This window comes from Aquarana catesbeiana, linkage group LG11 (genome assembly GCF_042186555.1).
Source record: "Aquarana catesbeiana isolate 2022-GZ linkage group LG11, ASM4218655v1, whole genome shotgun sequence".
Taxonomy (NCBI): domain Eukaryota; kingdom Metazoa; phylum Chordata; class Amphibia; order Anura; family Ranidae; genus Aquarana; species Aquarana catesbeiana.
In genome coordinates, this window is record NC_133334.1 from 212,090,868 (window position 1) to 212,162,956 (window position 72,089).

At 42.8% G+C, this 72,089-nt stretch overlaps 1 protein-coding gene across 2 annotated transcripts; it reads left to right on the top strand.

Annotated features, from left to right (window-relative positions):
• Positions 1 to 10,769: 10,769 nt before the first annotated feature.
• On the top strand, positions 10,770 to 47,124 carry CCDC85B (coiled-coil domain containing 85B). Of its 2 annotated transcripts, none has more exons than XM_073605266.1 (2): positions 10,770 to 10,917; positions 39,618 to 47,124. In XM_073605266.1, the coding sequence occupies exon 2, from the start codon at positions 39,936 to 39,938 to the stop codon at positions 40,539 to 40,541; it is 606 nt and encodes a 201-aa protein (XP_073461367.1). In that variant the 5' UTR covers positions 10,770 to 10,917; positions 39,618 to 39,935; the 3' UTR covers positions 40,542 to 47,124. The 2 variants fall into 2 exon arrangements, with proteins under 2 accessions (XP_073461367.1, XP_073461368.1); XM_073605267.1 differs by lacking the exon at positions 10,770 to 10,917 and adding an exon at positions 14,314 to 14,451.
• The last annotated feature ends 24,965 nt before the right edge of the window (positions 47,125 to 72,089 follow it).

Here is a 72,089-nt window from a genome sequence, read left to right on the forward strand (position 1 = left end):
TTATATATATTCAAATCTATTATGTATTTTATTTATTTTTATTAATTATTAATATTATTTATTTTTATTTAATTCTTGCATTTGAGCAGAAAAACACACGACACAAAGCGCTAAAACGCTCAAATCAAGCATTTTCATGCTTTTCTATGGAATAAAAAAGAATTTAAAAATGGACCAATCTGCCCGATTCGGGCTGCAAAAAAAGCTCCAGAACTTTTTGGAGCTTCAGGCGACTTGTAGTGGAGATGTAAACCATCTCGATAGAGAATACTTGTTTTTTTCTCCTCCAGCGTTTTGGAGCTTCGAGCTTCAAGCTACACAACGCTAAATTGTGAATGGAGCCTAATGCCCCGTACACATGATCGCACATTCCGACAACAAAATCCATGTTTTTTTCCCGACTGATGTTGGCTCAAACTTGTCTTGCATACACACGGTCACACAAAGTTGGTCAGAAATTCTGAATGTCAAGAACGCGGTGACGTACAACACGTATGACGAGCCGAAAAAAATGCTACTCTTCTGCTTGATTCCGAGCATGCGTGGAACTTTGTGCGTCGGAATTGTGTACACACGATCGGAATTTCCAACAACGGATTTTGTTGTGGGAAAATTTGAGAACCAGCTCTCAAATTTTGTGTGACAGAAATTCCGATGGAAAATGTCCAATGGAGCCTACACATAGTCGGAATTTCTGACAACAACCTCCTATCAAACATTTTCCGTCAGAAAATCCGACCATGTGTACAGGGCATAAGACAGTGGGACCTGCAGCACACAGCCAGGATGTAGAGAGAACAATTTGCTGTTTGATCCAAAGATGCTAGAAGACTCTGCAGTGTTTACAATGGTTTTAATACATAGTCACGGTAATGATTTTGCTAGTTCTAAAATGCTTATGAACATTTAGTTGGATGATTCTTGGTAGGTGTTTGGCAGGGCTGGAAAACAAAATTTTGAGAATTCTTTGTGAGTTTTGAGGCAAACGACTTTTGATGGTTGTATTAGCATGATTGTTTTGCACTTTATGTACTTCCTGCCAATGCCCTTTTACCCTTTCTTATGTTTTTCATAATGGATAAGAACCTATGTTAGGTCTCCAGTGAAGCTTTGAATTATAAATTGCAAAAACAATTACAGAACGTGAGGAAAAGAGAAAATTATAAATTATTTAGCAATTAATGTGGCCCTTGTCATGCAGGAAGCGGATAGCGGAAACAATTTCTGCTGCATATAACTTGCTAGACAAAGTGAGGATAAAATGAACCTGATCCTCAAGTTTTATTTTTGGATATAAGTGAAATCCTGCACTGTGACTTCCTTATACAGTATCTCACAAAAGTGAGTACACCCCTCACATTTTTGTAAATATTTTATTATATCTTTTCATGTGACAACACTGAAGAAATGACACTTTGCTACAATGTAAAGTAGTGAGTGTACAGCTTGTATAACAGTGTAAATTTGCTGTCCCCTCAAAATAACTCAACACACAGCCATTAATGTCTAAACCACTGGCAACAAAAGTGAGTACACCCCTAAGTGAAAATGTCCAAATTCGGCCCTATTAGCCATTTTCCCTCCCCGGTGTCATGTGACTCATTAGTGTTACAAGGTCTCAGGTGTGAATGGGGAGCAGGTGTGTTAAATTTGGTGTTATCGCTCTCACTCTCTCATACTGGTCACTGGAAGTTCAACATGGCACCTCATGGCAAAGAACTCTCTGAGGATCTGAAAAAAAATAATTGTTGCTTTACATAAATATGGCTTAGGCTATAAGAAAATTGCCAAGACCTTGAAACTGAGCTGCAGCACGGTGGCCAAGACCATACAGTGGTTTAACAGGACAGGTTTCACTCTGAACAGGCCTCGCCATGGTCGATCAAAGAGATTGAGTGCACATGCTCAGCGTCATATCCAGAGGTTGTCTTTGGGAAATATACGTATGAGTGCTGCCAGCATTGCTGCAGAGGTTGAAGGGGTGGGGGGTCAGCCTGTCAGTGCTCAGACCATGCGCCGCACACTGCATCAAATTGGTCTGCACATGTAGAATATTTCGCAAAAGTGAGTACACTCCTCACATTTTTGTAAATATTTTATTATATCTTTTCATGTGACAACACTGAAGAAATGACACTTACAATGTAAAGTAGTGAGTGTACAGCTTGTATAACAGTGTAAATTTGCTGTCCCCTCAAAATAACTCAACACACAGCTATTAATGTTTAAACCGCTGGAAACAAAAGTGAGTACACCTCTAAGTGAAAATGTCCAAATTGGGCCCAAAGTGTCAATATTTTGTGTGGCCACCATTATTTTCCAGCACTGCCTTAATCCTCTTGTGCATGGAGTTCACCAGAGCTTCACAGGTTGCCACTTGAGTCCTCTTCCACTCCTCCATGACACCATCACAGAGCTGGTGGATGTTAGAGACTAGGGTTGCACTGATACCACTTTTTTAAGACAGAGTACAAGTACTGATACTTTTTTTTCAAGTACTCGCCGATACCGATTAACGATACTTTTTTGTATGGCCTCTTTCATACAAGAGGCAGGGGTCATAAAAATAGCCAGCTGGGCAGTTTTACTGTCCACCTAAAGTCTAAAATACAACCAGAGGAGGATGTTCACATGATGCAGCAAATTTAACGTAGCATGTCAAGTTGAGAGGTGGCACCGCCATTCAATTCAATGGGGCTCTGCTGCAACTGTAGACCAAACGCTTTGGTTGCACTGGTGATGCCTTAGTACCTTCAGAAGGTGGCAGGATTCACTTCCTGAAAACTTGACAGCAGCTGCTTAGCCACACTGTGAAAAACGATTCACCATGGATCGCTTTTCAGAGCATGGGTTATTGTGACCTAGCCTAACAGAAGAATAGTACTTCTTCACATTATACGTATATCACCAAACTATGGGGTTAATTGAACATCGCCTACTGATCTTACAAAAATAAATAGAGATGTCATGTACTGCATAGATAGGTAGTTGGAACCAGTTCTTGTCTGGCAGCAACAGCTCCTGAAGCCTATGCCCACGGCCCCACATGCCTCGCAGCTACTATGCAATCTCCTCCTGGGTAACCTACCCATTCTGCAGCCGCAGTTCTCTTGCAGGCACTGTCAAGCAGAATGACTTGGGTGGGAATAGAGCACTGTACTGGGGGAAGGAGCGATTTGTCACAACTTTAAGCCAAGTATTTGGCTTGTGGCTGCTGTGCAATCCCATTGAGCTCAACGAGTAAGTTTGACAGGTGAACTTGACATGTTGAGTGAAATTGCCACGCTATGTAGCCAAGCATCGAGTACTCACCCATGTTAATTTAGATGTAGATGGTCAGGGAGGAGTTCTGTTTAATCATCCTCTTTTAGGCCCCTCCCAATAATAGATACAATCTGGTCATGGCTCTCTTTGGCATGCATAACAGAACTTGTTTTTCAACTGTATACTGTAGGGTGGCTGATAATTTGTCATGCTGTGTTGACCAGGCCATTTACCTGTTATGGGTATTGTCAATATTTGCAGATTGTGTTTATACTGTTTAAATATCAATTTTGTTTTTAATTAATCACTTTTTCAGGTTGTCAGTAAAAAAAGAGTTCTCTGTCAGTAAATTTTCCATATTCTGTCAGTAAAAAAAGTTGCAAGAGGTTTACCAGCCCTGGTTATACAATCTATTAGACCAGGGCTTGATAAAATTGCTTAGAATCTAGTAGCCAGTTGAAAAAGTTTTTAAAATAAGCTGCCCTGCCCCCAGAACTGCATGTCCAGGGTGTGGACAATAAGAATTGCTCAAGGCTGATGCCAAGTGAAAAAGATTGAATATTAAAAAAATATATATATATTTTTTGTTTGATATAAGATTTTGCAAATAAGTTATTTTTCTCCTTCACTAATGGGCACTGATGAGGTGGCACTGATGTGGTGGCACTGATGGGCAGCACTGATGGGAACCAATAGGCAGGACTGAGGTGACACTGATGGGCACTGACAGGTGGCACTGATAGGTAGCACTGAGGTGGCACTCATAGGCAGCACTGATGGGCACTGACAGGTGACACTGATGGGCAGCTCTGAGGTGGCACTGATGAGCACTGACAGGCAGCACTGAGATGGCACTGATGGGCATTGACAGATGGCACTGATGGGCACTGACAGATGGCACTGATAGGCAACACTGAGATGGCACTGATGGGCATTGACAGGAGGCACTGATGGGCATTGACAGGTGGCACTGATAGGCAGCACTGACAGGTGGCACTGATGGGCACTGGCAGGTGGCACTGGTAGCACAAATCCTCATAGCTGCAAACACACAAGAAAAGTACAGTAGGTCTTACTCACAATGTCCCAGGAGCTGCCTGCCACCCAGTTTCCACAGGTATATCCTCAGAGAGAGAGATTAAAAGATCATTTTCCAGACCAGGACTTCAGGACAGTATCCTCTAGCAAAGATCCATTAGTAATCTTCTCCAGGCACCCAAATTGCAGTCCTTGACTATTTATAGCTGCCTCCCAGGTGAAGCAGCCCCAGGAGAACTGGAAACCTCCCTGAAGAGGAAAGAACACTCCGTAAAGTCCTCCCAAAGATTTATTACCTCCCAAGCCACCTTCTGGTGCTCTCCTTCCAGGGGTTGCCTGGGGCATGATAAATATTCATACTGGACATTTGATTCTCCCTGCCCTATATTTTGGAGGCTTCACCTAGGAGCAGGTGGGAGAAATTAAACACCCAGCTAGGAAACACTGACCAGACAAAAACATTAAATTACTGCTGACTAGTGAGGCCAAAAACTAAATTTAACCTAGTATCTTAACTAGAGGAGGGCGCTACAGATACATGCAAATAACAGCTGTCATTGTTTTGCATGGGCTGAGTGGCCACAACTGTACACCACTATATGTCGACCCAGCTGTAGCAATACACTGTATCTTGCTGCTGTCCGCGCCTGTTCCTCCCCTGCCACCAATCATCACTCTGTTACAAAGCTATGGTGGCTTAAAGCAATATTAAAGCCTTGTTTAAAAAAAACAAAAACAACCATGTATACCTACCTGCTCTGTGCAATAGTTTTGCACAGAGCAGCTTGGATCCTCCTCTTCTTCAGGCCCACGTTGGTGCTCCGGGCTCCTCCCTCCTGCCAGATCCTCCCACAGCAAGCAGCTTGCTGTGCAGGCACCCATGCAGGTGTGCTTCCGAGCCACAGCTCTGTGTGTCCATTCACACATGGAGCCCCAGCTATAGTATGTATGAAGGTAAAAAAAAACTTGTGACTTTACAACCACTTTAAAGTCTTCAGCATTTGACACTTTCAGATGCCTTGTCACCTCATATGTGTTGTTGTTCCAATCACTGGCTTCTTCATCATTAAAAAACACAGTATGGCAAAGTATCCCAGAAACACGAAAACTTGTTGGATGCAGAAGATTTTTAAAAGTGAAGATGCTGGATGTCCTTCTGCCAGAAAATGAGACAGGCTCTTTCTAACTTGCTGCAGCTACAAATGCATGCTGTGAGAAGCTCACAGCGTGCAGTGACAACAGGGTTAGCAATTTCAGTACAGAAGAGGGGCCTGTACAACTGTGCAGGACTGGAAGTAAGGCTGAAGTTCAGCTTAGTCCTCATGTACATTGGACGTTATAAAAAAGCCAGTAGCGTTATCTGTAGAAAGTTGTAGCTGTAGAATGAGTTTTTCAGCGTCTATGCAATAGCGTTTTTCAGCGTTTGTTGGCTGCAGCGTTTTTATGTTTTTTTCGCAAAATTATACTCCCATAAAAGCTTATGGCTCAAAAACGCTGATAAACGCAGAATAGTCAAGTTTTTCCAGCATTTTTCAGCTTTTATCAGAGTTAGAGCGTTTTTACAGCTGAAAAACTCTTCTTAAAACCCACTAGATCTGGGGGGGTTCCTGCCAAAAAACGCCCCTGCCAAAAACTGCTGATAACAGCCTATGTGTGCATGGATACATAAGATAACATGCTGGGGCGTTTACTGGTTGCAGAAAAAAAAAACATCTGAGGCTAAAAACAGCTGCTGTAAAAATGTCCAGTGTGCATGAGGCCTAAAAGTTAACGTTTCGTTTTATGTAGAGTGAGGAAGGGTTAGAACCCCCAGCGTGTTTCTGTTTTTTTATTTTTATTTATTATTTTTTTTTGCTCTCTGTGTCCCTCTAGGAGAGTTAAAAAAAACAAGGAAAGTATTATATCAAAACATTTTATTAAATTGAACAATATCCACTCACATGGATATAAGGGACTTTCGGTGCATCACTGGGATGAACAGGAGGAACTACAGGTTGCAGAAGGTCCTTTTCGCTGACAGGAAGCAGCACATCAAATCTCAGGGATGTGGAGGGCAGTGAGTCATCAAATCCTAGTGGAAGTTCACCGCTGTAGCGTCAGACACTTGTCTGGTCACCACTAAGATGGAGGACGGCCATGCAGTATTGAAGCCAAAACGAGGCTTGGATCGCAAACAGTGTGGCACAGGGTGATGACGTCACAACAATGCAACGCTTTTCTGAGCTGCTACGAGTGGTACGGTAGCCACGCTCCTTTGTCAAGAATCTAGATATTGTTCAATTTAATAAAATGTTTTGATATATTCTCAGAGGCGCCCTTTTCCTTGTTTTTTTATTCTTGCTACCCTGATACTTGCCCCCCTCTCTGGACTATTATGGACCATATACAGGCTATAATGAGGTATCTGAACATTGCGCCTTTTACTTAGGAGCCTAATGTCTCTAGGAATGTTCAACCTACTTTTCTGTTGGCTCTTGTCATATAAACAGAAATTAATAGGAAATCTGAAATGTTACAGTTGTGCCAGAACAGGAATAGAGAGATAATATTCCAATGGGGACACCTGTTCTAAGGATTTATGTTTAATGCCGCGTACACACGACCGGACTTTCTGCCAGAAATCATTCCATCGGACATTCTGATCGTGTGTGGGCTTCATCTGACTTTCTCTTTCTAAAATTCTGACGGACCTAGAAATAGAACATGTTTCAAATCTTTTTCCATCCGTTCGTCTGTGTGCTAGTCCGACGGACCAAAAACGGCGCAAGGGCAGCTATTGGCTATTGAACTTCCTTTTGCTAGTCCCGTCATACGTCATCGCATTCTAAACGATCGGACTTTGGTGTGATCGTGTGTAGGCAAGTCCGTTTCAGCGGAACTCCATCAGAAAGACCTTCAGAGTCTATTCTGATGGAAAGTCCGGTCGTGTGTACGCGGCATAAGAGGGAAATTTCCTTCACTTCATAGAGATTTCCTACAACAGGACACAGACAGCAAAAATAAACTGACAAAGGTTTTAACTCTTCCCCATTCTATCCAAAATGTAACCGCGTCCCGACCTTTAAGAGCTGCCAGAGGGGACTTGCGCACCGCCTGAGGCACGCACGCTGCACGGCGGGGGAACCGATGCGCGCGTCCGGCGGTCGCGATCGCTGCCGGCCACGCGCAATTGTGTGCACGAGAGCCAGCATGGGGATTTGTGTGTGTAAACACACAAATCCCTGTCCTGTCAGAGGAGAGGAGACAGATTGTGTGTTTGTACTAAGCAGGAACAACAATATGTCTCCTCTCCTAGTCAGTCCTATCCCCATACAGTTTGAACACACCAAGGGAACTCACAGTTAACCCCGTGATCGCCTCCTAGTATTAACCCCTTCCCTACCAGTGACATTACACAGTAATCAGTGCATATTTATAGCACTGATCGCTGTATGAATGTGAAAAATGTGTCAAAAATGTCCAATCTGTCAGTCGCAATGTGGCAGTACCGCTAAAAATCTCAGATCAATTCCTTCAAAATTTTCAGTCTTCTTTCGATAATATAATAAAAACTAAAAAACCCAGTGGTTATCAAATACCTTAAAAAGAAAGCTCTATTTGTGTGAAAAAAATATATAAATTTTATTTGGGTACAGTGTTGCATGACTGAGCAAATGCCAGTTAAAGTAGCGCAGTGCTGAATATCAAAAAATACCTTGGTCACGAAGGGAGTAAAACCTTCCGGAGGTCAAGTGTTTAAAGCAGAACTCTAGCTAGAAAACAAGATAAAAATTAGAAAATCAAACAAATCTAGGCTTTGCTGCAATATTCACTTTCAATCCAAGGATTTCACACACAGCGCTATTTTTCTGTCACCAGATGTCCTCAGTCTTATGGCCAGCATTATTCAACCCACTTCTTCTAAGCCCAGGTCATTCTGGACCCACTCCCAGCCTATTACTGGACAGTGAAAGGAGAAGCAGCACAGTGATGAGATCATCTCTCTGTCACTCTGCAATCTCCTCTTTTCAGCATGCTACTTTTCAACACATGAACTGATTGGCTACTTATGCTGCTTCCTCCTGTCACACTCTAGCCCTGCAGATTTATAGCAGAGCACAACCCAATGCTGTAGCACTATTGCCAGCTGAATCGTTGGCATCAGCGTTTTGTAGCAGAAATTAATCTCTGCTACAAAATTGCCCATCTAACATCAATTCTAATTCTAAAATAAAGGCTTGTTTATACATGCAGCTTTACTGATGCCCCTCTAAAAAGTGATCTGCTGTGGATCCTAACATCCAAATGACTGGAAATGGCTAGGAGGCACTTTTCAGCAACTGATGATGAAACATGTGTTTTTACGTGTAATAGCAAAACACACTGCTGAGCCCAGCATCATAACTCCTGTTGATGGTGCCCAATACATTGCTCCATTTATCTCAAGCGGTGTCAGATGGATGTGTTTCTTCCAGTAATAGTTTAAGAAACAAGGAATAAGCCTTCATAAGCATTACGGCCTCATGCACACAAGACATTTTGCCATCTCTCCTAGATGTCTTTCCACCTAGCAGCAGTATTTTGACAGAAAAAAACGAGTTTAGACGCATCAAGCGATTGGGTGTTAATTAATTTCATTGGCCGCAATAATAATTTATTCTGACTATTAAAATGAATCAACGCTCAAGATCTAAACGCACCTAGTGTTAACGTGTGTCTAGATGCATTTAGATCAAATATTTTTTCTGTTGAAACGTTTCTACGTGCAGGGGTGTTTAGAGGCAGAAAAAAAATGCTAGACGCCCCTAACAGCCCCATTAACCGCTTCATGACAGCGCTATAGCTGGATAATGGCTACAGCGTGGCGTCGTTCTGGGAGGGCGTCTATAGATGTCCTCCCAAAACCACCCCCCCGTGCGCCCCCTGAGGTGCTCATCGGACACACTCTGTGACCTTAGGACACAGCTGATCACAAATCGCTGTAAAGGGCCAATCACAGTGGCCCTTTACCATGTGGTCTGTTGTGTTCAAACACAGCTGATCACATGTAAACAAACTTACCGGTTATCAGCAGTCCTTTCCTCACGTGCTGTCACAGTCTGTGGAAAGGAGAGCCAGTAACTAGCAACTCTGTCAGGGCACATTTACACTGATAATCAGGGCACTGATCATCAGAGTCCTGATGATCAGTGCGAAGAAATGTCATCAGCACACCTAGGATTCCTCAAAAGGGTCCAAAGCTTTATTTCGTGGTCACATGATAAGCATACAGCAACATTTTGGAGCCACGCAGGGCCCCTTCGTCACTTACCTGATGAAGGGTATGTTGACGCTGAAATGTTGCTGTATGCTCATCATGTGACCACAAAATAAAGCTTTGGACCCTTTCGAGGAATCCTTGATGTGCTGATGACATTTCTTCACTTTGATCATCCACGGTTTCATGATCATTACAGCACCCTCATTAGCCATGCTGCCTCATTAGCGCCCATCAGTGCAGCCTATTGCCGCATACACACGATCGGAATTTCGGCACACAAAAGACCGATGAGAGTTTTTCGTGGAAAAATGTGACCTTGTGTATGCTCCATTGGACTTTTGCTGGCCGAATTCCAGCCAGCAAAAGATTGAGAGCATGCTCTCAATTTTTCGGTCAGAAAAAGTTCCTATCCGAAAATGCGATCGTCTGTGGCAATTCCGACGCGCAAAATTCCTACGCATGCTCGGAAACAATTCGACGCATGCTGGGAAGCATTGCACCTCATTTACTCGGCTCGTCGTAGTGTTGTACGTCACCGCGTTCTTGACGATCGTAATTTCAGCGAACTTTTGCATGACCGTGTGTATGCAAGGCAAACTTGAGCGGAATCCTGTCTGAAAAGCCATCATATCTTTTTCCGACGAGAAAACCAACCGTGTGTACGCGGCATAAAAGTGCCCATCATTGCAGCCTCAGCAGCGGACATCAGTGAAGAAGAAAAATGACTTATTTGCAAAATTTTATAACAGAAACTAAGAAAAGTGTTTCAAAATGTTCCGTCTTTTGTCGTTTGTTTAGCAAAACAAAAAACAAAAACAAAAAAACAACCCAGTGGTGATTAAATACCACCAATAGAAAGCTCTATCTGTCTCCAAAAAAAATGATAGAAAAGTCATATGGGTACAGTATTACATGACCACGCAGTATTCAAGCTGAAAATCAGCCTGGGCAGGAAGGGGCTGAATGTACCCAGTATTAAGGTGGTTAAAAATGCCCAGTGTGCATGAAGCCTTAATTTAAATTAAAACAAAAAACAAAAAAAAACTCTCATTAGAGATGATTAAAGATCCCTTGTCAGCTTCTATGTGTGTAAGGTGCAGTATCTGTCAATGATTTCAGTGCTCCTGGTGATGTGTCATCTGATAATCTGTAGGATAGACATACTGTATACATGGCTGTCATATCTAGGTACACATCTGGCCATGCCTGCAGACAAACAAGCCCCATCTCCATCCAGTGTGTCCAGCTGCTTGTGGTGTACAGGATTTCCTGAGCTCTCCCAGCCTGTGACGTTGCACACCTCCCTTTCTCTGCCTTCTCCCCCTCCTTCCCATGTTCTCCAGCTTCCACTCTCTCTCCATCAGCTGCAGGAGCAGGTTAGTTGTTTTTTGCTTTACAATTACTGATCTGCCTGTCCATGTCTAGGTTTTCATCCTCCATCTTTCTGGTCTCATTCCTCCTTGTGATTGTCCTTTGATTTAGATGTCTTCCATTGCTCTCCTTTACCTCTCCCCTGTCCTCCCCTCCTCCTCCTTCTCATCTCTGCATCTGGCTTTCTCTTTGTATTTCTCCATTTCCCTCACCTTGCATTCCTGCCTGCTTCATGCCCTCTCCTCCCTCCTTCTGTCACTGCAATCCTCATCCCCATCTGTGGGATTAAATCTGCTCTTCTGGATGGATTTCAGCATCCCTGACCATCCTGCTCAGGATCTTCCATTTTATGTGCTGTACCCCATGCTGCATTGGAGCCCATCGCTCTCTATGCACTGTATAGTTTTCATCACATGATCATCCTTCTACTGACACCCTTCTTTTACTGCTCATCTATAGCCCCATTTTTATTTACTGTCATTGCTGTCATTTCACATCCTATAAATAAACAATTCCTGGGTACGATATCTCCTCTCCAGCCCCATCCTTCCTACACTTCCATATATCTCAATGTAATTGATTTGGCTCCCTTCTGCCGAATAAATCTGCTTGGCTTCCCCTGCGCTGTGTTTTCCTGGATCCTCATCTCTTCCATTTCTTCCCAGGTTAGGCTTTTTTTTAATTGCGGTTTTTCTTTTCAGCGCTTCGGTGGATTCCTAAAAAATTCAATGCACATGCCATGTATAAAAGATTGATGAAAATGATCTGTAATGTGAATTATTGTATATCAAGGTGTCCGAAGCTCACCACTTATGTTACAATTTATGTTGTATAAGGGCCTGCCTAACTGGATGCAGATTGATTGGATAGTTTAGGTAGGTTTTTATATTAAACGACTTAAAGACCAACTCTGGGAAACCTGAAAATTCTCCCTTTCAGGTTGGGTTGTTCCTATACTGTAATGCCGCGTACAGACGATCGGACAATCCGACAACAAAATCCTGGATTTATTTCCGACGGATGTTGGCTCAAACTTGTCTTGCATACGCACGGTCACACAAATGTTGTGGGAAATTCCGAAGAACGCAGTGTCAAGAACGTGGTGACGTACAACACGTATGACGAGCCGAGTAAAATTAAGTTCAATAGCCAGTGCAGCTCTTCTGCTTGATTCTGAGGATGCGTAGAATTTTGTGCGTCGGAATTGTGTACACATGACCGGAATTTCCGACAACGGATTTTGTTGTCGCAAAATTTGAGATCCAGCTCTCAAGTTTTTGTTGTCGGTAATTCCGACTGCAAATGTCCGATGGAGCCTACACACGGTCGGAATTTCCGACAACAAGCTCCCATCAAACATTTGTTGTCGGAAACTCCGACCGTGTGTACGGGGCATAAGTGTTAACTGCTCAATTAGTCCAGGGACTGCAAAATATACAGTGTTCCCCTCTGTTCCAGGGGTGCGCAGTCCCTTATCCTCATGTCCAAGGCAGGGACCCTTGCATTAGTCTTGATGGCATCAGGAGCTTAGACCTCTAGAGTAAGGGGGAGAAGGCGCTGCGGGGACCGGTCTATCAGCATGGAGGAAGGAGTAGAGGATCGGGTAAGTAAATCTACTTTTCCATGCCTCCCAGGTCTAAATGAGCAGCTAACCCTGGCAGTGTGGGCGCAACCCTATGCAAGGGAGAGTTTTCACACTTCCTGGAGTTCAGCTTTAAGGTAACCATACACTAAGCAACCTGAATGTACAATCTCCTTTACAATCTCTATCAGATATATACCTTAAAGCCGGCCATACATGGATCAAAATTAGTCTGGTTCAGCAGGGACTGGCTGAATTTCGATCCATGTATGGGCACCCTGGTTGTAGAGAAGTCGATATACAGACAACCATCCTGCCAGTTTTTTCCTGATCGATCATTGCTGCCAGCTATAGCCGGCAACACTGATCAGTAAATTCTAACGGCGGTGAGCCATGACAGAACACAATGGCACAGTGGGAGGATTCCCCCATCCACATCAAATAAGTGGATGGAGCAGTCGGGTTATTTATTTATTTTATTTTTTTCAACCCACTGGTTGATGAATGTATGGCCTGCCTAATTGGATACAATTTGAATTGGTTGTTTAGGTTTATGCTCATATTACATAGTTTGGGTAAGTCTGAAGGAGAAAGCTGATTGTAAAGAGATTGTATAGTCAGATTGTAATGAGCATGGTGACCTTTATGCCTGAAGGTCTTCACTTTATCACAATCCTTCTTCTGCCTTTCTACCCTTGTCCATAGTCTAAAAAATATGTTTTTGTCTTCATAGCAGAAAGGCCAGAAGTGTTGTCTGGTGCAATTTTTACAACTTGGCATCCGTTCAGAAGTAATGAGGAGTTGCCAAAATGATGGTGAAAGAAGTACAAGTTGTAGAAGGAAAGTCGGGTTACATTCAGGGTGTGCCTGTTATCTAGACAGATTCTCGGGAAATAGAGATATGTCAGCCTTGAGTTGGATTTTATTGGTGAACTGCTAGGTGTAAAACCTAAAGCTGACCATAGCAGGGCTTGACAAATCCCAGGTGCCAGGTTGCTATGGCGACTAGAAATTGCATCCTGGCGCCTGGGCTTTTGTCAGCCCATTCACTGTTGCAGGGATGCATAATTTGTATCACCTGACGCCCGGGACATGCAGTCACAGGTGTAGGTAATTATTTATTATTTTCTACATTTAGCCCTGCTGCGGGCAAGCAGCAGGGTTCACTTGTCAAGTGGAAGCAGTTAGGCGATTCTGCTGCTGCCCGATTGTTTCCACGCACGCAGGTAAAGTGCCCCACCATGCTTGCTCCCCACTATGTATCCCGTGCTCCGCTTGCCCATCTGTGAGCACAGGACTGGCATAGCATGCACCACAGGGTAACAGGGAGGGAGGAGAGCAGACACATGTCCGCTCCCCTCTCCATCTTGTTCTTGACCTCGGAAGCGACGTGTATGACGTCACTTCTGGGTCTAAGTTGATAGTTTCCCAGCCAGCATGGACGGGAAAAAATGTAATGCAGTGGGATCTGCACTGCATTACATTCAGTGAAGCACAGGGGAGGCATCCAGGGTCTTTTAGATCCTGCATGTCTCATTAAAACCTGTCACCAAAAAATCATCACATAGGGGACTTTTTGTCCCCTATGTGATGAAAAAAAAGTTAAAGTGGAGTTCCACCCATTTTTACAATTCTTCAGCATCCCTCACTAAACTGTACACTGTAAACGAATTGGATATTTTTAAATTTTTTTTCTCAGCACCTACTGTATATCTGCTGTATTCATTTTTCACTTCCTCCTCCCTGGCCGCGGCCCATCGTATCATTTCCTGTTTGCAATGCCTTCTGGGAAGGGGCAGCAACTTCCTCTGACACTGCCGTTGCTATGGAAACCTTACCTGAAACCTATTACACCGCTTGTGCTGCACTGAGCATGTGCGAGATCTGCAAGGATGAGATCCAGGAAGAAATACAGTCTGGCTTCAGATGCCCAAACTTAAGATGGCCACGGCCTGCTGTAAGTTTATAAAATAACAAACTACTGCTATAAACTAACAAAACAGACCTTAGTTTACAGTTTACAGACTAACTTTACTAGAATATATTAAGCTTGTGTATTATAGGGGTATTTTTATTTAAAAAGTATAATTTCGGCCGGAACACCACTTTAAGTAAAAAAATTTTTTTTAATTGTAAAAAATGTAAAGTTACACCCAAGCACATAAAAACTCCCGCCCCCTAAGAAAAAAATTGAGGCACCCCCACCACCACATATACAGTTGTGCTCATAAGTTTACATACCCCTTGTGATTTCTTGGCCATTTTTCAGAGAATATGAATGAAAACATAAAAACTTTTCTTTCACTCATGGTTAGTGTTTGGCTAAAGCCTTTTATTATCAATCAACTGTGTTTACTCTTTTTAAATCATAATGGCAACAAAAACTACCCAAATTACCCTGATCAAAAGTTTACATACCCTGGTGATTTTGGCCTACCTGATAACATGCACACAAGTTGACACAAAGGGGTTTGAATGGCTATTAAAGGTAACCATCCTCACCTGTGATCTGTTTGCTTGTAATTAGTGTGTGTATAAAAGGTCAATGAGTTTGTGGACTCCTGACAGACCCTTGCATCTTTCATCCAGTGCTGCACTGACGTTTCTGGAGTCATTTGGAAAGCAAAATAATAATATAATAATAATATTATAATAGAATCTGTGGGAAAAGGGAGTTGAACTGTTTAAAACAGGAAAGGGATATACAAAGATATCCAAGGAATTGAGAATGCCAATCAGCAGTGTTCAAACCCTAATTAAGAAGTGGAAAATGAGAGGTTCTGTTGAAACCAAACCACGGTCAGGTAGACCAACTAAAATTTCAGCCACAACTGTCAGGAAAATTGTTCAGGATGCAAAGAAAAACCCTTAAATAACTTCAGGTGAAATACAGGACTCTCTGAAAACATTTGATGTGGCTGTTTCAAGATGCACAATAAGGAGGCATTTGAAGAAAGATGGGCTGCATGGTTGGGTCGCCAGTAGAAAACCATTACTGTGCAAATGCCACAGAGTAATACAATACGCCAAACAGCACAGAGACAAGCCTCAAACCTTCTGACAGAAAGTCATTTGGAGTGATGAGACCAAAATTTAGCTTTTTGGCCACAACCATAAACGCTACATTTGGAGAGGAGTCAACAAGGCCTATGATGAAAGGTACGGAGGTGGATCGCTGATGTTTTGGGGATGGGTGAGGTACAAAGGCACAGGAAATTTGGTCAAAATTGTTGGCAAGATGAATACAGTATGTTATCAAAAATTACTGGAGGAACATTTGCATTCATCAGCCAGGAAGCTGCGCATGGGATGTACTTGGACATTCCAACATGACAATGATCCGAAATACAAGGCCAAGTCGACCTGTCATTGGCTACACCAGAATCAAGTGAAGGTTCTGGAGTGGCCATCTCAGTCTCCTGAGCTCAATATCATTGAGCCACTCTGGGGAGATCTCAAACGTGCAGTTCATGCAAGACAGCCCAAGAATTTACAGGAACTGGAGGCTTTTTGCCAAGAGGAATGGGCAGCTTTACCAACTGAGAAGATAAAGAGCCTCATCCACAAATACCGCAAAAGACTTTAAGCTGTCATTGATGTTAAAGGGGGCAATACACGGTATTAAGAACTGGGGTATGTAAACTTTTGATCAGGGTCATTTGGGTAGTTTCTGTTGCCATTATGATTTAAAAAGAGCAAACACAGTTGATTGATAATAAAAAAAACACTAACCATGAGTTAAAGAAAAGTTTTGTGTTATCATTCATATTCTCTGAAAAATGGCCGAGAAATCATAAATTCTGCCAGGGTATGTAAACTTATGAGCACAACTGTACACACGTACAAATATAACTGCATTGTGTTGGGGCACCTATGCATGAAAATGCTGATTTTAAAATACATGTTACATATCACCGTGCACGCCAGAATGAGAGCAATATTTCTAGCATCAGACATCCTCTGTAACGCTAAACTGATTTTTTATAGGGGGCTTTTAATGCGTCACCTATAGAAAGTATAAGGTACTGGAGTTTGTCGCTATTTCACGGGCGCACACAAATTGAAGGTTTGACATGTTGGGTATCTATTTACTCTGTGCAACCTCATCTTTTATATTGTACCAAAATTGGATAATTTATTGCGTTTTTGTGCCCTAAAATTAACTTTAGTGTGTTTTTTTACTGAAATGTTGCGTTTCCTAGACCTTTGTGGTAATATCGCGTTACATCCCTTGAAATTACCTAGTGAGAAAGCTGTCTCATTCCATAGCATTGTAACTGAATGAGACAGCTGTCTGATTTTATAAATAAATAAAATAAAAGCTATAAATTACTTACAGAGCCTTGAAAAAAGTATTCATACCCCTTGAAATTTTCCACATTTTGTCATGTTACAACCAAAAAAGTAAATGTATTTTATTGGGATTTTATGTGATAGACCAACACAAAGTGGCACATAATTGTGAAGTGGAAAGGAAAATGATAAATGGTTTTCAATTTTTACAAATAAATATATGAAAAGTGTGGCGTGCATTTGTATTCAGCCCCCTTTACTCTGATACCCCTAAATAAAATCTAGTGGAACCAATTGCCTTCAGAAGTCACCTAATTAGTAAATAGAGTACACCTGTGTGTAATTTAATCTCAGTAAAAATACAGCTGTTCTGTGAAGCCCTCAGAGGTTTGTTAGAGAATCTTAGTAAACAAACGGCATCATGAAGGCCAAGGAACACATCAGACAGGTCAGGGATCAAGTTGTAGAGAAGTTTAAAGCAGGGTTAGGTTATAAAAAAAATCCCAAGCTTCGAACATCTCACGGAGCACTGTTCAATCCATCATCTGAAAATGGAAAGAGTATGGCACAACTACAAACCTAACAAGACATGGCCGTCCACCTAAACTGACAGGCAAGGAGAGCATTAATAGAAGAAGCAGCCAAGAGGCCCATGGTAACTCTGGGGGAGCTGCAGAGATCCACAGCTCAGGTGAGAGAATCTATTCACAGGACAACTATTAGTTGTGCACTCCACAAATCTGGCCTTTATGGAAGAGTGGCAAGAAGAAAGCCATTGTTGAAAGAAAGCCATAAGAAGTCCCGTTTGCAGTTTGCGAGAAGCCATGAGAGGGACACAGCGAACATGTGGAAGAAGGTGCTCTGGTCAGGTGAGACCAAAACTGAATTTTATGGCCTAAAAGCAAAATGATGTGTGGAGGAAAACTAACACTGCACATCACCCTGAACACACCATCCCCACCATGAAACATGGTGGTGGCAGCATCATGTTGTGGGGATGCTTTTCTTCAGCAGGGACAGGGAAGCTGATCAGAGTTGATGGGAAGATGGATAGAACCAAATATAGGGCAATCTTATCAGAAAACCTGTTATGCCGCGTACACACTTTCCGTCAGAGTAGACTCTGACTGTCTTTCCAATGGAGTTGCGCTGAAACGGACTTGCCTACACACGATCACACCAAAGTCTGTTAGTTTAGAACGGGATGATGTATGATGGGACTAGAAAAAGGAAGTTCAATAGCCAGTAGCCAATAGCTGCCCTTGCGTCTTTTTTGGTCCGTCGGACTAGCATACAGACGAACTGTTTTCCCGATAGGAATTGAGTCCGTCGGATTTGAAACATGTTCTATTTCTAGGTCCGTCAGAATTTTAGAAAGAGAAAGTCCGATGAAGCCCACACACGATCGGAATGTCCAACGGAATGATTCTGTCGGACCTTTTCTGCCGGAAAGTGCGGTCGTGTGTATGCGGCATTAGAGGCTGCAAAAGACTTGAGACTGGGGCAGAGGTTCACCTTGCAGCAGGACAGCAACCCTAAACATACAGCCAGAGCTACAATGGAATGGTTTAGATCAAAGCATATTCATGTGTTAGAATGGCCCAGTCAACGTCCAGACCTAAATCCAATTGAGAATCTGTGGCAAGACTTGAAAATTGCTCTTCAAAGACGCTCTCCATCCAATCTGACAGAGCTTGAGCTATTTTGCAAAGAAGAATGGGCAAAAATTTCACTCTCTAGATGTGCAAAGCTGATAGAGACAAAGTATTGACTCGGGGGGCAGAATTAAAATGCAAGCCATACTTTTCACATATTTATTTGTAAAAGCATTCAAGATTCAAAGCAAATTTTTAGCGCCCTGCCATACGCAATGCAAATTTCCTGATGAACCAGCAGAAAATCCAGCCAGGGGCATCCCTGTTAACTTCTTCTATCCAACATCATTCAAATTGAATGCTGAAGGACCCGGGCGGAAAATTGTTGGCTGAACAGTGACTGCAGCCAGTTAAATGCAGCTGCTGTTTGGGTATTCTGAGTATTGGGTATTGTATGGGTTAGGTATTATTCTGAGTGCTGGCTCTCAGAATAAAATAGTCGACGGTGGAGATTTATCTATGCACACTGTTTACTGTGAATGGGGGAATCAATATATTTCTCTTGTTCAGCTCACAGGGCAGAACAAAAGATGTCTTATAAAGTGTGGCCAGCTTAAGATTGAAAATAAGAAAACTTCTAGACAAAGGTCCGATGACTTTTTGGATGGCAGGCCACTTTATTGGTAATGGCATTGAACAAGTGTCAAAATTCATTATAAGCCACTTGTTGGGCAGAAGTCCACACTTTTGTAAGTTGCAAGTAATGCGCCATATCGCAACATGTGTTGCTACATTACAGTAACTCCTCTCCATTCCCACCCTTCACATGATTCTGTATATTTCGATGCCCAGTGACACATGTAACATGCATTGTTGCTTTTTAGTGCCATTCATTTTAAATAGCACCCCAGTACACAAAGGCACCTGTGTGTAAGGCCATGTGTGTTGACATACCATTTATTTTCAATGGGCTGCCTTAGTGCAACGCACTGTAATGCACCTCAAAGATGTAAATGGGCCCTTAAAGTGGGGCAGGGAGGGTCACTAATTGAAGATATTTTTAGGTGGACAAGTACGTATACAGTATGTAAGCCCAATTGCTATAATCTCATATAGCTTTAACATGTTAATGCTATTTCAATATGTTTAAAAAATACCTGGTGAAAAAAACAATACCTGGTGATCCTGCCATAAAGGTCCATGTTCAGGCATTTCCTGTTATAGGGAGCCAACGCTTTTACCTGGTCTCCTAGTTGCTCTGTCACATGGGTTTCTGATGGAGACTAGAAACCAGTCTAGCCCCAGGGAGGAGCGGAGGATCGGAGGATCGGGTAAGTAAATCTTTTTTTGTTCCCGTAGACCAGTGGTCTCCAAACTGTGGCCCTTTTCTTGCCTTTATCTGGCACTTGGCACTATTACATCCATGGACACCAACAATGGGGCATAATGGGGCATAATTTCTGCTGCTGACACCAAAGATGGGGCTCAATTTCTCCTACTGACACCAACAATGGGACACTATTGCTCTCAATGTCACCACCAACGTTGAGGCTATATTCCTTCCTCCAACTGACACCAAGGATGGGGCACAATTCCTTCCACTGACACCAATGATGGGGCACAATTTCTTCCATTGACACCAAAGATGGGACACAGTTTATTCTACTGACACCAAGGATGGGGCACAATTCCTCCTACTGACACCAAGAATGGGGCACTATTTCTCACACTGACGATGCGGCAAAGTTCCTCCCCCTAACATCAATGATGGGGCACTATTCGTCCCTTTGACACCAACAATGGAACACTATTCCTCCCAGTGACATCAACGATAGGGCATAGTTCCTCTCAATGACAATAAAGATGTGGCACGGATGCCAGCGATGGGGCATAATTCCTCTCACTGACAATAACAACGGGGCACTATTCTTCCCACTGACACTAATGACACTAATGATGGAACACTATTCCTTCCAATGACACCAACGATGGGGCACAGTTCCTCTCATTAACACCAATGATGTGGCACAATTCCTTCCATTGACATCAACAATGTGGCATGTTTCCTCCCACTGACACCAATGATAGAACACTTCCTCCCAATGACACCAACAATGGAGCACAGTTCCTCTCATTAACACAAACAATGTGGCATAATTATTATTATTATTATTATACAATATTTATATAGCGCCAACAGTTTACGTAGCGCTTTACAACTTGAGGGTAGACAGTACAAATACAATACAATTTGATACAGTAGGAATCAGAGGGCCCTGCTCACTTAGAGCTTACAATCTAAGAGGGAAGGTTAAGAGATACAAGAGGTAATAGCTGTGGGTGATGTGCTGATTGAGAAGATAAATGTACAGTTGTTAGGTGGGGGCCAGATAGGCTTCTCTGAAGAGATGAGTTTTCAGGGATCGTCTGAAAGTGGATAAGGTAGGAGAAAATCGGACGGATTGGGGAAGAGCATTCCAGAGGATGGGGGAGGCTCTGGAGAAGTCCTGAAGGCGAGCATGGGATGAGGTGACAAGGGAGTTTGAGAGCAGGAGGTCTTGGGAGGAGCGAAGAGAACGATTAGGTTGGTATTTTGTGACTAGGTTAGAGATGTAGCTAGGGGCCAGGTTGTGGATGGCTTTGTAAGTTATAGTTAGTATCTTGAATTTAATTCGGTGACTGAGTGGCAGCCAATGGAGGGATTGGCAGAGGGGTGTAGCAGACGCTGAGCGGTTTGTGTGGTGGATGAGCCTGGCCGCAGCGTTCATGATGGACTGAAGTGGGGATAGCCTATTTAGAGGTAAACCAATGAGGAGGGAGTTGCAGTAGTCAAGGCGGGAGATGACCAGGGAGTGGATTAGAGGCTTTGTGGTGTCATTGGTTAGGAAGGGGCGTATCTTGGAGATGTTGCGGAGACAGAGGCGGCAAGCTTTGGATAGTGATAGAATGTGGGGTCGAAAGGTTAGTTCAGAGTCCAGGATTACACCTAGGACCTTGGCGTGGGGAGATGGGTTGATAGTTGAGCCGTTGATCTTGACAGGGAGATCAGGGGAAGTGGCACCTGAGGGAGGAAATATCATGAGCTCGGTTTTGGATAGGTTGAGTTTGAGAAAGTGATGTGACATCCAGGCTGATATGTCTGCTAATAAGTTGGTAATGCGTGAGGAGACAGATGGAGAGAGCTGGGGGGTGGAGAGATAGATTTGGGTGTCATCAGCGTAGAGATGATATTTAAAGCCGTGGGAGGCAATCAATTGACCCAGGGAGGTGGTGTAGATTGAGAAAAGGAGAGGTCCGAGAACAGAACCTTGGGGGACCCCGACGGAAAAAGGAAGAGGAGAAGAGGAAGTAGAGTTGTAAGTGACACTGAAGGAGCGGTGGGATAGGTAGGATGAGAACCAGCGAAGAGTACAGTCACGGAGACCAAAGGAGTGGAGTTTTTTGAGGAGGAGGGGGTGGTCCACTGTGTCAAAGGCAGCAGAGAGGTCCAGGAGAAGTAGTACAGAATAGTGTCCATTGGCTTTAGCCATTAGTAGGTCATTTGAGAGTTTAAGGAGAGCAGTTTCCGTGGAGTGTTGAGGGCGAAAACCGGACTGAAGGGGATCAAGAAGTTTATTCATGGTCAGATGGTCGCTTAATCGGTTATAGACCAGTCTTTCAAGAAGTTTGGAGGAGAAGGAGAGTAAGGAGATGGGACGTAAGTTGTTGAGATTGGTGGGATCCAGTGAGGGCTTTTTTAGTATGGGGGTGACTAGCGCATGTTTTAGAGAGTTTGGGAAGATGCCACAAGAGAGGGAGAGGTTGAAAATGTGAGTTAGAGAGCATAATTCCCTCCATTGACAACAATGAAGGGGCACAATTTCTCCCACTGACAGCAACGATGGGACACTATTCCTCCCAATGGGACCAATGATGGGGCACTATTCCTCCCACTGACACCAAAGATGAGGCATTGTTTATGCCTACTGACACCAAGACATTTTCTACTCCCATTGACCACAGTCTGGCTGCCCTAAGGTCTGAAACTGGCCCTTTGGAGACCTCTGCTTTAGACCCACTACAAGGGATAATTTTTTAGTTGTCTGGAGTTGGGCTTTAAAAATGAACGTTTTTTTTATGATGCACAGTAATTTAGCTAACTAAATATCATTCACTTATGGCTTACATTTACTTCAAATATGTCCGAAGGGAAAATTCAAGCTGTGAAAAGCTGCAAGTCAAAACAATCAGTGAGTCTAGATATAGTTCACTGAAGTTTATGTGATTCTCAACTTTCCCTGTACAAGTCAAACTTGGCCCTGCGCCTTTATACAGTGTGTTGAAAAAGTATTCATACCCCCTGACATTTTCCACATTTTGTCATGTTACAGCCAAAAAACGTAAATGTATTTCATTGGGAATTTATGTGATAGACCAACACAAAGTGCCACATAATTGTGAAGTGGAAGGAAAATGATAAATGGTTTTCCAAATTTTTTACAAATAAATATGTGAAAAGTGTGGCGTGCATTTGTATACAGCCCCCCTGAGTCAATACTTTGCAGAACCACCTTTTGCTGCAATTACACCTGCAAGTCTTTTTGGGGCTGTCTCTACCAGCTTTGCACATCTAGAGAGTGCAATTTTTGCCCATTCTTATTTGCAAAATAACTCAAGCTCTGTCGGATTGGATGGAGAGTGTCCTTGAAGAGCAATTTTCAAGTCTTGCCACAGATTCTCAATTGGATTTTGGTCTGGACTTTGACTGGGCCATTCTAACACATGAATATGCTTTGATCTAAACCATTCCATTGTAGCTCTGGCTGTATGTTTAGGGTCATTGTCCTGCTGGAAGGTGAACCTCCACCCCTTCCGGACCATCTTCTCAAGTCTTTAGCAGACTCTGTCTTCTCAGATTGCCCTGTATTTTGCTCCATCCATCTTCCCATCAACATAGTTGCCAACATTCAGAAAAAATTTATAGGGACACTTTGTTGTCTGTAGGTGGAGTATTTTTTTAATTAGGGACAGGGCATTCATTTGTGGGCATGGTTTTGGCAGAGTGGGATAAAAGCGGCATGCAGGGAGAAGAAAGAGAGGGATGGAGATAGGGAGAAAGAGAAAAAAGATAGGGGGAAGGAGAGAGGAGTAAAAAAGAGGGAAGGAAAGAGGGAGGGAGAAGGAAGTAAAGAAATAAAGAAAGAGGGATGGAGAGACAGCAGGCCTAGACCCTACACCACAATAGCAATATATGTATGCCAGAAAGTTTAACAATCAGTAGACAAAGATACTCCAAACACCATCCCCCCCAGGCAGTTCCCTTAAAACATATACAAGAGATGGTCAGAGACTGCAGATGTGATACAAGAGATCGTTAGAGAGTGTGCGGACATGCTACAGGAGATGGTCAGAGAGTGTGCTAACATCCTACCGGAGATGGTTAGAAAGTGTGCGGGCATGCTACAGGAGATGGTCAGAGAGTGTGCGGACGTGCTACAAGAGATGGTCAGAGAGTGTGCGGACATGCTACAGGAGATGGTCAGGGAGTGTGTGGACATGCTACAGGAGATGGTCAGGGAGTGTGTGGACATGCTACAGAAGATGGTCTGGAAGTGTGTGGACATGCTACAGGAGATGGTCAGGGAGTGTGCGGACATGCTATAGGAGATGGGGTCAGAGACTAAGGACACAGCTGACAGCACAGAGAGATGAGGAAGACTTTTTTACAGAGAAGATGCCAAAGCTCGGCCATGTTGCCTACTCTGTGGGTGGGGAGAGGACTCTCACATAAATAAGACACAGTAATGCAGGAAATAAAAACAGAAATATTGTGACTCCCATCCCCAGGAATCCCAGAGCCATAACCCCAATATCTCTGTCCATACACACAGACAGACTGGGCAGCGGTCAAGGATCAGGTCTTGGAAATGTATCTTGCATCAGCCCTCCTCCGAACCTCTTTCTTCTCATGTTTGTTGGGAAATGCTGGCTCCTCCGCTCACAGCCCCGGCTGCTGATTCACAGGTGTCTATGGGGGGCATTCCGAATGGCGGCACCATGATGTCATTGTGTATCCACCCCGCCTGAGTGGCCGAGCTTGCCAGAGCAGCGCAGGTATGCGCAGTTGTAATGGGCTGCGGCCTTGTTGTTACGGGGAATGGTCCCGGGCCATTCAGGATAAAGGCAATTTTCCGTGATTCTTCCAGGGACACGGTCAGACCGGGACAAGGGTCTGAATCCCGGGAAAATCTGGACTGTTGGCAGCTATCCATCAACTCTGACTAGTTTCCCTATCCCTGCTGAAGAAAAGCTTCTCCACAACATAATGCTGCCACCACCATATTAGATAACATAAAGGCCAGATTTGTGGAGTGCACGACTTATAGTTGTCCTGTGGACAGAATTTCCCACCTGAGCTGTGGATCTCTGCAGCTCCTCCAGAGTTACCATGGGCCTCTTGGCTGCTTCCCTGATTAATGCTTTCCTTGCCTGGCCTGTCCGTTTAGGTGGTCGGCCATGTCTTAGTAGGTTTGCAGTTGTGCCATACTCTTTCCATTTTCGGATGATGGATTGAACAGTGCTCCGTGAGATGTTCAAAGCTTGGGATATTTTTGTATAACCTAACCCTGCTTTAAACTGTTCACTAAGGTTCTCTAACAAACCTCTGAGGGCTTCACAGAACAGCTGTATTTATACTGAGATTAAATTAAACACTGGTGGACTCTATTTACTAATTAGGTGACTTCTGAAGGCAAATGTTTCCACTAGATTTTAGCTAGGGGTATCAGAGTAAAGGGGGCTGAATACATATGCACACCACACTTTTCAGATTTTTTTTTTTTTTTAAAGCGGGGTTCCACCCAAATTTTGAACAATATCTGTATGTATTCTTTTCCTTGCCTAGATGCTGACATGCCGTTTAAAAAAACTTAAATCGCCGTAATTACCTTTTATTTTTCTTCCTTGCACTTCCTGGTTCTCCTCCCGTGGGAGTAGGCGTGTTTCTAGCCTCTCCCAGACTCCTGGGAGCTAGTCTCAGGCTTCCAAGGATGCCACTGAGCATGTGCGGGAACGAGCGGTGAATGCTGGGAGCACAGCATTCACCACATCCAGGAAATAAATGCTTGTGGGCTTCAAATGCCCACAATGAAGATGGAAACCACCTGCAGTTATTCTTTCTGACGAAATCTGACACAGGCGGACATATTACACACAATATGTGAGTATGTAATGCTGAGAAGAAAAGTTTGTGAATGAACTAAAAAAAAAAAAAAACGATAAATAGGTGGACCCCCGCTTTAAATTGAAAACCATTTATCATTTTCCCTCCACTTTACAATTATGTGCCACTTTGTGTTGGTCTATAACATAAAATCCCAATAAAAAACATTTACATTTTTGGTTGTAACATGACAAAATGTGGAAAATTTTAAGGGGTGTGAATACTTTTTCAAGGCACTGTAAGTAATTTATGGCTTTTATTTTATTTAATTTATTTAAAAGTCAGACAGCTGTCTCATTCAGTTACAATGCTACTGAATGAGGCAGCTTTCTCACTAGCTAATTTCAAGGGATGTCACGTGATATTAACGCAATGGTTTAGGAAACGCAAAATTTCAGTAAAAAAAAAAAAAAAACACACTAAGTTAATTTTAGTGCACGAAAACGCAATAAATTAGCCAATTTGGTACATTATAAAAGATGAGGTTGCACCGAGTAAATAGATACCCAACATGTCAAACCTGAAATGTATGAATACTTTTTCAAGGCACTGTGGGTCACTGTGGATACCCATCATATTAAAAGATCAATAGGGAGGAGGTGTGGCCTAGCTAGACAATACAAGAAAAGTCAAGATTTCCATATAACTTCTGCTTCCTCTATCCCTGGATCTACTAATCATTTTGATATGAATTGATTGTAGTTTCTTCTTATGCATCCTTTTCATCATATGCTTATTTTTGGCCCAGTGTTGTCACGGGTTTGCTGCTAGTAGAGAAAAGAGAACTTTACTTTTTAATTTTTGTACACCGCAGTGGCAGGGTCAATATTTATATACAGTATATATTGTGATATGTGGATTTCAGCTCAGTGATAGCAGCATTTTTCTGTGAGTACACACTGGTCCAAACTGTGGTTTTAATGCTTGCCAGCCCACTTTTATTTAACCACTTCAGCTTCGGAAGGATTTACCCCCTTCCTGACCAGGCCATTTTTTGTGATACGGCACTGCGTTAATTTAACTGACAATTGTGCGATCGTGCGACGCTATACCCAAATAAAATTGATGTCCATTTTTTCCCACAAATAGAGCTTTCTTTGGTGGTATTTGATCACCAGTTTTTATTTTTTGCGCTATAAAAAATAAGACCGATAAATTTGAAAAAAAAAACCCAATATTTTTTACTTTCTGTTATAAAACAAAAAAAAAAATCTAATAAGAAAATCTAAAAAATAAAATTTCTTCATCAATTTAGATTAATTTAAAACATATACAAGAGATGGTCAGAGACTGCAGATGTGATACAAGAGATCGTTAGAGAGTGTGCGGACATGCTACAGGAGATGGTCAGAGAGTGTGCTAACATCCTACCGGAGATGGTTAGAAAGTGTGCGGGCATGCTACAGGAGATGGTCAGAGAGTGTGCGGACATGCTACAGGAGATGGTCAGAGAGTGTGCGGACGTGCTACAAGAGATGGTCAGAGAGTGTGCAGACATGCTACAGGAGATGGTCAGGGAGTGTGTGGACATGCTACAGAAGATGGTCCGGAAGTGTGTGGACATGCTACAGGAGATGGTCAGGGAGTGTGCAGACATGCTACAGGAGATGGTCAGGGAGTGTGCGGACATGCTATAGGAGATGGGGTCAGAGACTAAGGACACAGCTGACAGCACAGAGAGATGAGGAAGACTTTTTTACAGAGAAGATGCCAAAGCTCGGCCATGTTGCCTACTCTGTGGCGTGTTTCTAGCCTCTCCCAGACTCCTGGGAGCTAGTCTCAGGCTTCCCAGGATGCCACTGAGCATGTGCGGGAACGAGCAGTGAATGCTGGGAGCACAGCATTCACCACATCCAGGAAATAAATGCTTGTGGGCTTCAAATGCCCACAATGAAGATGGAAACCACCTGCAGTGAATAATATAAGTTATTCTTTCTGACGAAATCTGACACAGGCGGACATATTACACACAATATGTGAGTATGTAATGCTGAGAAGAAAAGTTTGTGAATGAACTAAAAAAAAAAAAACGATAAATAGGTGGACCCCCGCTTTAAATTGAAAACCATTTATCATTTTCCCTCCACTTTACAATTATGTGCCACTTTGTGTTGGTCTATAACATAAAATCCCAATAAAAAACATTTACATTTTTGGTTGTAACATGACAAAATGTGGAAAATTTTAAGGGGTATGAATACTTTTTCAAGGCACTGTAAGTAATTTATGGCTTTTATTTTATTTAATTTATTTAAAAGTCAGACAGCTGTCTCATTCAGTTACAATGCTACTGAATGAGGCAGCTTTCTCACTAGCTAATTTCAAGGGATGTCACGTGATATTAACGCAATGGTTTAGGAAATGCAAAATTTCAGTAAAAAAAAAAAAAAACACACTAAGTTAATTTTAGTGCACGAAAACGCAATAAATTAGCCAATTTGGTACATTATAAAAGATGAGGTTGCACCGAGTAAATAGATACCCAACATGTCAAACCTGAAATGTATGAATACTTTTTCAAGGCACTGTGGATACCCATCATATTAAAAGATCAATAGGGAGGAGGTGTGGCCTAGCTAGACAATACAAGAAAAGTCAAGATTTCCATATAACTTCTGCTTCCTCTATCCCTGGATCTACTAATCATTTTAATATGAATTGATTGTAGCTTCTTCTTATGCATCCTTTTCATCATATGCTTATTTTTGGCCCAGTGTTGTCACAGGTTTGCTGCTAGTAGAGAAAAGAGAACTTTACTTTTTAATTTTTGTACACCGCAGTGGCAGGGTCAATATTTATATACAGTATATATTGTGATATGGGGATTTCATCTCAGTGATAGCAGCATTTTTCTGTGAGCACACACTGGTCCAAACTGTGGTTTTAATGCTTGCCAGCCCACTTTTATTTAACCACTTCAGCTTCGGAAGGATTTACCCCCTTCCTGACCAGGCCATTTTTTGTGATACGGCACTGCGTTAATTTAACTGACAATTGTGCGATCGTGCGACGCTGTACCCAAATAAAATTGATGTCCATTTTTTCCCACAAATAGAGTTTTCTTTGGTGGTATTTGATCACCAGTTTTTATTTTTTGCGCTATAAAAAATAAGACCGATAAATTTGAAAAAAAAAACCAATATTTTTTACTTTCTGTTATAAAACAAAAAAAACAAATCTAATAAGAAAATCTAAAAAATAAAATTTCTTCATCAATTTAGATCAATTTGTATTCTGCTACATATCGTTGGTAAAAAAAAAATCCCAATAAGTGTATATTGATTGGTTTGTGCAAAAGTTATAGTTTCTACAAACTATGGTATAGATTTATGGACTTTTTAAATTTTTTTTATTGCTTTTACCAATAATGGTGGCGATCAGCGATTTTTAGCGGGACTGCGATATGGTGGCGCAAATCTGACACTAAGTGGCACTCTTTGGGGGCCAGTGACCCTAATACAGAGCCGATGGAAGCAATCACATACAAGTACGTGATTTTGCGCTAAAGGGCCGCCCTGCTGCAGTATATGTACGTGGGGTGGTTCTTAAGCAGTCAAACAAAGTCAAAGCAAAGTCCTTTACATCAGGTTTTCCCATGCAGGGGTTTTAGTTTCACACAGGAAACACAAGTAACAGAAAATGCAGAGCCACCTGGTTCCCTCTTCAGCAGCACCGTTGTTCTGGTCACTGGTCACTCAGAGCATCTCACCAGCTCTTCTGATTCTCTGAACTCATCTTCTGCTCATCCTGTAGTTTACCAGTCCCTTCCGTATGGACCCACTCCTAGCTTCTCAATAGAGGTTCTCCAGACACCCCGGCTTTCTCACTCTTCTGAAACTTACAGATTCCCAAAATCTGCTTGTTGTCTCAGCTCTCCTAGTCTCCCAGACACTTACAGTCTCCCAGGCTCTCTCAGATGGACATGGAGTTTCTCCAACATGGAGTACTGTCTCTTCAGTAGAGCACCTCTGTCGCCAGACAGGATCCTACACCTGTCTTCAAAGGGGAGCACATCTATCTTCTGGCTGGAGCCCTGAGCTATGCCCAAGCCTTCATTTTAAGGGCTGTGTGCATCTGGGGACAAACTCTGCTGGTCTTCAAAAAGATCTGGACACTGGGTTGGAGATCTCTTCCCTTTCCAAAGTACTTTGAAATCTCCAAACTAAGAAGCCCAATCTGGGAATACTAAAGTCCGGAGAAAACTGTAAAAAACAGTTTTCTCCAATTATTGATACTCCGGAGACCCACACTGTATACATACAAACCCTATGTCCTTTTTACAACTATTTACACAGTGGCAGGGCCTTGCAATGTCACTATATATATATACACAAAGCATACTAATAAAAATCATTCATTAAAGTTAATGTGAACACTTACCTTCTAAAACAACCCATTCAGTTTAAAACACAAATGAAAAGCAACACTAACCACACTGGGAAGGATGTGCTCAAATGCCTTGTGTGGTTAGGAAAGCAAGGGAACTGACAGGTTCACCAGGTATTTCACACAAAGGAAGAAATACAAAGAGAACATGATACTTTTTAATACAAGTACATGGTACAGCGGACACATATCAGGAATATGAAATGTTGAGGTAACAACCTTTAAGGCAGGGATGTGCAATTAGCGGACCTCCAGCTGTTCTAGAACTACAAGTCCCATGAGACATAGCAAGACTCTGACAGCCACAAGCATGACACCCAGAGGCAGAGGCATGATTGGACTTGTAGTTTTGCAACAGCTGGAGGTCCACTAATTGCATATCCCTGCTTTAAGGCATAAGAGGATTTGCTTGTATACATGGTGAGGATAATGGCTGGGCCATTGCAGACCTAGAAGGTCAGAAACTGGTTTCTCTATACATTTTTTCCAGCTACTGGATAATAAAAAGTGTGGACAGATGAGTCCCATCATAATGTGATGTCCACCATCCATGTCTCTATTTTCAGCATGGCCCATGCCAAATAGATGACTAATATGTCAAGACTATTAACCGCATTTACACGATGTACTGTATGCTAAATCTGACAGAGATGTGGCTGTCTAATGGTTGGAGTCAGGGGGCTGCTGGTAATTGTCCAGCTATTGATAAATAAATCATTTTTCCTAATATTCAGCATGTATGAGTTTTATATGATAATAGCTGCTATTCCTTGATTTCACTTGTCCCACAGCATGCACTGTAGTGCCCTATGTGCTAGGCCTTGTTACTTTGTAATTCCCTTGTAGGAAATAAGCACATTCTATGATTCACTGCAAATACATTTATATGTGGCTTGATTTTAGCAGACCTATTTAAAGTGGTTTTAAACCCCTGAAATGAAAGCATATCCCTCTACTTTGTACTTGTCTCAATCCAAAGTACCTCATGTGGTCCTTATCTGCTACCTTTCCCGTTATCTGCATGAGTCACATCTGACAAGTAATGCAGACACCACAGAATCCAACACACAGGAGGTGATTTACATTGTCAGGACTTTGTAGAGGGGGGTGTCCTTTCCCTCCGCTCAGGTCTAAGGTCTACACTCCCTGTACCCACACGTTCCTGTGCAGCACCACCTGTGACTACCGGAAATACACACTGTTTTTACGCTGTATGTGTCCGTCTGCATGAGCTCTTAAGCATAATAAGCATGGCCTTAGGGCTTTAAGGGGAAGGGACAACACAGAGTTTTTCCACAGCTAAACTTAAAGTGATTGTAAAGGCAGAAGTTTTTTTTTTATCTTAATGCAGTCTATGCAGTCTATGCCCCCCAATACTTTCCTGAGCCCCATCTCTATCCAGCAATGTCCACGAGTGCCTCGGATGTCCGGGACTCTCCCTCCTGATTGTTTGAGACACAGCAGTGGCGCCATTGGCTCCCACTGCTGTCAATCAAACTCAGTTTACCAATTAGGAGAGAGAGGGGCGGGGCCGAACTGCAGCTCTGTGTCTGAATGGATTCATGGAGCTGCAGCTGGGATCGGGTGCCCCCATAGCAAGCTGCTTGCTGTGGGGACACTGAACAGGAGGGAGGGGCCAGGAGCTCCAGCCAGGGACCCAAGAAGAGGAGCATCTGGGATGCCCTGTGCAAAACCATTACACAGAGCAGGGAAGTATAACATGTTTGTTATTTTAATAGAAAAAGATTAGACTTTACAATCATTTTAAATCCATAATAAACCCTAAATCAGAAATGTAGTATATTGCAGCTTACCAGTCATTAGATGTGGTGGCTGCATCCATTTCTAAGGCTGGTAATCTGGCCAGTAACACACCACCTGTATTAGAGTACCCCCACTCTGGATGAAGGAGCACAGGGGGCACCTTTGGACATTAGCCTTGTCAATCAAGGGGAGGAGCGTGTTTGATGTATTAGCAAATTTAAATACACTAACAAATTGAGCCAAATTCCAGCTACACTATAAGCAGTTACAGCAAACAGTTTTTTTTCAGTTTGGGATAAAGGTTTTATGTAAATAAAAGCTGATCATTGTAAACAATCACAGTGTTGAATGGGTTGTCTCATCACTGTAACTGCAGGAGTGCTTGTTCTTTTGAAAAAACAACAGACCTACTGTCTGGATCACCAGATGAAAATGAGGGAAAGATAGACTAAAAAACAAAACTGATGGGACTGTCACATCTAAGAATTGGTAAGCTGCCATATGATAAATGTTTGCTTTTATTTTAATACTCCTTTAACAATGGTTCCACGCTCAAATAACAAAGGGATCACAGCAGTCTTCAATAAAGAAAACTGTCTTAGGTTTCTGTCAGATTGGACCTTGTGTATGCGATGTGAACTCTCTGCCAGTAACCTGGCGGACAGCACACTACATGGACAGACGCTGCATATAGGTAGGGAAAGCTCCTATCCCCACCTATATGCCTGGTTGTTAACCCCAGTAAATGCAGCCTTCTCACATTCAGGAGAGGGGTGGAGGCTGGCAGATCACTTCGAATTAACAAAGGGGATTATGTATTATTTGTTAATTAGAAGCAGGAACGGATTGGTTGTCTCTTTAAATCTTTAGAAGAGTAGTGCAGGTTTTATGCCTGTGCCACTCTTTGATAATTCTTATTGTTCTTAATGACTTGCCAATTAAGCAATGAAGGGGCCAAGGTGGAAACCATTGTTGGGCTGTGTTTAGGACATCAGTTGCCTTTAAAGGCCAAGTTCACCTTCTAAACATGTTACACCTGTATTTAGGGTGTAACCTGTTCAGTACCCCTCACCTCACCCCCTGATCCCCCTCTTCCCTTTGAGAGCGGGCCCTGCAGCCACTGTCACATTTTAAATATAGCATGACTGTGCGGGGCTCCACCCTCACAGTCAAGTCATTCATTCACAGGGATCTGTGAATAAAGAAACGACAAGTTATATCTGCACCACGGCAGACAGCTTGTACTTCTCAATGAACTATGAGCCTGTTGATCAGTGCCCCCGTAGCTCATTGACTCTTCCTGCAGCTCAGTAACTGTCTCCCCATACGGAGGTACAGGCAGATCACTGTATTGAGTGTCTGCAGGAGTCTGACATTGCACCCGCGATATTCTGATCATGGCCGACTCCAGTGTAAAAAAAAGATAAATAAATGCACATATTTTTACCTGCAAAATCATGTGCATTTTTTTCTACCAAAGGTAAATTTATCCTTTATTCTGTCTCAGATTATAACTTAACCACTTGCCACCCGCCATATAGCAGAATGACGGCAGCAAAGCGGTTTCAATACCCCGACTGGGCGTCATATGACGTCCTCAGGATATTGAGCCGCTGCGCTCCCCTGGGGGCACGCATCGCGGCGATCGTTGTTGCGGGGTGTCAGTCTGACACCCCGCAACACCGATCTAGGTAAAGAGTCTCTGACGGAGACTCTTTACCACGTGATCAGCCGTGTCCAATCACGGCTGATCACGATGTAAATAGGAAGAGCCGGTGATCGCCTTTTCCTCACTCGCGTCTGACAGACGTGAGTAGAGGAGAGCCGATCGGCTGCTCTCCTGATGGGGGGGTCTGTGCTGATTGTTTATCAGCACAGTCCCCCCTCGGATCCCACCCAGGATCACCAGGGAAGCCGCCCAGGACCACCAGGATGGCCATCCACACTGGACCACCAGGTATGCCCCCTAGACCCCAGGGAAATACTAATCTGTGCCCAGGCAGCTGCCAATCAATGCCCAGGCAGCTGCCAATCAGTGCCTACTCACAATGCCTACCACTGCCAGTGCCACCAGGGATGCCTATCAGTGCCTCATATCAATGCCGCGTATTAGTGCCACGTATCAGTGCCCAGCAGTGCCGCCTATCAGTGCCCATCAGTGCCACCCATAAGAACCCATCTTTGCAGCCTTTCAGTGCCCATCAGTGTCGCCTATCAGTGCCCACCAGTGCCACCCATGAGTGCCCATCAGTGCTGCCTATCAATGCCCATCAGTCCTACATATCAGTGCCACCCATCAGTGCTGCATATCAGTGCCCATCGTCAGTGCCTGTTGTCAGTGCCAGCTCATTGGTGCCACCTCATCGGTGCCGCCTTATCAGTGCCTGTCAGTGCCGCCTTATCAGTGCCCATCAATGAAAGAGAAAACTCATTTATTTACAAACTTTTTTAACAGAAACTTTTTAAATTGTTTATCAAAAAAAAAAAAAAGTCAGAGGTGATCAAATACCACCAAAAGAAAGCTCTATTTGAGGGAACAAAATGATAAAAATTTAGTTTGGGTACAGTGTTGTATGACCGCGCAATTGTCATTCAAAGTGCGACAGCTCTGAAAGCTGAAAATTGGTCTGGGCAGGAAGGTGTATAAGTGCCCTGTATTGAAGTGGTTAAATATAGATGTATATGCTCTATGTGAAAGAGCTTATGATGCCATTTGAAACTGTCTATGAAAAATAATTCACAACTGTGCCGAAATATGATATTTTTGACTTTCCTATTATTGTGCAATGCAGGCTAGGCACTTTCACACATCTACTTTTATGCACGTTTTCATGCATTTTTGCACATTTTTATATGCGTTTGGTATGTTTTTGCTACATGAGCACTATAACACCAAATGCATTAATATGTACAAAGACTCTTTGAAATGTGTGTAAAAACATTGAATAAATAACTTGTAGTTTTAAAATTCTAAGGGGTGGATGGAGCCCTATTTCTCTACCAAAGCTAGCAAAAAGCATAAAAACAACATACATAGTTGTTTCTGTTGTGATTCATGACAGGAAGTCAGTTGTGGTTTAGGAAATACCCCCCTCTCTATAACACCGTGATTTTAAATATTGACAACTCTGGGTGTCAGGAAACACACAGGGGTTGATTTACTAAAACTGGAGAGTGGAAAAATCCGGTGCAGCGCTGCAGAGAAACCAATCAGCTTCCAGGTTTTATTGTCAAAGCTTAACTGAACAAGCTGAATGTAGAAGCTGGTTGACTACCATGCACAGCTGCACCAGATTCTGCATGCTCCAGTTTTAGTAAATTCCCCCCTCGTTATTTGATTAAATCTTTGTGGTATAGTAAGACCCCATTCACACCTGAGCGTTATGTAACTTGAAGCTCCAAACACTAAACATCCAAAATTTGATGGCTTTTGGTTGTGCCTGAGTGCCGGTTCACACAGGGGCGACTTGTCAGGCGACCTAGCCGCCTGACAAGTCGCCTCCCGTTCTGTACAATGGAACCGTTCTAATAGGAGTGACGCAAGTCGCTCCGACTTAGAAAAAGGATCCTGTACTACTTTGGGGGCGACTTGGGGCGACTTGCATAGACTTCTATACAGAAGTCGTTTTGCAAGTCGCCGTGGCAGTCGTGTGCAGGTCGCCTCGATGAGGCGACCTGCAAGTCGTGCCGCCCCTGTGTGAACCGGGGCTGAGTGTAGTGTTGCTTGAAGCTTGTAGCTCAAAAAAGTAAACAAGCTTCTTTTAAAGGCATAGTTCACCTTTACTAAAAAAAACTGCCTATGCAGATAAGGGGTGCCTGTAGATAAAAACAAACTGTGCAGCTCAATAATGCCCAATACTATAGATGTAAGCTAATTCCATACTTCCCGAAGCCTGACTGAAAAACTCCTAGAGATCACATCATCCTGTTGTGCCTTGTTGCTAGGATATTGCTAAGAGACTCCCAGCTGTTACTGCCCACCTCCACCATCACAAGAGTGAGCTCTAAAATGCTGAGCGCAGAGCTACTGCGTCACCGGGGAGAAAACGCATGTGAGGGGTTTTGGATCAGAGAAAGAGCTCTCTCCTGTGATGGTGGTGCTGGGCAGTAAGGGCTTGGAGTGTCTTAGCAACATATTAGCAACAAGGTGCATCGTTTTTTATTAAAGATGAACTATTACTTTAATCCTGAAGTTTCATGCATTTTTAGCCTCAATGTGAGCTCTTGGAAAAATGTGCAAAAATGCACGTATCTCAGGTTTTTTTCCCTAGTAACTAGCTTTACATTGGCTAAAGATAAAAAAACACTGAAGCCTGAGTCGCCTGCAAAAACACTTAAAAATGCCTGTAAATTGTAAACAAAAGGGGACCTGTAAAATGACCAGAGGCACTCAGTTTAAGTGTAATCGCAGCCTACAAAATGATAAGAAAGTGAGAGTCAGCCAGTCACCTCATAAAAATGTTTCTGTGAAGGCCGTGACCTTTTTGCAAGTCTGGGCCTGATATTTGCATGCCTGTCTAACATAACAAAAACTATAAACAAAGTATTTCAACACAGAAGTAACTTTAAAAAAAATACCTAGTGTTGGAATATGTTCTTTTGAATGTTTTGCTATCAAAGCTATAGTTGTAGCTGCTCATACAGAACAATGGAGGTTCCCATTGGGTCCGCATCCGCCTGAAAAATGAACAGGCAGACCCAATCAGAACATCAGTGTGAAAGGGGCCTTAGGAAGCCATGGTCTGCCCTGCAAACATTACATAAGTGGTGGGTTACATATAAAATGGTTCCATTGTAGTCCATGGTCTGTGCAAAGCTGACAGTCCTTTACCCTGCTTGTCCTAATACAGTGCCCAGGTATATCTGCAAAAACTGGCCAGGGTCTGCCTCAGGTTGTCTATAGACATGCGGTGGCCATTGAGGTTGTCAAGACTTCAGGCTTTGTATGACAATGAACTGGCTGAGGTAAAAAAATGTTTTAATGATTTCAAAGTGGTTCACGACTTAATACTGGGTGGAGTTTATTCGTAGTGCACTTACCCTTTGAGTTTTACCATCAGTGCTCCTCAAGTTATATTAAAGGCATAGTACACCTTTTCAACCATGTTTGATGTTACACCCATATTTAGGCTTCATTCACATTGCTGTAAGAGGCATTAACCATTAACAGAAGTGTATATTTCTTGTACAGGTGTTTGCATACAGCTTCAGGTAGAGTACAAATCAATGACAGGCTGCGGCTCTACACTGGTAAATGCACATCTTATGCCGCGTACACACGAGCGGACTTTTCGACCGGACTGGTCTGACGGTCTAGCCGACGGACTTTCCGAATGAACGGACTTGCCTACACATGATCACACCAAAGTCACGATCACGGATTTGTATGTGATGACGTACACCAGACTAAAATAAGGAAGTTGATAGCTAGTAGCCAATAGCTGCCCTAGCGTCGGTTTTCGTCCGTCGGACTAGCATACAGACGAGTGGACTTTTCGACCAGACTCGAGTCCGTCGGAAAGATTTGAAACATGTTCCAAATCTAAAGTCCGTCAGATTTTCGACCGAAAAAGTCCGCTGCAGGTCCGCTCGTGTGTATGCGGCATTAGTTTCTACATACAGGGATTGATGTGCTCTCCTGGACTCAAACAGTTTGTCCATTCATCTCTGTACACATGTAAATGCTTGGATGTTCGGTTACCAGCATAAAGCTGCAGCCTTTCATTGATTTGTACAGGCTGCTGTAAGCAAACACCAGTAATCCCAGAGACATAAATATATGCTTCTATTCACTGTGTACAGCCTCTTTGGCCACGTGAATGAAGGTTTAGACCCCTTTCACACTGGGGCGGTGCGAGGGGCGTTAGCGGTAAAGTGCTGCTAGTTTTAGCGGCGCTTTACTGCTGTTATAGCGACGCTATTCGCTTTTTACCCCCGTTAGCGGCCGAACAAAGGTTTAATAGCACCCGTGTTGCTTTGCAGGCGAATCGGCAGCACTGCCTATTCATTTCAATGGGCAGGATGTTTTGGGAAAAAAATACTGACAATTTTGAAAAAAAAACAATATTTTTTACTTTCTGCTATTAAACACATCCAATTAAAAAAATGTAAAAAATCTAATTTCTTCATCAAGCCAATATGTATTCTGCTACATGTTTTTGGTAAAAAAAAAAAAAATCCCAATAAGCGTATATTGATTGGTTTGCGCAAAAGTTATAGTGTCTACAAGCTATGAGATATTTTTATGGACTTTTAATATTTTTATTGTTTTTATTAGTAATAGCGGCTATCAGCGGGACTGCAACATTTCGGAGGACAAATCTGATACTAAATGACACTTTTTGGGGACCAGTGACACCAATACAGTGATCAGTGCTAAAAAAAATGCACTGTCACTGTAAAATTACACTGGCAGGGAAGGGGTTAACATCAGGGGAAATCAAAGGGTTAAGCATGCTCCTAGGGAGTGATTTCTAACTGTGTGGGGGATGGTTTAACTGGAGGAAGAGAGACATCTGTGTTCCTGATTAGCAGGAACACAAGATCTCTCTCTTGCTCTCTGACAGAACAGGGATCTGCCTTGTTTACATACACAGACCGCTGTTCTGTCTCTCCTCTTAACGATCACGGGTGGCCGGCGGCCATCGCGGGTGGCCGGCAGCCATCGCGGCCGCCGGACCTGCTGATTGTCTCCCGCTATGTCCAATGACAGCAGGAGCGTGGCTCTGGCGGTGCCCTAGAGCTGACGAAGGAGATGATGTACATGTATGTGATTATGTGCTTAAGGGCAGTACATGTATGTGGGGCGTTCCTTAAGTGGTTAAGGCAGGAGTGTCAAATTAAATCTCATTGTGGGCCACATCGGCATTATGATTGCCCACAAAGGGCTGTTTGTATCTGTAAGACTATATAAATAAATCTACTCTTTATTACCTCTGCATTCGATTATTCTGGTATTTTAAGACACCGGTGAAGGGCAGGTACAGACTGGCACGGAGCCCACTCACACTCACGTAGCAGATAATGCAAGTCTATAGAGGAGGATCACACATCACTGATATCATCCACAAGATGTGGTGTGCTGTCTGAATAGTCTTCAGTAAAGTTTATTGTGGATAATACCAGTGAAGGGGGAGATAGATAACAGCAGGATCAACCATTTTTTTTGCAGAATACAGAAAACAAAACTCATAGACTGAGTGACTGAGTGAGTATGAACTACATGTAATACACCGTTTATGGATAGTTTTTTTATGATGTGGGTTTAGTGACACCTTAAGTGATGGTGTCACTACGGTGAGTGTCCCAGATTTATGGGGCGTTGCCCCTTTACAGATTCTGATGCAGGGGACAATTCCCACAAATGCGCCAATCCAGGATGCTTGTATATTGTAGAAACTCTGCCATTGTATTGATTGGAATTTTGGAATTTTGTGACAGATAAGCCTTTTTTAGTATTAAATTAGGAGTGTTTTTAAGCTACTGTTAAAATAAAGTAGCTTTACATGCTTCACCAGGCCATTGTGTTCTGGAGTGTGTTTATGTTTTTTTAGATTTTGCCATAGCTGGATATGGACAGGTGGGGCCAGGGTACTGCAGTCTTTGATAAAGAAATTGGGTGATCAACCCCAATAGAGTTCTTACATCTCTTGAGTGGACTTAAAACTAAAAAAATAATCACAAGTGACAATCAGATGTTTACCACAGTGGTTGATGGATTGGTCCTTCAATAGCTAACTTGTCTTCACCAGGCAAAAAGATGCTACTATACATCCGATAAGCATGGCTATGCAGATTTGAGTGCACTAGTTCAATTAGCTTCATTAAATTGAATTTGTAAACCCACACATGTACTTGATTAATACATTTTATTCTTTTATCCAGGTATTTTCAACCTTTTGGATAGAGTGCTGTAAAAATGAGGAACATGAACAAAAAGACCAGTTAATAGACACCTAGCAAGATCAAAGCAAGTCAGGCCAATTCTTGGTCTGTGAAGGAGTATAATCTCATATTTTATCTCATCCACTTGTCAGTCAATAAAAAGAACTTGTGGGCTTTGCTTTATTAGGCCAGGATCTTTTTTATGACTTTTATATTTTCCTGGCCTCATTTTGTCGAAAATATTTTGTAAAGCTTTGAAGAGGCTGAAACCGAAACTGCAGATTTTGTTGACGGCAGCTAGCACAGAGGATATACACAATGAATGAGGAATGTGGTCTACTGGGTCGAGACCTCTCCAAGATGACTGATGAAGAAATGCTGTCTCACAGCAAAGAAGAACTTGTCAGAAAATTAAGAGAAGAGGAAGCGGAGAAAATGGCAGCTCTTATTCAAAGGGGTCGTCTTATAAAAGAGGTCAACCGCCAGCTGCAAGGCCACTTGACAGAGATTCGTGAGTTAAAACAAGTTAACCATCGTCTTCAGGAAGAGAATAGAGAGCTGAAAGACCTCTGCTGCTTCTTGGATGATGACAGATTAAAAAGCAAGAAACTAGCTAGTGAGTGGCAATTATTTGGCTACCATGCAGCTAAAGTCTTAAGGGAAGACTTGGGTGGGTATCTTAAAAAACTGTCTGAACTAGAGAGGCGGCAGGATGAGCTTGTGAGGGAAAACACATGCCTTTCTGAAGTTTTTCTGGCTCTAGAAGAAGATGGGGCTTCCATAAGGCACCATGCTAGCCCCGTGGCCTCATCAGAGCTTAGTCTTTTACCCTGTGGACCACGAGACTTAGGCGACGGGAGCTCCAGTACAGGCAGTGTCGGGAGTCCAGACCAGCTGCATGTTGTTTGTTCACCTGATGACTGAAAGGGGTTTGGCATACCATTTTGTTGAATGTATATGGCTGTGAATGACAAAGACTCTTGGCCTTCAAAACGGGATTCATGAGGCCGCTGATAGGGTGGGGGGGAATTTGGGAATAACAGCTTAGTCTTTTTACCCATACACTCTTTTTCATGTATATACTGTACACACAAAAATCCGAAGCCATGTATTATTTTCTGTAAATAAGCTGATGAACAAATACAGTATAAGTACACGGCTGTGAGTTAGTACAATTTCTGCTCTTGGTCGCTGTATATATACAGATAATAGATAGTACACATTCTACCTTGTCAAAGATCTCTGTAGGTATACATGGGAAAGACAGTACAATCTCTTCTTACAGTAAGTGATCTCTGTATGTATACAGGCAAGCCAATGTACAAAGTCCTTGTATGCATACAGGTGACCGATAGTTCAGTGTCTGCTCCCATTCACTGATCTCTGTATATTTATGGATAAAATAGTTACATAATCCCTCCACATACATTTTATAGTCTCAGATTATAGTTCTGATGTATCTGAGGTGTGTGTTTTTAATTGCTCATCATTTTTCCACATGTTGCTGCTGTTTTGACAGCTATGCATTTGAATATGTCTTTTATCACAACAATCCTCATCTCCCACTGTGCAACAAAATGTACCTGTGTTATTTTCAATAATAGCCATGACATGCCATCAGTGACACTGACAATGGTCTGGTTTGGTGTAAATGGATGTGTCTGGCCAGCAGGAGAGATGCCTAATAATATAGGGTGATCAATCATACATGGAATAATCTTTGCAAACAATGCCTTAAATTAGACCATGTATGGGTTTCCTATGGGGCGGTAATACGTGCTCCTGACTATATTATAGGTGACCATGCATCCCCTGTTGGCTGAATGGAGAAGACATTTATGTATAGTTGTGATAAACGTAAATCCCAGCACCACAGTGATGGGGAAAAGAATTGGCAGATGTCTCACTCTCTGTTTTTGTTAGTGAGACATGTTCTTGTCTTTGTGCATTGCCAAACAAATAGAAAAGAATGTCATTGACAGGAAAGCTTCTTTAAATACATGGAAATGACTGACTGCATTATCTCTGCTCCTCTACTTTTAAGAACAATGAAGGAAATGTGGTATTGACCGGATAAACCCACAGCTGGCTATTTGGGGTTAGTTCACACTTGTGTAGAGAGCTGCGTTTTTCAAAGCGTAGCTCTCCACAAGGGCATACAGAAAACAATGTTTTTTTGTGTGCCCTGTTCGCAGTTACAGCTATAAACGGTGACGCAGAAAAATTGCAACATGTCTGCATTTTCCACACCACTCTGTGTGTCTGTTCAACCCTGTGAGCTGCCATGCACAGAAATGAATGGAGTTTAGATAAAAAAGGGAAATGGTACCTTGCGTTGAAAAAGCACAAGGCACTGCCCCCCTTTGCTGGCAGCTGCGATCACTACCCGCAGAGAAACACGTAACAATTTTCTCTGCAGATAATGTGAACCTACCATACAGCCTAGGCAGATACAGTATGTGCCATTGGACTTGCAGGTTTAGTATATGTGTGATTTTTCAGAGATCTATCAAACTTATGCTGCATTTCACAAGGAATAAAATATCTTAAGTAATGCTCTATAAGTTTTACTTTGTGCCAAGATTCTGCAGGTACCTAAAAAGTTAGCATTATACGGTCTATAGTAACTAGGGCTGTAAAAATCCAGGTGCCAGAACTGGGTCATGGTCATGTCATCCCTGTGATTTACATTTTTGCCTGTTGGGTGGTCAGTCAGTGAGCACTACATGCCTTTTCAGTATAGGTGTTGTAATTGTTCACTTTACCTGGCACGTAGCTCTCTTAAGCAGGCAATGCATATAAGAGGACAGTTAACCATAAGACTGGAGCAACAATCTCACATCTATGGTAGCAGGCTGACATCAGCTTCTGCCTGTACCACTCTCCTCGTGCAAGTTTAGTGGAGCTTGGAAAGCTTCAGATCATACTTGATTTTACTACCCTCTATCAATTGTCAATCTTTTATGATCCAGTGAGCAGCGCATCTTTGGCTGATCACTCTGCAAGCATCAACTTAAGGTTAAACAACAATTCTTTACCAGTGGACTTCAATATGTAATAATAAAAGTACCTCTTACAGGGTCAAGGGTCCAATTGTTTGCCACTGTGAAGCACTAAGGTCAGGGTTATTGAACGTACCATAGCAGTTTTTGTATGCAGAGGCTTCCAGCACAGAAGGGTGTGTATATGGCAGAATAAAGGGATAGTTACCCAGATAGCAACAAGTTTGAAAATGACTTGCTAAGCTATTGCTAGACTTGCCAGGCTTCACAAGTTTAATGCACAATTGCAGCAAGTCTGCATTGCATGACTCCAGATCACCTTTCTTTGCAAAGATTCTGCAAGTCTGCTGCAAGTACTGGTTCATTTGTGCAATAGTCATCCCACCACAGGGGTCACTGTGGCTGAATTTTCATGCTGTAGACTTGCAGAGCTCTTGCTGTAGACTCACCACTGCAACTTTGCTCTTGCTAAAGACTTGCCATGCAAATTTGCTACAAATTGAAAAAGTGTCAACTAGAACTTATGCTTCAAGTGCTCTGCAAATGTACAACTTGAAAATGTGCAGCAAGTTAACAGACTTACAATTCAACACTGCCACAAATTTGTGGCAAGTTATCGTTGCTATCTGGGTAGGTAAGGGCTGAGTTTAGGGATAGCTTAGTATAAGGTTTAAGTGTTTTAGGTATTAAATCTGAACTCTGAGATGCTCCAAAACTTTATCCTAAACTTCACTTCCCCAGCCACAACAAAATTCAGCTGTTTTTATCTTACATCTTTTAGCCTAAATCTACCTTCTAAATAGTTGTGATCAGTTGTATTTCACAGTGCAAGTAGGACCAGCCACTTTGAGATGAGATTAGTTAGGCACCCAATGTCACATCAACTGCCTATTTGGTTGTATAACCTGCCAATCACACCTGGCAGGTCAGGTCATACTGGAGTTCCTTGACCTGTCAGTTACCCGATGCAGGCAAGGATGGGTGGGATAGTCCAGGAGTCTGAGCAATCCAGGTCTGTCCAGTTCAGCGAGTACTGACATAATTACACCACTACTCATGTAAAAGAACTATACAAGGACAGTTACAACACCTGTGGACCTGGAAAAGTAGAGAGCATGGGATACCAGTCTTACAAACAGCAAGTTAATCAGAGTGAGCCATGGAAAGCAGAGAATAAAAAACTGATTATTCAGTGGCTGTAGCACTGTTTAAAAAAAGCACTCTATACTGATGCAAGGTAAGACACGACATTTACAAAAAGTACATTTAGATTTCTGACCGGAGTTCAGCTTTAAGTGTTGGGGAGATAAATGATAAAGCAGAACTAAACCCTTTTATCCTTTACAGCCAAAGAAGCTGCCATCTTAGCAGTTTAATTGGCAGTTGCCTTGGTGCATGCGATCAGTTATAACACCAGCCATTTGGTGGCATGACAGTTTGATTGAGAACACAAGCAACTGTGAGTTATCATTCATGGCATGCTTTGAATGTAACTGCTTTGGGAAACAGTAATGTGTTTAGTTCTGCTTCAGGGCTCGTTCACACCATACCTGCATGAAAACTGATGGCAAAACAGCGCAGATTTCACTTGCAGAGATATCAGTTTATGTCAGTTTTCATGCATGTTTTAGTCAGTTTTTATGCACGTTGACATCAGTTTTTATATGTGCCCTATTCACACCAATATTAATGTCATGTCAGTTTTTTTTCCTGTGCAGAAAACTGCATGCACCCATTGTTTTTTTGTGCCCTGGAGAAAAACCGATGTCTCTGCACCTCAAGGTCTTTTTAGGGGTTAGTTTAAAGCGGAAATAAACCTATTGATTTAATGTTGTTAAAGAACAGTTACATTCCTGGCATGCTGGGAATTCTACCTGTCACATTTATGTGTGCTCTGAACCAGGCTGTCAAATTATCAAATAGCTGGCCTCATAACTGATCACATGTGCAACACCATGGCATTTGCAGTTTAAACTAAAGTTAAGATGGCAGCTTCCATGGCTGAAAAGGATAGGACGGTTTAGTTCCAACTTAAAGCAGAGTTCCAGTCATCTGTGGAAAAAAATAAAAGTCAGCCGCTACAAAAACTGTAGCGGCTGACTTTTTAAAAACAGCCACTCACCTGTCCCACGATCCAGCGGTGTGCTCACCCCAGTCGGTCTCACCCGCTGTCTTCGGTTCCCGGGACTGGCATCTTCACTATGGCCACCCGGCTGTGGCAGCTTGCGGCTGCACAGCCGGATGCCCATTGCGCACGCTGCACATCGTGAATGGTGGATGCAGTCTTCTGGGACCTGTCAGTGTCCCAGAAGACTGCAGGGGGGAGGGAGGAGAATGGAAGTGGCAATTGTTTAAGCGAAGCGTGTCCTTAACGCGTCCTTATTAAAGCGGAACCTCCCCTTTTGGGTGGAGCTCTGCTTTAAGTGCTAGGGGCAGGGGAGGATTAAAGCAGTACCAAACCCAAAAGTTATATATTGCAGCTTACCAATTCAGTTGTGGTGGCTGCATTGATTACATTTTTAGGCTTTTTATTCTTTTATTTTTACCCTGTGATCTAGCCAGTAAGTCTATTGTTCAACTTCCTTTAGCAGACCAACTTTTCCAGCAAAAGTGGCACTTAGAGGGTTGTAATAAACCATTTAACACTGACAGGTCAGCATTTATTTATTTATGTAGAATTTTATCCCAAAAGGAAAAACAAAAGTGTTGCTGTAAATTTTTAAAAAATGTTAGCTGGAGTTTGGCTTTAGATTTGTCCATCTAAATCTGCTAGTACATTTAGCACTACCCTCCCTACAATTTAACAATACTGTTGTAATAGGATGGAAATGTTGATGGTCCAACAGGTCGAGCTGGGCCATGTTCATATCTTCTCAGGTTTTTTCATAATTTCTTGACATCTTAACAACACTACCTTAAGCTGGCTACACAATATACAATTTTCTTGTACAATTTTCTTTTAGATTTACCAAAACCATATATTATGAGGTCACATCTAAACAATTTCAAATGGTATGCAATCAGGCAGGCCCTTGCAATGCATAGTTGAAAGTAATATTAAAGGAAATTGAACAAGAAAATTGCACAATGTGTAGCCAGCTTAACACTCTTGACATGGATATTGATCTCTGTCACATCTTCCATTCTCACTCCTATACCTTTCCTCCCCCATCTTCTCCTGCCCCCTTTTCAAAAGATTCCTTTCTTTCATGTAATAAGAAATGTCACAACCTAGCTACCTGTATCTACTTTTTGAGAACCAATTATAGAGAGATTTATCTTAACAATGCTGCTGGGTGGCTCCATTGCTCTTCCATAGAGTAGAGACACCCTAATGCCACGTACACACGGTCGGAATTTCTGACAATAAATGTTCAATGGGAGCTTGTTGTCGGAAATTCCGACCGCGTGTAGGCTCCATCAGACATTTTCCGCCGGAATTTCCGACAAACAAAATTTGAGATCTGGATCTCAAATTTTCCGACAACAAAATCCGTTGTCGGAAATTCCGATTGTGTGTACACAATTCTGACGCACAAAATTCCACGCATGCACGGAATCAAGCAGAAGAGCCGCACTGGCTATTGAACTTCATTTCTCTCGGCTCGTCGTACGTGTTGTATGCCACCGCGTTCTTGACGTTCGGAATTTCCGACAAGATTTGTGTGACCGTGTGTATGCAAGACAAGTTTGAGCCAACATCCGTCGGGAAAAAAAACATGGATTTTGTTGTCGGAATGTGTGATCGTGTGTACGCGGCATTAGACTGGAAATGTGTTACTGGCTAGATCAGATCATCGGATCAAAATAAATGAAAAAAAAAAAAAAGGCATAGAAAAGAAAACAAATGCAGCCACTACATTTAAGGATTGCTCAGCTGCAATATATATAATACCTTTTTGTTTTTAGGTTTGGTACTGCCTTGAGTACTTTTTTGTTCTTACTGCAGCTTTTTTTTGTACTCGATACTGGGAGACCCACTCAAAAAATTACCAGGGATGGACACTCAAGTCCAGAACAAATATATTATCACACTTTAAGGGAATCTTGAAATAAACTTGTGTACCCAAGGTACACAATAAATATGTGCTGTAATAGGGGGGTGCATTATGGTAGTTAGCAGGAAACCCTAATCTACAAATCTACACCAAAGGGACATGACCCAGGCTTTGAGCCTGTATTTGTTCAGCTCCTATGAAATATCAAAATGTAAAAGTCTCCTTTGTAAAAAAAAAAAAAAAAAAAAAAAAAAAAAAAAAAAAAAGGAAGAAAGAAAAGCATCTGTTTTCCACAGCAAAGAGAAGCAGAACATGATTGGTTGCTATGGCAACACAGACACTTTCCTTTCCTCCGGGTTTTATAAATCTGGCTCTTTATGTATGTAAAAAGCAGAGTTCAACTTTGTTACCTGTTAATTATTCTCTGTAGATAAAACATGTGTATAAAAGCTTACTTTCTGCACACTTTACACACATTTAAATAAATATATATTTGGGAATTTATAAGTGACTACGTTTTAGTGAAAACCTGATTCGTGTTGCTGGTTTATACATTTAATTGATTATCAGTGAATGTATGATATTAAGAAATGCAGAAGACTGGTATGGAAAGTTAGCCTGTCACTCTCCTTTGCAGTGCCCTCAAGAAGAGATATAACAGGGTAACCACATTTACATACAGGATGGTGGTTTTTGCCTGTTTGAAAAATGTCTTTCTTTAAATTGCTAGTTTGCCTTTTAACATACATGTGAATCTGTCACGTCACACCCTTTTCCTCTCTCATTGTTTGAGGCTTGTCTTCGGAATTATTAATAGAAAATCAGGAAATGCAGAGACCCCAGCCAGGCTGCCTACACTCTATAACCATGTATAAATTGCATTCCTGCTGATAACTTTAAAGTCAAATTAATTTCTTAATCTTGGGAAAAAAAGAAGGCTTTTTTGGTAGTCAATGTATTTCTAGGCTTCAGAAATGGAACACAATCACTAAAGCTTTAAAATGAATGTAATTATGAAAGATCTGTTTTTTTTTTTTAACCATGCAGCTTTTGTTAAATAATTCCTGGTGAACTTGTTCCTTTTTTTCAGGCACTACACAACAACTGTCCCCCCATTGTCTATCACACTGTCAGATGTGCCCCTGGTGATGACTACAAGATGCTGTATTAACACTTATTCTGCAGGCATGGTCTGCTGTTGACACTATCAAAACGTTGGTCCTCAGTAGCTATGAGCTTGGGTTCAGTCCACACTCATTTTTGCCCGAACCTGGAAGGAAGCTGTCAAGGTCAGCAATATCAGATGTGGCATTTCCTGCCTGTAACTGCATGTACACAAAGGGGTGGTGATGCTCTTGATATCATTACCTAATATGGCCATATTCAGTGATGTCAGGAACATTCTGGGCTCTTTGTGTCCATGCAGCTTTAGGGCAGAGATTGCCTCACCTGCAGCTGAGTGGGCAGAAAGCTTTCTTCTGGAATTGGCCAAATATGAAGTTAGACCAACCCCAAGCTCATACCTAGTGCTAAACAATGATATACAGCTGTTGCTGGGGGTGCATACATGTAGACAGAAAGTGGCTGAAAGATAAGAGGCATAAAAAGATGAAAAAAATGTGAAAACAATAAATCTTAATCATACAATATAGGACACAGGCTAGATACTCACAAACCCTGGGTTATAGGATGCTACCTTCAGATGATTGAACACTGGCAAAGCTTTTGGAATCCCCCCCTCCTTCGGTGTACCCCCCTAACCCTACCCCGCTCCATGAGACTTCAGCCTTTATTTGATATTGTCCTGTAGGTGATGGACCCCTTATCCTTTATGGAGAAGTTTCTATGCCTAACTAGTTTGTATTTACTTTGAGTACGTCAACCAATATCTTCACTGCTTTCTACTAAAATGGAAGCATTGCGTCTGGATCAGTGCAACCTCAAACCCTAGGGACTGTATCCAAATCCTTTGCTGTGGGGATGGCCTGTAATGTTGGGCACTGGATCCTGCTTGGGTGCTCATCTCAGTGCAACACATGTAGTTAGCTGCAGGGTGCTATACAGGTCTAGGACAGCGGTCTATTCTTATGGTTCCCTGAACCAGAAGACAACCTCCAGGGGTATGGCCACCATGATGGGAGAAGCCTGGATCCATACAGGAACGTGAAAAGGTAAGACAGGTTCGTCCTGTTATCGGGTCGTTACTGCAGCCTTATTGCAAGTATGAGACTTAATATCTCCACTACTTGCAATACACTTATTCGTTTCTAAATAATATTAAAATAAATAAAATAATACTCATTATTCAATTAAACTATCCAGCAACCAGGAATTTGTGTTTGACTTTATTTATTTGCTTAGTGTTTAAACTTTCAAACTTGCTAGTAAAAATGCCACCATTCAGTGCTTACTCTAAGGTGGATGACCAGGTTACACCACAGGTTACAATATTACCACCAGCTTTCACCTAGAACCCCATAAGGTACTCAGGTACTTCCTCCTGTCCTTTTGCCATGAGAACTTCACTACTGAACAGTTGACACCTGGGTTGCTGAGTACCCCTCTCAGGACACGCTTACCCCATTTTCACACCCTACTCTGTGAGTTCCTCAAAGGGAATACCCTCACTGAGAGCAATGAAGGAAACCAGGCACAAAGGAAACATGGAAAAAGTTCAGGTAAACATCTGCTCTGTTGATGGCCTGCAAAGAGCTCAAAGTGCTCAGAGTGAAATTGCTTCCCTTGCTGGACCTTATATTGACATTGGTCTCTGTATCCAGTTCTAACTCTATCTCAGGCAAGCGACGAGTGGCCTAATTAAGTGGTCATCAACCCTGTCCTCGGCCCACTAACAGGCCAGGTTTTATGTATTACCTTGGGGAGATGCAGACTAGAATACTGTAATCACTGAACAGCAAATGATATCAACTGTGATTTATTTCAGTTATCTTGCAAACCTGGCCTGTTGGTGGGCCCTGAGGACAGGGTTGATGACCACTGGCCTAACTTACCAAGGCAGATTTCTCTACAACCATGTCAGAATTTCTCAGACAAGTAACAGCCCTAATTCAGTCATCACTGTCCAGAGCCCCAAAAATCTAGGGATCCTCTCCAGCTCCACCTGCTCTAGCTGAGTTAGAAAGGGAACTAGTTCACCAGGGCTTGACAAATTTGCTTAGAATCTAGGAGCCAGCTGAAAAAGTTAGGAGCGATTTTTTTAAATCAGCTGCCCAGCACCCAGAACTGCATGTCCGGGGTGCCGGGAAATAAGAATTGCTCACGCCCGATGCCAAGCGTAACCGAAAATTAAAAAAAAAAACAAAACTTTTTTTTTGTTTGTTATAAGATTTTGCAAATAAGTTTATTTTTCTCCTTCACTGATGTGCGCTGATAGGCTGCACTAATGGGCACTGATATGTGGCACTGATGGGCACCAATAGACAGCACTGATGGGCACTGACGGACAGCACTGAGGGGGCACTAATGGGCACTGACAGGCAGCACTGAGGTGGCAATGATGGGCACTGACATGTGGCAGTGATAGGCAATACTGAGTTGGCACTGATAGGCAGCACTGACAGGCAACACTGAGATGGCACTGATGGGGACTGAAAGGTGTCACTGATAGGCAGCACTGACGTGGCACTGATAGGTGGCACTGATGGGCAGCATTGAGGCGGCACTGATGGACACTGACAGGCGGCACTGAGGTGGCAATTATGGGCAGCACTGAGGTGGCACTAATGGGCACTGACAGGCAGGACTGATAGGCTGCACTGTGATGGCACTGATAGACCGCTCTGAGATGGCACTGACAGGCGGCACTGAGATGGCACTGATAGGCAGCACTGAGGTGGCAGTAATGGGCACTGACAGGCAGGACTGATAGGCTGCACTGAGATGGCACTGATAGACCGCTCTGAGATGGCACTGACAGGCGGCACTGAGATGGCACTGATAGGCAGCACTGAGATGGCAACAACAGGTGGCACTGAGATGGCACTGACAGGCGGCACTACTTGTCCACAGCAGGGGTAAGTAAAGGGTGACCGATTAAGCCCGCAACCCAAACCCTAGCTGTCAAACTAGGAAGATGATGTTGGCAAGGTGGGCAGTGAGAGCAAGCGGTGTTCATCAAAGATCGCTGCTGCGGTGTAACCCAGGCACCAGGATGCAATTTCCAATCGCCATTGCGACCTGGCAACTGGGTTTTGTCAAGCCCTGTACCTCACCTTAGATGAGGTAGACATGGAAAAGTTTGAACAAGACCCAAAGGCAGTGTTAGAAGATGTTCCTTCATTCAAGAAATCTACAGACAGAAAATCTGAGATGCCTTTAAAGACTCTATTCACCCTTGGAGGTCCAGCCCTGTAACCAGCTATTATTGCAATCTCTGTCAAATAACAGCTAACTGGACTAGGACAATGATCGCTCAACAGGATCCTGTGTTTCAATACTGAACTCTGACGGAACACTTACAGACACTGCCTTCCACCTTACTTTTCGGTGTTGATGCCCTAGAACAGCCTTCAGGTGTCTTCAGGGGTGCATTGGCAAAATACCTAGAAATTGCCCAAAAACTGTATACAAGTTAGTTTGTGGATAAAGCCTTCCTTTTAGTTACACAAAGCCACAGGTTAGGTGTCTTAGCAACCAATGATGTCATCGGTTGATAAGGAGGATGTTGGGAACCTGCACAGCATCCTTGTTTGCCCCTCTCCTTCAGCACCAGGGTCACATTATCTGAGCGAGAGAGAGAAACCGAGGTAGAAGAGAAACATTGGATTATTAATCAATACCAGTGTGCAAAGGTGTATTTGCTTTGGAAGAATAAATTGCTGCTAGTGTTGGATGTCCTACGCATGTGGATGTTTCTACATTATGCAAAACGAATAGTTTAGTTTTTTTTAAATTTAGAAAGGGGTGTCCCGAAATTGTGTGGAATTTTAAAGGGTGCCTTGACTGAAAAAAGGTTAAGAAACGCTGCCCTAGAACATGTCATGACACAAATTTCCAGAATGGCTTTCTTTTCTGTTTGTACAGGATGTGCAGAATCCTATGACTGAAAGCTAACTGAAAGCTTGGTCAGCTGAAGCTGCCTAGTTCATATGCCCCTTGAATGAGGACTTGTCTTTGATGAGGCACTTGAAAAATTATTAAAAGCTGTCACAAGTTGAAAGGTCCTTCTCCCACAGTGGATGGTTCCAAAACCACCCCGTCACTTACCTGACTGTTGAGCCCGAGGGTGGCCTCTTGTGCAAATCCCATCCAAACACCCCTGGTAGTGGAGACAGGGACTGCTAGGGCAGTGGAAGGGCACAGGTGCCAGGAAGCTGTAGTAGTGAGCTTTAGCTTGGAGACACGAGTCATTCCAGTGGTGGTATGGATTCTGGTCACAAGCCTTGTTCAGCGGCAGACAGGTTCAGGATCAGGTTCAAGGTCGGGAACAGGCAGAAGTCGGTAACGTGCTGACGGTGGGGTACCAAATCAGGAAGCAAAGACATATTCAGAAATACAAGCTGAGGTTAGTAATATAAGCAAGCAGCAGATATAACAGGCAGCGGTGATCAGAGAGGTTTCAGATTTAGCCAGGTCAGGAACAAGATTAGCAGACTTTCTAGAATCAGGAACACAGGATCCAGAGCTGAAACAATCCAGCACTCAGGCCAGACAGACTCTCAGTTTAAATAGGCTGCTGGGCTCCAGAATCTGTGGATGCGTGTGCACACCTACGTGAACATGCCCGCATGTATGCTCCAATGCACATTTGCGTTCACATCCCAGTCCTTGCTCGCCTTGGGGTTCTATGCTCATGACTCTGCACATGCACATAAGAATAAGCCCCTGCTGCACGGGAATGAGCACCTGCTGCACAAGATCCCTGACACACCTCCTTAGGGGCTACTACCAGCTCAGGATGCCACACCACTCTCAGGCTTCATCTTCAAAGCCCAAAAAAAAATTTCAGTGCAAGACTTGGAGCACAAAGCCCACCAAGTCTGCCAGAAAGCACTCTCCACAGTAAAGGAAGAAGAAAATGAATGACTAACCTAAGTTTGGAACAGTGCCACATCCAATGTTCAAGACAGAGACGAGAGAAGTTCCCCTAAGTGGACTTTTAAGGCACCTAGTAGTATCTTGTGTAAAAAGTTTACCGAAATATACAAAATAATACAATAATGAACACATTTTATTTATGAATAAACAGAGTTAAAAAATTGTAATGAAACATTGATTTATGTAAGCAATTTGTTTCTATCACCATACAAAATAAATACATGAAATAAACCTCCTCACACCCAACGCGTTTCGGGATATAGTTTAGTCCTTCTTCAGGGATGCAGAAAAGGGGAGGGGTTCATATAATATTGAATGATGAGGTAGTTTTACAATGCTTCGTTAAATCACATTAAAAGCTTGCAGTCAAGATAACACCAAATAATTGTGCCGTGGGATTGCTGTCTTAAGGCAAAAGGGCATCAGAGAGGTCTATAAATGTAAGCTGAATAGTGTTGTCCTCAGGAGGAAGAGGTCCCCCCGCACTCCACAGCAACATGACGGCCAGAAGAATATACTGGGGCAAATGGAATCCCTTAGTAAGGGAGAAGTTGAAAAGACCAGCCGCACATCCCAACATCCAGCTACAAAGTGCTCCGTAGTAAAGGTGCATCCTCACTACTAAGAGTAGGGGGAAGTCTGTTACAGTTTTAATTTCTCTGGGCCACAGAAGTCGCAGACCTATGGGTCCAATCAATGATTTCAAAGAGGCACAGAACAGTGTTCCAAACTCTACCCCCTCATTATCTTCTTCTCTCAAACTGACCATGGCTGAGGACTGGAATCAGCCTTCCCTGACACTTCAGGAGCAATCACTGTTCTCTGCTTTAAACAAACTGAGAGCTGAGCAATCAGTGGTCATGTCCATACCTCCCAACTTTTCAACTTTGGAATGAGGGACACTTGAGGGAGGAAGTAATTTGTGGCAAAATATGGGTGTGGCCAAACTCTTAACAGTGGGAGGGGCTTAAGAAGTGTGGTGGACAGGAATGGCAGTGGAGAAGGGTTTGCAGGGCAGTGTACGGGGGTCAGCAGGGCAGAGAAGAAGCATCACAAGGGCAGAGGATAGGGGGTCAGAAGGGCAGTGTAAAAGAGTCAGCAGAATGAAAGACGGAGTCAGTAGGGCGGAAGACTGGGAGAGTCAGTAGGGCAAGCGTCAGCAGGACACAAAACAGGGGGTCAGTAGAGCGAGGAACAAGGGTCAGCAGGACAGAAAACAGGAGGTCAGTAGGGTAGTGTACAGGGGTCAGCAGGACAGAAGACAGGGGGTTAGTAGGGCAGGGTACAGGGGTTAGCAGGATGGCAGACAGGGTCAGTAGGGTAGCATACAGGAGTCAGCAGGACATAATACAGGGGATCAGTAAAGCAGGGTATAGGGGTCAGCAGGATGGAGGACCAGGGGTCAGTAGGGCAGAGTACAGGGGTCAGCAGGACAGAACACAGGGTCAGTAGGGCAGGGTACAGGGGTCAGCAGGACAGAAGATGGGTTCAGTAGGGCAGAGTATAGGGGTCAGCAGGGTGGAGGACCGGGGGTCAATACAGCAGGGTACAGGGTTCAGCAGGATGGAGGACCGGGGGTCAATACAGCAGGGTACAGGGGTCAGCAGGATGGAGGAAAGGGGGTCAGTAGGGCAGGGTACAGGGGTCAGCAGGACGGAGGACCAGGGGTCAGTAGGGCAGAGTACAGGGGTCAGCAGGACGGATGACCAGGGCTCAATAGAGCAGGGTACAGGAGTCAGGACGGAGGACCGGGGGTCAATACAGCAGGGTACAGGGGTGAGCAGGACTGAGGAAAGGGGGTCAGTAGGGAACGGTACAGGGGTCAGGACAGAGGACCAGGGGTCAGTAGAGCAGGGTACAGGGGTCAGGATGAAGAGTAGGGTACAAGGGTCAGCAGGATTGAGGACCAGGGGTCAGTAGAGCAGGGTACAGGGGTGAGCAGGACAAAGGAAAGGGGGTGAGTAGGAAAGGGTACAGGGATCAGCAGGACGGAGGACCAGGGGTCAGTAGGGCAGGGTACAGGGGTCAGCAGGACAGAAGATGGGGTCAGTAGGATGGAGGACCAGGGGTCAATACAGCAGGGTACAGGGGTCAGCAGGATGGAGGACCGGGGTCAATACAGCAGGGTACAGGGGTCAGCAGGATGGAGGACCAGGGGTCAGTAGGATAGGGTACAGGGGTCAGGACGGAGGACCAGGGGTCAGTAGGGCAGGGTACAGGGATCAGGACAAAGGCCCGGGGGTCAGTAGAGCAGGGTACAGGGGTCAGCAGGACGGAGGACCAGGGGTCAGTAGGGCAGGGTACAGGGGTCAGGATGGAGAACCGGGGGTCAGTATAGCAGGGTACAGGGGTCAGCAGGATGGGGGACCGGGATCAGTAGGGCAGGGTACAGGGGTCAGGACGGAGGACCAGGGGTCAGTAGGGCAGGGTACAGGGGTCAGGACGGAGGACTAGGGTCGGTAGGGCAGGGTACAGGGGTTAGGAAAAAGGACCGTGGCCAGTAGAGCAGGGTACAGGGGTCAGCAGGACGGAGGACCAGGGTCAGTAGGGCAGGGTACAGGCATCAACAGGATGGTGGACCGGGGTCAGTATAGGGGGTCAAATCCCCCCATTCCTCTTCTTAACCAAAATCCCCCCACCCCCTCCTAGCACAAATCCCCCCCCCCAGTCTATCCCCCTTTATTCTCCTTAATGGCTGCCCCCCTCCCCCGGTCACATGGAACCCCCATCTAGGCACCTTCAGGCTGGCAGCAGGCTGACTCTCCTGCTGAGTCCAGCAATCAGTTGGCGGAGCTTTCCGACAAGGGGCCCCTCCTCTGCAAGCGTCACTTACATAGTGACAGATCACCGTTACAGCAGAGTGGAGTACATGCTCCCCGCCTCCTCCTCTGTACAGGAAAACAAAATATCACGGCGGGAGGAGGAGGGGGAGGGTTCAGTGCGCTCCACTCTGCACTGTGCGTGCGTGTGTCTGAGGCAGCCGGACCAACAAGGAGAGATGCTGGCTGGCAGCTGCCATACACAGTGTTGCCTGCGATCCGGGACTCAACACTGATTCACCGGGACTCTGGGACAGGGGCCAATTTTCGGGACGGTCCCGGCAAATCAGGGATGGTTGGGAGGTATGCATGTCAGTTCTCGGTCTTAGAGCCAGCATGGAACAGCTACATCTTCACACTGCTGCCGTAGCAGGGAGGTGAAGATTTGGATTTTTTTTGTATGATCTCTTTTTTATTGAAAATTTTCAAGAAAACATACAGTGCTCTGATAACCTCAAACCCTTTACGATCATACCAGGGGCGGGTCAAGTGGGGGCAACAGGGTAATTGCCCCCCCCGAAAATATTATTAACTGATTCCCGAGGCTCTACCTCCCACATCAGTATCATAGGCAGCAGCGACGCCGAGAGAGAGACCCTGTTGTCTTCACTCTGCGCTGGAGCCTGGAGAAGATGGAGGGAGGAGGTGGGTGGAGCCGCACCGCTGGCTTGGCCTCTACTGTTCGCTGCACTGGTTGCTATCACCTGTGCCACCTGGTGTCTAACAACCAGTGACGTCAGTCATGTCCGAGCCGCTGCTGGGGAGGAGGAGAGCCCCAACTTTCAGAGCGGAGCCTTCTTCCTCCTCAGCGCCTAGTGTGAGTTTTGGCTCCACCCAACTCCTCCCTCCATCTTCTCCAGGCTCTGGTGTTCTGCCGAGAAAGTTCCCCTCGGTGGATAAGGACCCCCCTCTACTGCGCAGGCACAGCGCTTGCGCAGTAGGAGCCGGCGGAAATAGCCAAAGCTGAATAGAATAGAAATCAGCTGTACACGGCGCCTGTAAGAGGGCCCCTCGCGGGCTCGCTTCGCTCGCCATGCTTCGGGCACGGCCTCGCTTCGCTCAGCACTTTTTTATTCTCCCTCTAGGTCCACTTGGATGGCGGGACTTCAACCTGGACCCAGGGCGCAGGCGCGTGTACAGCTGATTGAAGTTTTTCAGCTTCGGCTATTTTCGGCAGCTCCTAGTCGTTCGTACTGTGCAATCGCTGCGTCTGCGCAGTACAGGGGGGTCCTTATCCGCCAAAGGAACTTTCTCGGCAAGACACCGGCGTGGTGTGAAGACAGGATAAAGCAGTGGCTGTGTGTCACTGTGCGGTGCTGCCTGCAATCCCGGAATCCGGATCCTGCTCATCTCTATTGCTTCTCCTTGGGATGCCCTCCCCCATCAGAGCACCAAAGTATATGAATAAAAGTGAGTACAAAAATTAATGATGAATACAGGTTGTATGCCATTATTTATGAAAAAAAAATTCTGTCCTTTTAGTATTGATATTTTTGTCTTGTTCAATCTTAACCACTTCAGCCCCGGAAGATTTACCTCTTTAATGACCAGGCCACTTTTACATTACTGCGTTACTTTAACTGACAATTGCATGGTTTTGTGACGCTGTACCCAAATAAAATGAGCTTTCTTTCGGTGGTATGTGATCATCTCTGCGTTTTTTATTTTTTGCGCTATAAGCAACACCTTATTTTCTGGCAGTGCTCCTCCCGAGACTAGACTCTGGATCTGACCCTGGATCATACAAGGCCAAGTCATTATGGAAGTAAAAAAGATTTCAAAAAGGTTTTTTTTATGGGGTGGACAGAGCCATATAATTTAGCCGATTCACACAAGGATAACCAAGAAGCCCCCACCCTCTCCAAAATTCAATAGAGTAGTAGACCATTGGTATGTTAGCAAAATAGAGGTGTACAGACCCACAGAACAGAAAAAAACATAGTGGGTGGACAGAAACTGGGACAAAAACAAATAAGAGGATAATTAACGATTAACAATTCCAGACAGCTTAATTTTTTATATACCATATTTCTACGTTAAGTTTTTGTTTATTCAATGAAGGTGGGCTTCAGTCATAAGGGTTAATATGAATAGCAAAGGTCAGCGTTAAAAAGGAACACTTTTAGCATTACCTGCATATGCCATGTACATTAGGCGCATAAGACAGATAGGATGAGGGACTTTTTCTGCAAATTTGCCAGCCATTGTAATATAAAATAATAAATACATAATTACCAATCCCAGTTACTCATATTTTTTTACCAGTCAGGCTTGTGAAATAATGACTGGATGGTACCCAGGGTTGCCATTTCTGCTTTGTTTTTCCTGATGCATTAACTAATAAAATACAAACAGATGAATTGCAACAATGTAATGTGGTAAGGATAGTATAGCATTTTCAGCTCCGGTACAAAGCTTTTCCTACCAGTTCTGTTGTTACTAGATACTCCTTTGATGTTTTTTCAGCCTCAGGCTCCTTTTTTTCATTGGCTGGCAATTCCATAAATTCCAAAAGCCCTTGCACATTCTGAAAGTCAGTTGCGATATACAGTAAATATCCCTGGTCATTCAAAGCAGTGTCAGCAGTTGTTTTATGGAGCCTGAGTGTGCAAGGGTGACACCCTGACTTGTTTTATTATGATGGAAAAGGAATGCCTTGTACACACGACAGGATTTTCCGACAACAAAATCCATGTTTTTTTTCCAACGGATGTTGGTTCAAACTTGTCTTGCATACACACGGTCACACAAAGTTGGTCAGAAATTCCGAACGTCAAGAACCTGGTGACGTACAACACGTACGATGAGCCGAGAAAAATGAAGTTCAGTAGCCAGCGCTGCTCTTCTGCTTGATTCCGAGCATGCGTGGAACTTTGTGCATCGGATTTGTGTACACACGATTGGAATTTCCGACAACGGATTTTGTTGTCGGAAAATTTGAGAACCAGCTCTCAAATTTTGTGTGACGGAAATTCCTATGGAAAATGTCCGATGGAGCCTACACACAGTTGGAATTTCCAACAACAAGCTCCTATCAAACATTTTCCATCGGGAAATCCTATCGTGTGCATGGAGCAGAAGAGGTGTAACTGCTCTAGTACCTAGGGCCTGTTTATACTTCTGTACTTTAAAGTAGCACTAAAGACAAAACTTGTTTTAGTTTGGAAAGAGTAAGGGAGTTTTATAACCCCTGTCAGTTTTTTGTCATCTGTGTCCCATTGGGTAGATTTCCTTTGACTACCTGTCCCATTGGCAAAACAGAAAGTAAGAGGAAGTCCCTCAAAAGCGAGGGAATCCCTGGCTGTCACCAGGTTCACCAGAGCTAGCGTCCTCATTGGAAGATTTACTATCTATTCCTGTACTGGGGACAACCCAAAATTTGGGATTTTCTTTCACTTTCACTATTGGTGAAAACAATAAACAGGACAAATAGAGAGGGTATTTATCCCTAACAAGGGACAACAAATTTTTTTCTCAGACAATAGGTGCAGGAACTCCTCCCTCTGAGTCAATTTGCGTCTCCATCCTTTACCCAACTCCAAGCACTACCCTTGGTTCCACCACCTCCCAGTAGGACCCCTTCAGAATAGAGACAAGTTTTATTATGTCGTGCTAATTTGTAGGGACTTGGTAATAATAACAAGAACAGCAATAAAACAGATCCCCCACAGCCAGCAGCAATAGACCCCCCCAGCAACAATAGAACCCAATGACAAAATACCACCCCAGCAACAATAGGCCCCCAGCAGCAACAACAAATCTCCCAGCAGCCAACACCAATAGACTCTCCAGCAGCCAGCAACAATAGACCCCTTAATCAACAGTAGATCCCTTCCAGCAACAATTGAAGCCCCATCAACAAAAGGTCCCCCCACCATTAACAATAAACCACCACACAAAAATAGATCCCCTCTAGCAACAATAAATCCCCCAGCAGCCAGCATCAATAGACCCTCCATCACACCCCAACACCTCTTGTCATTGCACACATTCAGTGCTGGAGGTGGCGGAACTGCATTCCCCCACGTTCCCGCTGAAAAAAAGCCCTGATTACTAGAGAGCAGGAGCTGTCTATGACAGCTTGGTCACCGTGCTGCACAGAAACCCTAGCTGCTCATAGATGCATATGTATGGCATGTGGGTGTTAAAGCAGCCTACTTTGCCATGGCACATACTGTATGTGTTACATAGGCATCAAGAGGTTAGGTTTATGCACCTAAAGTGCATAGGGAATGCTGTAGAATGCTGTAGAAAGTGGTATACTTTTCATGTATACTTTTTGCATTTTGTAATTTTGTTTTAAAATCTTACTGTATGTAGGGTACCTGCAGTTCCTAGAAAGTGATCCCACCATGGAAGAGAACAGTAGTAACTGTAAAATATATATTCTGTACATAATGTATGTAAGGGCCCTTATTGGGCGGCTGTTCCTGCCAATCTAACTCTGGACCCATCTTGCTTCTTCTTGGATGGGATAGTCATCTACCTGTCTTTGGCGAAACTCCGCCCATATTGTGTCAACCTTCTCCTGGCCTGAAGCCCACCTCCACACATATTCCTGGCCGGAGGCCTGTTACCTGGATGGAAGGAATGTCCAGGCTAGTTGCATTGTAATGCTTTAACTGCACAACTCAGACACATTCTTCAGTACAGCTTCTTTGCGTGATAGCAGTCAATAACATAAAATCCTGACAGAAGTCTCCAGTGCAGAAAACTATACCTCCATTACATGACTTCCTGTCAGTTGTGCAGGACACTCAAAACAGTCCTAATGTAACTTTACAGCCATCTTCCCAGATGTTACAGTCTCTTGTACAGGTGGTTCACACTTGGGTGTTCCCTCCTTACACATGGGGTGCTTCTACATGTCCCCAATGTGTCCTTACTGTCCACCCTGGCAGTCTAGCCCCCCAGAGGGCTCTCTTCTCCAGCACAGCTCTACATCCTGATGTTTAGGGGTGTCTTGCTCCCATACCCCAATTACCTGGGCCCCACCTACAGCTGGCATATAAAGGGACATCATCTCCACCCACTACATTACTAAGAGGTGGGGGGGGGGGCAAATAAAGGGGCACTAACAACTGATAACACACATTTTATTGAATAGAGCTGCACAGAGAAACCCCTCTACCCCTCAGAAAACAGATGAAAAAAAAAAGCAAGAAATCTTAAAATTATAAATTAAAAAAAAAGGAATGTTGTGTTAAAGTGATACTAAAGCTTAATATTTCTCTTATTAAAACTCTTATTATAGTTACCTCCTCTTCTTGGGTCCCCCGCCGCTGCTCCTGACCCCTCCCCCCTGCTGAGTGCCCGCAAAGCAAGCAGCTTGCTATGGGGCACCAGAACAGGCTCACTCCCGAAACCGCTGCTCTGTGTATCCATTCACACACAAAGCGTGGCTTGGCCCCTCCCCAGCTCTCTTCTCTTTGGCTCACTGGTTGTGATTGACAGTAGTGGGAACCAATGACCAATGAGAAGGAAGAGAATCGGGAGAGCCACCGTTCTCATGCATATCGCTGGATTGAGATGGGGCTTAGGTAGGTATTAGGTGGGGGCTGCTGTATACAGAAGTTTTTCTTTTACCTTTATGCATAGAATGCATAAAGGTAAAAAACCTTGAGCCTTTAAAACCACTTTAAGAACTAACACGTTCTGCTTTAAGCTCTATATCCCTAGTGTCCCTCAATCCCTGCAGTCTGTATCCACGGTTAAATGCTTCATATGTCCAGCATCTTGCCAGCCTTTTCTTACTGCTTCTGCCTCTAATGCAGCCAGAGTTAAAATCCCTACTGTGCCTGGCTTAAGACGCTGGTGGGAGGGGTAATGTCATTTCCAGTCATCTGACAGTTCTTGGTCCTTGCAATTGGTTGCTAGGGCACTGTTAAATGGCAGCTCACCATTATCAGCTATGACAAGAAACAAGCAGACAACTTGTAAGTCCACCGGCGGGTGCAAGAAAGCCCTGGCCACCGGCAGGATCAAGAAGCCCCACTGCTACAGGCCAGCAGGCTGCTTAAACAAAAGCTGCACTTTCAGTGACTCATTAGGGAGATCACCCAGAATTCAAGACTGACCTGCACTTTCAGAGCTCCGCTGTCATGGCTCTTCAGGAGGCCTCAGAGGCGTATCTTGTAGGTCTCTTGAAAGACACCAACCTCTGTGCCATACATGCCAAGAGAATCACCATCATGCCCAAAGACATGAATGCAGGATTTGTGGACTGGGGGCATAGAGCCCTGCCAAGTTGTAAAAGGTCACATGCTTCTCCATACCCAGCTGTGACAGAGGCAGGAGCTTTGAAGAAATGCTGGCAAGGTGAGTATCAGGGTTTGGGTAAGGTTCTCCTTTACAAAGACAATGTCACTTTACCCTGGCAAGGTGACAGTGTCTCTTAAGTTAGAACTCTAACATTTTTTTTCTTCCCCTATAAATAAAATATTACCAGTTTCTTCTCACCCTCTCCACATTCAAGAGCTGTGTCTAGCTTCTTATGCCCTGTACACACGGTCGGACATTGATCGGACATTCCGACAACAAAATCCATGGATTTTTTCCAACGGATGTTGGCTCAAACTTGTCTTGCATACACACGGTCACAGAAAGTTGTCGGAAAATCCGATCGTTCTGAACGCGGTGACGTAAAAACACATACGTCAGGACTATAAACGGGGCAGTAGCCAATAGCTTTCATCTCTTAATTTATTCTGAGCATGCGTGGCACTTTGTGCGTCGGATTTGTGTACACACGATCGGAATTTCTGACAACGGATTTTGTTGTCGGAAAATTTTATAGCAAGCTCTCAAACTTTGTGTGTCGGAAATTCCGATGGAAAATGTGTGATGGAGCCCACACACGGTCGGAATTTCCGACAACAAGGTCCTATCACACATTTTCAGTTGGAGAATCCGACCGTGTGTACAGGGCATAAGTCTAGCGCCGGACAAAGTGAGAGCCATGTCATTCTGTTCATTTCCTGTAATCCCAGCCTGGAGTTCTGCTTAAAGAGGGAGAAATATGGCTGTTGCTAAATCAAACCTGTTAATAACTCCAATTGCTAGAAATAAGCTTTCAGATAAAGACTAGCTACTGTCAAATGTCAATTGGTTGCTTATACCTGCCAATCTTCTATTGAAGGGCTCCTTGAGGATTAGGTATTCTTTAGTGTCGTTTTTTTTAATTCTTTATTGCATTGCACTTTCAGTGTTCTCCTTCCCTGTGCTCGTTAATTGATTAAGTATCTATCATTTTTTTGTTTTTAGGTGATCAACGGGTCATTTGGTTGAGTGGAGCAGCTTTATGTAATTCTATGATGAGCAATGTCTGACAATGCAACAACCCGTGGTAGGATACCTTGGGGCTAGTTGTAATGAATCAGCATTTATGATGCAGTGGGTAACAGAGTACTCTTCTTTTGTATAATGTGACAAGTTGCTTGGCCAACCTACAACACAGAAGGCGTCTAAAAGCAAGAACAATATGAATTGTTAGATCTTTGGATTGGGTGAGGAATGTGTAACTGAAGATCTCATAATTATGGCACAGAACATAATATATCATTACACTCATGTCACACTGCTGCAAAGATCTTGCAATACTGTCATTCTTTCATGAATCGTCTTGATTTTTACATAGCTGAAAACAGGGCTACAAATTACAGTAAGTGTTCAAAACTAGAGGATACGTATTAGAGATTGCAATAGTCTCTTGTCCGAGCTGTATGTTCACATTGATTCTAAGCAGGTACTTAACTGCCCCAGATATAATAAGCAGTTTGTAAGTTTTATAATATATTTCATGAAAGGTTGCTTTAGACAGATCTGTAGACCACAATGGTCCTGTTGACTCAGATGAATCCTGTGTAATTTACTTGAAGCTGACCTCTCAGTAGAGATGTGCACGTTGAAAAAATTTTGTTTAGTTTTCGATTTGCTCATAAAGTTAATAATTTTGTTTCATCATATTCATTATGTTTGAATGTTTTTTTTTTCAGAATTTGTTTCGTTCATTCGGATTTGTTTTATATATTTGTTATTTTCGAATCAAATTTGAACTGGAATATTTGGCCCCTGCATGAGCTAATTTTGTATGCTAATGAAAAATTTAATAAAAAAGATTTTGCAAAAAAAAAAAAAAAATATGAACTGGAATCATATTCCAATAAATACAGCAAGGTATAAAAGTGAAATAAGATGAGGATTCATGCTTAGGCTGTTTTATAGAATAGAATACAAAAGAGGAGAATAGATTAGAATAGAATGGAATAGAATAGAAAATAAAAGAATAGAAATCAAGGAGTAGAATAGAAAAGAAAATAAAGGACTACAATAAAATAGAATAGAATAGAAAATACGCTATCCTATTTTATTGTATTCTATACTTATCTATTCTATTCTGTTTTATTCTATTATTTTATTTTCTATTCTATTTTATTCTATTATCTTCCTTTATTGTCTATTCTATTCTATGTTATATATTTTTCTATTGTATTCTTTTATTTTCTATCCTTTTATATCCTGTTGTATTCTGTACATTCTATTCTATTCTATTCTCTTCTATTCTATTCTTTTTCTATTCCTTTATGTTCTGTTCTGTTATATTCAATTCTATTCTGTTTTATTCTATTCTATAAAGCAGCATAAATAGGAATTATCATCCTATTTCACTTAATGTATTTATTGCAATATTTTTCCATTTCAGATTTGAATTCATTTTCAAATTAAAATTCATTTTCAAACTCGGATTATTAGTTTTGTTATCATTTAATTCAGATTCATTAAAATTCATTACAACTGTGATTCGGAAATTCGGATACATCTGAATCTCCGACAAAACGAAATTTTGTCTTAATTTCTATTCGTAACGAAACAAATTGAGCATCTCTACCTCCCAGTAACTTTATGAGTCTGCATAAATAAATTCCTGTCACATCATATACAGTAATGGCATAATTAAAAAGGAAAGTTGTACATTTTATCATTAAAAAGCAGTCCTTATGTCACATGAAAATGAAGAATAAAACTGCCAAAATACAGTTTCATATGAATTTTTTAAATCAAAGAAAAATTAGACAAACTTGAATTTCAAATTGCACTGAAGTCAGTGGGGGACAATTTTTACTGATCGTCGTTTTTCCCTTTGGAGGGCCTCTAGACAAATTATTGTAACATTGAAATGGTTTGGGGAAACCCTCACAGCTAGGGAAAAACCTTTACCAATGCAATGTGTTTTTTTTTTAATACATGTATTTTTTTTTTAATGTGGGGGCTTTTTTTTTTACGGCTCTTGGGGTGGCAGGCGAAATACACAAATCCTTTAAATTAAAGGTTAGGGAAGGCCATAAAGCTGTACAAAGTTTCATGGGACCACTATGATTTTCAGGGACTGAATCAGCAACACCGTACTTTGACAGCACATATTTGGCTGTCAAATTTCCTTTTCTTTTTTTTTTTATTACAATTTATTTATAGCAGCAACGGCACTTCAAACTACTTTTATTGGATTTATTTCTGTAAAAAAAAGTATTTTTTTTTAAGCAGAGACACCTGTCTAATGACTGCAGACAATCTTCATCTGGTACACTATATGAACTTACCAAACACTTGACATCCACAAATATCTTTACTGCATTCAGAAGGCTTCTACAAACCATACAATGTGGTAGATATTGAAGTGTTTAAGTAGATCTATCCACAATGACAAACCTGAAGGGTCCAACGCTTTCCATTGTGAAACAATAGCCTTTTTAGCATAAAAAAAGAAACCTGAGCAACGATTTTTGAGACTCTCGTAGGTACTCCTCTGCAAAATCTCCTAACAAGCACCTGGCAGGGGCACAAATGTTAGGTAAGGCCAATTTCTCCTCTATAAATTTAGTGACTGCAGTCCAGAACTGCCACACCTCTGGGCAGGCCCATGTCATGTGAAAAAAAGTGTAAAGCAGGAATTTGAGGCATTATGCGGATGGGATTTGCACCCCTTACTCACCCAGATTCCTTTTAAACTTTTTCATGTCTGACTGCAAGGTACATTGAGGCCCCATTCACACTAAGATGCATAAACACCAGGCCTCGCGCTCAAGTGCATTTTTTTTTGTTGCACTACATCAGTGGTCTCCAAAGGGCCAGATGTGGTCCTTTGCTAGCCATTATCTGGCCCTTGGGGCACTATTCCTCTCAATGATATGAGGCACTTTTCCCTCATCCCACCAAGTGGGGCATAATTCCTGCCACTGATACCAATGATGGGTACTATTCATCCCACTAAAACCAATAATAGGACACTCCTCCTCCTCCTACTGACCACCAAGAATGAGTCCCTGTTTATTTTCACTGATGCTGGGATCGGGACATTTTCTACCCTCACCGGCCACAATCCAGCCCCCTCAAAGCCTGAAGGACATTAAACTGATCCTTTGTTTGTTTGAAAAGTTTGGAGACTCCTGCACTACATGCATAGGGCATCCCATTTGTTTCAATAGCCTGCCTTACACATGACAAATGTAGCACCTTTTTGAGTTTCAAGCATTGTGCCTTTTGCCACTTTTTGCCTAAAAACAGGTGTGTCTGTATCCCTTTGGTGTACCATTCACAATAAATGACACCTCAAGCATAATACATATTTTTTGTGCATTTAGTGAACGCAGTACAAATTGCCCAATTTTGCGCACATTCACGAGCTGCTATAATGTAGTATTTAATTGACATAATTATGATTTATATTTAGCTGATCTAATATGTATATTTACATATGTTGAACACATAATTTATTTATTTAGTTAAAAGTTTACTGCACAAAAAAGTCACCTGGTGGTCATCAGGCACAAAAGCATACCTCCCAACTTTTTGAGATGGGAATGAGGGACACCTATCAGCAAAAGTAAGCAGGCATAGGACACACCCTTGCCACGCCCCCTATAGGAGAATTGTACAAAAAACAAGATTGGTTAAACCCACAAGTGCTTTTTTACCACTACTATTCCTTTATATTGACTTTTGGAATTTACTAATGCAGCAATTTAAAAATCAGATGAAAGGTTTAGCGCTGGAAAACACTTTTTGATAGATAAAAAGTGCATTTTATATACAACTATATAGATCAGACCAAAATGAGGGACAAATGAGGAGGAATGAGGGATAGAGGGACATTGCTCCAAATCGGGGACAGTCCCTCGAAACCTGGGACAGTTGGGAGCTATGCAAATGTTGAGTAGATAAGTAAAGTTTTCATACTTTGTGATAACAACACAGCATTGTTGAAAGGCTTTTTAACACTGTGGGCAGCAATTGCTTCCCATACATTAATAACGTTGGTTTTCCAGTACTGCGTTTGGTAATATGTGAGTATACTTAGGTCTTACAGATGTCAGAATATATTCATATTGTCCACTAGGTGTCACTGTCCTGAAAGCAATCCCAAAAGTCTAAAAGCCATTCTGTAGAGCTTATTTTTGCAGATAAATTGACAATCACTGTTTATTATTTTTATTATTATTAATAATGATTATTATCATGAAAACGTCATGTTTTAGCAACATTTAGTCACTACAATGCATCTCTCTGCATTTAAAGTATACCTAAAGATAATGATGTTGTAAAGTGCTGTTGGCCCTATATAAATCATGTATAACAATAGTAATAAAGACAAAACTTTTTTTTTGTGTTGTACAGAGTGCAGAGGGATAGAACACTTGTTAGATTTTGATTGCTGTCTATATCCCTATTCTGTTTCTCCTGTTCACCTTTATCACTAAAAGTGAATGGAAATCCCATATTTGGGGTTGTCACTAGAACAGGAATAGAAGGGAAATTCTGCCAATGGGGGCATTAGTTCTAGTGACTGCCAGGGATTTCTCTAACTTTGGAGTGGTTTCCTCTCACTTCCTGTTTTGGCTGAGACAGGAAATTAAGGGAAATCGCCCCAATGGGACACAGCTGGCAAGGAAAAACTGATAGGATTTAAAACCCTTCTAAGTTCTATCAAAAATTGCCTTGTTTTACTTTAATAGTGTTATATAGCGCCTTTATATTTTAAAATAAAAGTCACAATTTCACATTTTAAATCTGAAATGAAGATGAAATCTGGACTGCTAAAGGGTTCTGTGATGATGGATTGATCCACATTCACATTCACTTTAAAATTTGTCTAAGGCCCTAACATTTTTATTTTTGAGTAGAGTAGCAAAAGGTTAGCACCTCTGTCAGGTCTTTATTTCTGTTGTTGTTCCTGTTAGATTATTGATCCTCTCTATTCATCCTGGTGACCACAGTCACCTCATCAGAAAGCGATGGGAAATCCAATATTTTACAGTAGTTACCAGAACAGACATGGTGGAAAGCATCTAAAAAAGCACCTATCCTGCTGACGATTTCCTCTCACTTTGTAGACATTTCCTCTCACTTCCTTTTATAGACAGCAAAAAGAATCATTCCAACAAAAACAAAAGGAGGAGCGTTGATTATACAGGGTTGGACACTTATCATGCTAGCTGTTTTCCCACCCATTAGGTAAAGTGAATTTGTAATTTGGTGATTCAACCGCTTGTGCGGAATCACCTGATATGGTGCATTAAAAGTGCTGGTTGTCACAAAGAATTTTATTTATCTTAAAACAAAAAATAAATATATATAGTGCCTTGAAAAAGTGTTCATACCCCTTGAAAGTTTCCACATTTTTTCATGTTACAACCAAAAATGTCAATGTATTTTTACATGGATTTTATGGGATAAACCAACACAAAGTGGCACATAATTGTGAAGTGGAGGGAAAATAATAAATGGTTTTCAAAATGTATTACAAATAAATATGTGAAAAGTGTGCCGTGCATTTGTATTCAGCCCCCTTTATTCTGATACCCCTAACTAAAATCTAGTGGAACCAATTGCCTTCAGAAGTCACCTAATTAGTGAGTAGAGTCCACCTGTGTGTAATTTTATATCAGTATAAATTTTAGCTGTTCTAAGCCCTCCGAGGTATGTTAGAGAACATTAGTGAACAAACAGCATCATGAAGGCCAAGTAACACACCAGACAGGTCAGGGATAAAGTTGTTGAGACGTTTAAAGCAGAGTTAGGCTATAAAAACATATCCCAAGCTTTGAACATCTAACGGACCACTGTTCAATCCATCGTCTAAAAATGGAAAGAGTATGGCACGACTGCAAATTTACCAAGACATGGCCGTCCACCTAAACTGATAGGCCAGGCAAGGAGAGCATTCACCAGAAAAGCAGCCAAGAGGCCCATGGTAACTCTGGAGGAGCTGCAGAGGTCCACAGCTCAGGTGGGAAAATCTGTCCACAGGACAACTATTAGTCGTGCACTCCACAAATCTGGCCTTTATGGAAGAATGGCAAGAAGAAAGCCATTGTTGAAAGAAAGCCAGAAGTGCCATTTGCAGTTTGCAACAAGCCATGTGGGGGACACAGCAAACATGTGGAAGAAGGTGCTCTGGTCAGATGAGACCAAAATTGGACATTTTGGCCTAAAAGCAAAACATTATGTGTGGTGGAAAACTAACACTGCACATTACCCTGAACACACCATGCCCACCGTGAAACATGGTGGTGGCAGCATCATGCTGTGGGAATGCTTTTCTTCAGCAGGGACAGTAAAGCTGGTCAGAGTGGATGGGAAGATAGAAGGAGCCAAATACAGGGCAATCTTAGAAGAAAACCTGCTAGAGTCTGCAAAAGACTTGAGACTGGTGTGGAGGTTCACCTTCCAGCAGGACAACAACCCTACAGCCAGAGCTACAATGGAATGGCTTAGATCAAAGCATATTCATGTGTTAGAATGGCCTAGTAAAAGTCCAGACCTAAATCCAATTGAAAATCTGTGGCAAGACTTGAAAATTGTTGTTCACAGACGCTCTCCATCCAATCTGACAGAGCTTGCGTTATTTTACAAAGCTGGTAGAAACATCCCTAAAAAGACTTGCAGCTGTAATTGCCGAGAAAGGTGGTTCTACAAAGTATTGACTTGGGGGGCTGAATACAAATGCATGCCACACTTTTCACATATTTATTTAAAAAAAAACATTTGAAAGTCCTTTATCATTTCCTTCCACTTCACAATTATGTGCCACTTTGTGCTGGTCTATCACATAAAATCCCAATAAAATACATTAACGCTTTTGGTTGTAACATGACAAAATGTGGACAATTTCAAGAGGTATGAATATCTACTGCCCACTAATGTTTGAGTTTGTAAATGCCTGTAAATATATTATGTATGCACTTCCTGTCCCTGGGTCATTGGCTTTGAATCCCTGGGAGGAGGAAGTGGGGAGAAAGCCACATGTCCTGTCCATACTACTGAACCAGAAAAAGACTATTATATACTACTAGGAATGACTGAGTGCAGAGTAGATAGGCTGACTGCCTGACTCTGAGTTCCAGTGCAGCACCATAGTTTCTGCCGGTGAGAAGTCCCATTGCAGACTGGTCGAACAACAGTTGAAGGATTCTCCCGTGACCGCTGATCTTGTCTTCAGGTTTTTGACACAAATACAGACACCGCATCCTCCTCAGGGGCCTCTGCAGCTTGCCTTCTGCTTGTCATATTGGGCCTCCCCTTCTCCATCTCTTACTAAGATTACAAGGTGAGGTGTTTTTTTTTTATGTGTCTTTTTGAACACCAATTTTTCCCTTCCTTTTTTGGTCATTCAAAATAAAAACTCCCTCCATATGACCACCATTACTTTGTTATTATGGCTGTTTTTATATATATCTTCATATCTATATTATAGGCAACACTGTTGACTGCTGCCCAGTCTTATCATCATTTTGTCAGACCTATACCTTGCAGGCATTATTTATTTATCCAGGTTACCATCAATTTACCCAAGGTAGGCTTAATGCCTGTGTGAGTGGTCATATTTTCACACCCCTCTTTGCCTTTCTGCATGCACTTACCCCTTTGTCTCTCCTATTTGTTGATAGAACCATTTCTTGTATTTTAATTGGTGGCTGACTGTGCCCCCCTTACCACCAGTACCAACTTTTACATTTTTGTATGTTCTATACCAGGCATGCCCCCACGTATACCCTGTGTTTCCGCATGCACGCTAATTTTGGGAGCTAACTCTGATCACCTCCTGACACTCCCTGCAAACCACTGGAGACATTCTACCTTTTAAATAAACTTTTGTTTGTCTATTGTTACTGATTGCTCATAATTTTATCTCTCTTTTGTAGAATACTGTATAGCTCCTGATGAAGCAATCAAATTGCGAAACATGTAGAGCTTATTTTGTTCTTCTTTATTCCAATTTACTGCAGGATTCTATCTCTGCTAATGTTATGCATTTATTGCATTTATACTCACATTAGAGAGGTCTAGCTAGCTGCTTGCACTTTTATTGCAATGTTTTTAAAAAAAATGATTTTTGAATTAAATGTTTAATAAAAAATAAATCTATGTTTGTTTTATAATTGGTGCCTACAAAGTCCATTTTTGTTGTTCTTGTGTTAATTAGATTATCTTTATGAATAACTTTATATTCCAGAGTAAATGTGCACAATTCCACCAGAACTCCTATCGGGCCCTTTTCTGAAAATACCTGTTTGTACATTGGATGTATGTACTAATATTAATCTCTTCTTATATACTGTAAATCTTCTATTTTTTTTTATATTGGTGTGCATCTATATTCTTATGGGTAATATTAATGCTGCTTTGTAGTAATTCTTCTGCTCCCAATTACTTTGAATTACTAATTTAAAGAGAAGTTTTTTTTTATTTTTAGAAATCATAGTTACCTAGGTGGAAGCTACATCTGTCCCCCTCTGGCTCTAAGACTGAGAACTGAGCGATCAAAGACCACTGATTGCTTAGCTCTCAGAGCTCCATGAGCAGAGAGCTGGTGACTGTCTGCTCTGTCCCCCCCCTCCTAACTCACTGGAGCGCATAAGCCGAGTGCTGGTCCAGGCATCTGGCTGGATCCCTACCATATGGTCATGATCTTTTCCCAGCCTGGAACAGCTCTGTGACGTCGGCCCGCTGTCTTGTGAGAACAGGTCACAGGAGTGTGGAATGAACTGCACTCCTGTGATCCACAGGAAAAGTACAGCCAAATAAGCTTTGGCTGTACTTCCTTAATTTCCCAGGAAGGGAATCCTCTCTGCTCACAGAGGCACTGTCCTGGGTGGAGGCACTGCCAACTCTTCCATTTAGCAAAGGTTCTCTAATTACAATTAAAGAGAGCAGGTAACTTTCTTACAAATAAAAACCAAAGATTGTACACATACTTATATTATTATTATTATACAGGATTTATATAGCGCCAAACAGATTACGCAGTGCTTTAAATTATATAAGAGGGAGACAATACAGTTATAATACAATAAAATACTGGAGAATTAAGAGGGTCCTGCTCAGAAGAGCTTACAATCTAATAGGGTGGGGCAGGTGGTACAAAAGGTTGTAACTGTGGGGAATGAGCTGATGGAAGTGGTAAAAGATTATTTAGAGATGTGATAGGCTTTCCTGAAGAGATGAGTTTTCGGGGATCGCCTGAAGGTAGTAAGAGTAGGGGATAGCCGGACAGGTGGAGGTAGAGCGTTCCAGAGGATGGGAGAGGCTCTGGAGAAATCC

Excerpts from the sequence above, each read along its gene's own strand:
- CCDC85B (XM_073605266.1), top strand. The coding sequence starts at position 39,936 with ATGAATGAGGAATGTGGTCTACTGGGTCGAGACCTCTCCAAGATGACT.